We start from the raw sequence: 72,089 nt of genomic DNA, 5'->3' as shown, positions 1-72,089 counted from the left end.
TTGAATGGTTTGGTTGATAAGCAAACCTACAAGTGATTGAAAAAGGGATTTTCTCCTATAAGTGGTTAATCAAGGTCATTAAGTTGGACTTGATTTAACTATCAATAAAAGTGGTTGAAAAGGAAAAATAAAGTGATGATAATAACCCCAACCCTACAAGTGGTAAAATCAACAAAACTTATTTTCCGGAAAAACTGTTTTGACTAAAACAAACTTAAGTGTTTTGAATTCATAATGGGAAAATAGTTTGTTGTCAGGGGGAGTTCTAATTGTTTATACCAATTGGATGGAGAATTGAAGCATTTGTCATCAGTCTGTCAAATTTTTCTTTTAATGTTTTTGAATTTTAGGGGGAGTAAGAAATTTCAGAAAATCCAAAAACATTAGAAAATTTGAAAAATTCAAAAACATGATAAAATTTAAAAAGCCAAAAACATCAAAAAATTAAAAAAGAGTTTTGTTGTAAAAAGAGGAAATGATAGTACATCAGTGGACTATCACAACACGCTAAAGAATTGGAGAGTCAAATGTAATAAACGATCTCACTGAGGATGTGTCAGTAGGTTTTTATACATTCAGTAGATTGTTTTCGAGATATAAACCTAAATTCAAATATTTGGTTATTTCGTGGGGAACATCTCTCGGATATATAGGTAACCCCTGAAATCTTGTTTGAAAGCTTTTTTATTTCTGATATACTAGGTCTTTGTGCGTGATGATATCTGGGGTATTATACCTGGACTTCTGATTTTGCGGGAGCAATCGCCTAGTCCTCGTATAATGCTTTGCATTGCTTTAATCCTAAAGCCTACCCTCGATATAAAAAAATGATGAAACATTGAAAAATGTTTATCATGTGCTGTTGAAGAAAAGATCCCCAAACGGGACACACCAAAAGACGAGCCATCATCTCTTTGTCTGAACGGAAGTTCTAACCTGAGCTCTCATGGTCTCGCATTTACCCATTTACAGATATCATTAGTGTACATTCACCTGTAAGACTGAATATAGAAGTCTGGATACGGGAGTATATTCTGAGGTAGGACACGCGAATAAGCTTAAGTGCTTAAAACATTATTCTCGTATCTCGGAACAGTTGAACTTTGTGTGAAAATTTAAGTGGATCAGTATACTGACAATCTAAATGAATTGTTTAAAACTTAAAATGTTTAAAGCTTAACGGTGTTGGTGATTTGTCTCAAAAACTGATATGATCCTCTTACACAAACTCACCAAAATATTGTCTGTAAATATTTCTTTACTGCATTTCATTAAAAAACAAAAATCCAAAAAGATTTTCGGCAACTGGTGATGAAAAGCTGATTTTCAAAATTCCGAGTGCAAAACATGATGAACAGGTTTGGGAGAGTTTGTTCGTGATAAAAAGTAAAGTTAAAAGGTTGAGATAATTTGAGAAATGTCATTTTATAATAGTTGATGTTTTGAGTTTATTTCTACTAAGTGATAAGCAAAGAATAAATTTGTGAAATTTATTGTGAGGTAGAGATTTGTGCAGGTCCCCGTGTCTAAACCTGAGCAGTGTGTGAGTCAGGTTTCGATTCTGATCCGGAGAAAGTCAGACTACGATCCCAGCACAACTTAAGGGGGGAGTCTGTTAGAAAAGGGGAGTCTGTAGATGCATAGAGCCAGCTTCTGATCCTGGAACTATGTCCTCACAAGCTGTTGATACTGAAGATCTTAATGAATCAAGAGATCTGATCAAGAGAATGTGAAGAGTCAGATTGAGATTCAGAAGAAAAAGAAAAAGGAGATAAAGATTGTTTGATCAACATCCAAGAGAGGTTAGCTGCTGCTGAGAGAGAAGAAGATTGAGGATGCTTACACTGTCAAATTCTTTGGAAAGCACGAGAAGACTGATCGAGACTGAAGTCTGTGAAGACTCGACATTGAAGACTTCGTCAACATCCAAGGGGGAGTCTGTTGGTGCATATGTCTGTCGACTTCGTCTTGTATCGAATCTTGTAATAGGAATGATAGATCAGGGCACGTTGTATGAGGAAAATAGGGTTTGAGTGTGTTTGTCCCATTTCGCACGGAATGGAACATATCCATTTCGTACGAAATGAACATTGTCCATTTCGCACGAAATGGATTATGATCATTTCGTGCGAAATGACTTCCCTATAAATACCTGATGTGCCAAGTCATTTGTAACGATTCTAATTTCGGTGCCGAGGTGCTGCCGACGTGTCATTTGACCTGTAAAGCTTTCAAATCAATAAAAAAGACATTTAAAGAGTGAATCAAGCTGTTTCCAAGTCTATATCATTGATTTCCGCCTTTGATATGGATTAGAACTCTTCTGATAGATTCGTTTATATCGATTCTCGATTCTACAGTTAAAAGGGTGAATAAGAAGGTTGGTGGGTCTCATGTTTAAGATTAATGTATCTATTTTAGTGTTTTACTTTAATACTAAGGCCATATTGGTCATTTTACATGGAGTTAACGGAGAAAACTTACGGACAACCACTGTAGGGACTATCCGAGTAACAAACTGTTAAACCTAAGGGAGCACCGGTGTAATTTCCAAAAGTTGGGGACTATAGGTGTTATTTTACAAAGCCACAAGGACTATCCTGGAATTTTACTCATTAAATATAGCACTCACATTATATATATATATATATATATATATATATATATAGGGGAAGGATCTATGCATAACACTAAATATCGCGAGAACACACAGAACAAAATGAATCACTCATTTTTTTCAATCCTAAAAACCTAAAAAGTAAATGAAAAGGTTATAAATGTAAGATTTATTGTTTCTCACACTAAAATTTAAAACAAAAAATGAAAAATCTTCAGTTTTTAAATAACCTACACACATATAGGTTATGTGTGACAACCCGTATTTCGAACCTATTTTGTGTAACGTTACGTGTTTATGTGAACTATATGGGTTGATTGAATAAAATGTTATGTGTTATCAAAATTGTGCCGCGCACTTTGTTTGGTCGCACATCCTCCACTCGGCCCAACCTCACTCGCAACCACCTACCCAACCCGAGACCCCAAGGGCGGCCCAATGATGGGTTCGGCCCACTCATCCCTTGTACGCATACATGAACAATGGGGGGTGTAGTTCTTGGTTACTTGCAAGCACACAAGTTACACAAAACCCTAGAAGCTCTCTCTCTCCCTCTCGTTTCTCTTGGAACTCGACGGCAACACTTCTCGACCCTCGAAGATCCTTGTGTTCGGATCATCCTCTCTACACGCTTTAACTCGGTTAGTGTTCATGATACGTGTTTGATTTATATTGTTATAAATCCATGTTTGACTAAGCGGGTAGGGTTGCTTGTGTGATAAATCGTGATGTTCTATATTGTATGTAAATCGTATGTTTTGCAAGTAATCGGTTGATTATATGCTGTCCGAATTATGTTAAGATGATGGTTAAACGAAAGCTTACTAATCGGTTGTGAGATGATCCGGATGGATGTTGTGATGTGTTGTTATGGTTTGTAGTATTGATTGATATATTGTACACATGGTTTAGGGTTGCATGATAGTTCTTGAATCCGTTATCACATGATCTGGTTGCATGTTCATAGGTTATTGATTAGTGATTTTGGAATTGATATGAATGTTTGATTGATTCGGGATTATTGGTTCTTGATAACGATATGAACATGCATGATTCTGGATAAAAACTGCTGTTTGATTCGTTTGGATTATAGCAAAACTGTTAATTGATTTGATTTGAAACTGCCAAATCTGTTTACAACTTGTTACGGAAATCATGGACTACAAATCAGGAAGTCAGTTACACACCTTTTCTCGACAAGAGATTGCGAGTCGAGAACTCCTAGTCTCGACTCGAGACCATAACACCGGCACAAAACAACACAACTCGAGACCACGGTTGCGGGTCCGGTTGCGACTCGAGACCGTGTAGTCTCGACCAGACCATGATGACTCGAGAACTCTCTGTTGCGACTCGAGACTTCGAAATCAATATAACCCGAGACCGACTAGTCTCGACTCGAGACCGAGAACATGCACACTCTGTTATTGGACTGGCCCACTGTTACCAGCCCAATTGATTGGGCCGCGTATTTGGACTTTGCTTATGTGAAGTTACTATAGAACTGCTATGCTTATACGTGAACATGATGATCAATGCTTGTACACAACTTGTTAATATATATGTGGAACATACGTGCAATACTAGTGTACGAATCTGATTGGTATGATAACTGTGATAGGACGTGGTTGATCACTTTGTAGCGTAACTGAATTGTTGTGTATCATACCGAGCAATCCCAGGTGAGTTCACTGCATTTCTCAAGCATGCGTCCCGGTGGTTTGGGACAACTAGGGAATATTTGGAAGGGAATCTTGGGTAAACATTTAAATTGGGTTTTGGTTATTGAACATGGAATCAATCATTAATGGATTGCCTGTAGGGTAATGGGGTAATTAGTTGATAGCGCTATTAGGTTTGACACCTCACACCGGGCTGTAAGGACGGGCGTGAACTAATTATATGGGCATCATTCCAATGCTTGGTTAGGGGCATTGGGGTCTGGACACTTCCAGGTTATTAAGGGGCACACTCCCCGGATACATATGGGCACACTCCCTAGGGTATCTAGCATGTTATGAGCAACATCGTATCACAACGTTGAATCGGCTTAACATACAACTGGTAACAAAACGCGTTAACAAAACCTTGAACTCACCAGCGTTGTCTGACACACTTGTCTGCATGCTTGCAGGTCGTTAGGGTTGGAGACAGGGACTTGTTATCTGGGAGTGCTGGAGTGGTCATGGATCGTGGCTTTTGATTAAACAGTTGACTTGGTGGTTTTGAAACTTTAAACAATTGGATATTATTTCACTTATGCTTCCGCTAAACATATCTTTTGGATTTAACGTTTGGAATTGGACTTGCTTGGTTAATTAATGACATGTTCATTTAAATACTTGTGTGGTTCAATGTGATTGGTGGCTCGTACTCTGATGTGTCACACCTCCCGCGGTGCTTCCGCTTGTGGTGTTTTTGGGGGTGTTACATTATGTGTAGGCCAAATTACCTACATATATGTAGACTATGTGTAGGGAAAATATATGATTTTTTTACGTATATATAATACACATATGAATGTAAGAAACAAAAAGTTTAAGAAATATGAACCTTAAATCCCAAAATTTAGTGATTTAGAGTTGTTCTTTTTGTTCTCGCAATAATTAGTGTTCTGTAATGATCCTTATCATATATATATATATATATAGGGAGGGGCTCATGCGAGAACTCCATTTATTGCGAGAACCGCGAGAACCAATGTGAACACAACCTAAAATAGCTAAAAAAACCTAACCCCCCCCCAAAAAAAAAAAAAAAAAAACCTAACCCCCCCCCTCCCAAGCTAAATGCTAAAAACTAAAACCCCCAAAAAACCTAAAAAAAAACCTACCCCCCCCCAAAAAAAAAAAACCTAAACCCCCCTCCCCCCCCCCCAAGCTAAAATGCTAAAAACTAAACCCCCAAAAAACCTAAAAAAATCTGAAAAAATCAAAAAAAAATCTAAAATTTTTTTTAATATTTTTTATGCTCAAATCGCTACTTTTAGTGGCCAAAAATTTTTTTTAATTTTTTTTGGCTTCGAAAAGTAGCGATTTTTATATAAAAAATATTAAAAAAAAATGTGTGATGTTTAGGTATTTTTAGGCATTTTTGATGGTGTTCACATTGGTTCTCGCGGTTCTCGCAATAAGAGGTGGTTCTCGCATGATCTTCTCCCTATATATATATATATATATATATATATATATATATATATATATATGTTCTCGGATATCGGATAATCCGATTATCCAAACTTTTTAGAAATTCACAAACGAACCCGAATCTGAAAAATTCGGATTATCCGATTTCCGGATATTTGAAATATCGTATATTTTGGATACGGGTTTTCGAAAATTTCGGATTCGATTGTGGATTCGGCTTTTCTAGAACACGCCTAGTTAAAATTGTAAATTTTGTTATTTCAATCGTTTTGGAGATTCAAGTTTCAAAACATGTTTACTACCCTAATAGAGATACATTTGGAGAACTCATACTTGGGGACGTTAATCAGTTCATATTTTGGTTTTCTCGGTTTAGTTTATTCGGTTTGGATATATTTCTTGATGAAGTTGAAAACTGAACCGAACCGAACCGAATTGAGAGTTTAGGATGTAAATTGTGGAATGATTGCGTTCGGTTTTCTCGATTAAGTTTATCCGGTTTGCATATTATTGCTGGTGTGTATAGACAATAAAAGATGAACATATAAAACTTTAGGATGTAATTGTGGGATGAGTACACCAAGTGCAATACTAATGTATTTAAGTTGAAATTATAAACTGAGAAGTGCTTAAACAAAATTATAACCAGATGATTTTTATGGTCATTAGCGGGTTGTATAACAAACTTGCATAAGAGCATAGGCAGTGTTTTGAAACCAGACCACACCAGTCAGTCGAAGCGGTGACTAGGGGTGTGACCGGTCCGGTTTACACTAACTGACCCGTTTTGAGTCGAATCGGTCGGTTATACCTGGAATCAGCGATCAGACAAGAAAACTGAGTGTTGAACCAGATTTATTATGGGTTGAACCGGATTTTGATTAAAGTTTTTTAATTTTACCATATTTAGTCCTATATTATTTTTGACATCACTCGATTCTTACATATAGTCCAATCGTTTTTATATTATTTACGATATCCCTCGATTCTTACATCTGGTAAACAATATCCCCCTAGGTTTATAACATTATCGGTCTTCATCTTGACGCTCCACCAACTACATCTTCTCCACAATCAGGAATTGAATCGACAACTAACTTCCCAGCAAGTACATTCGTAATTGCTTTAGTCCAGGACTTTGCACATATCTCATACTTTTCGTTTGTTTGTATCTGATTCTTGCTCAAGACATGCAAATCTTTTTCATGAAAACTGATCAAATCAAGTGTATCTGCCAATCTGTATGGAGCTTCCTTAGTATCAATGATACCTTCACCCATCTTCGGATCATAAGCCCAAAACTTGAAATTCTTGAGAACTCCTTTTGGAAATTTAGGTGCTGCCGGAATAATCTTTTCTTTATCAGTCGGAGGCTAGATAACTGATTTGACAGTTTTACCATTGTGTCTGTCGTACACTCCACGATTCTTCTTCAGATACGATTGAGTATACTTCATTGTCGGAGAGTCGTTCTTCACCTCATTTTCAAGATTTGTAAAGAATGCCCAGCCTCTCCCAAGCTGATTTGGCTCTGAATCAAAATATGGGGCTTTCAACAAGTTCTTCAAATCGATCTTCGTCCATAACTCAAACTGTGATTCCTTCGAATAGTATTCTCGATGACCACTCTTCCTGATTATCAACCACAGATTCTTTGCATGATCAAACCTCCAGCTCATGATCTCATATTTGTTTCCAACTTTATAATAAAAGTTCTCTCCCAGTTCCATCACATATCTGTCAGATGTCTTCGTTGGATCCTTTGGTTGAAAGTTCTCATCTATCGGATTCAAATCTTGATTCTTCATCACCAACATCCTTTTGTTACTCACTTCTTTGGTTGTACCTTCCTCTTCTTCGGTAGTGGAGCTTGCAAATATTTATCTAACGCTGCTTCACATTCAGCATCTTCTGTAGCCTTTTCTTCAGCAGTTCGTTCTCTTCTATTAACATTTACTGGATCATCATTCTCATCAGCAAACTCACAACCAAATTATTCCCCAACTTTCCCTTCAACTGAAACACCATTGCCATCAACATATTCATATCATCTTGTAGCTGACTGATTGTTTGATCTTTGCTAACCATCTGACCCTGCAAAGATATAATCTGAGCATCCTTCATGACGGAATCTTGTTCAAGAACGACTACCCTCCTTTGCAGCTTCACCACACCCACATCGTCATTACTATCTGAATCATCAAAGATCTTCATTTTTTCCAGAAGCCTGAAATAAATCTTCTTCAAAATCAGGCATACCTCCACTAGAGCTTCCAACAACATTGAGGTGAATTCCACTGGAACTCTCTGGTTCAGTTTGTGGAGCTGATTCTTTAAAGGAGGCTTCTATAGGATCTGGTTGGGTAGGTGGTGAGAATGATTCTTGCATATAATATACGCAAAATTAGGCACATCGTCATCATTATGGGATATTGTTAGACCCTAAAAGTGTGAGACTGATGCATCAAATATATGCAACGGGCTATTGTTACAAACTCTGCTTTATTGGGTTGGTTCATATTTGTATTTGGACCTTTATAGGTTATTTGGGCCATGGCTAAGGCCATGTGGCAGGCCCATGGGAAACCCATGTGGGGAATGAGCTTGCCTAGGTATATAAACTAGCTTAGTTCATAAACTAGGGTTGAAGCCTCATTAGTTGCAGAAATTCTAGAGATAGAGAGAGGCTGCGATTTTGTTTGTGTACCCATACTAGACGTTTTTGCTAATCAATAGTAATAGAAACGTGTGTGAGTTGAAAGTGATTCGGTTCGTTCTTCGTATTTTCTTGAATAACTTATTGTTTGGATTCCGCACAATCAATAAGTTCTTTAATGTCATTGTTTGATCCGGATCTGGGACTTACAATATCACATCACTTTATTTGAATATTCAGTAAAAATTGGTATTAATATTATAGATTATATGTATTTTTATACTATGTAATATACTAACATATACAAATATGCAATAACAATTTATTCCATGTTATAAATTAACATATTTTAAGCTAGGCTAAATAAACATTTAACCACCCACAACTGATCTGCTATAACCATCAAAACCAATTAACCATAATTGCCATAACCAATCGGTTATGGTTATAGTTATCTATTAACCGGCATAGCGGTTATGTTTATGATTTTATGCCAAAACCGATTCAAACCAGCCTATACACACCCCTAATTAGGGGGGGGGGGGGGCATATGATATTTGTTTAAACATTACAAAGGAAAAGGACTAAACGATGTAAAACAAACAATTTGTAGGAAATTTTGGAACCCTACGATTATTGTACAAGTTAAGTTCTATAATTATAGTTGTTTTGTTTGGATATATAACTTCACTTTCAAGTGGGTCTAGCTGTCTAGATGCATTCGTGCAATCGGTATTAATCTCAATTCATTTTCTAAATTTTGTACATTATTTTATTATTAAAATTGCATTTAATTAATAAATGAAATATTTGTTATATATATTTTATAAACCGAAATCAAAATCGTTAAACTCTTTCTAAAACTATTATATTAAACGATAATTTCTAAATTTGTAACAATTTTTTGTATTGACGTAAGTTTGCTACTTTTTTTTTTTTTGTATTATTTATTCAATACATAACTATAAACACGTTATATAAAATATAAAACCTACAAGAAAAATGCCATCATGCCTTAAACCATTGTTCCAAAAATCTACTTGTTTATTTTTCTTATTTAAACCCAATTACTTTATAATTAAAGAAAAAAAAAGCTATATGCTATAGAAGTTCAATCATATCAATATACATAAATTCCTCATCTTGCTTGATCTTGTTCATGTGGCATCATCATCAACCCCATGCACTTTCACATGTAGACACACAACCCTAACACTCTAATTGCACCACGTACCCAATCTTTAAACTTGTGTTCGTTGACTTAAATTGTTTCAGTCAAGATCCCTCCATCCATTCTAGATTCACAACTCCTTTCTTCGAGAGTGGTCCAACACACAAACTTTGGTAATTAGGAGCACTAATTAGTAATTATGCAAATTAGTGCCCTAGACACAAACTTCTTTCTTCTTAATCCAGTTAGTTTGTTTTCTTGACTCAAAGGTTTTAAACATTAGAAAGTTCCTTTATTTATCTATGAATTTTGAACATATTTTAACATGTTCTTTAAATTCTCTTCCCCTACAAAATTACCCTATATTATTTTATCTATTAATTCACAAACCTTGAGAATAGTAGAAATTGTATATTTGTAATTTCGTGGATGCATCCAGTTTTAGATCGTGATCCATATTTGTAATTTCGTGGATGCATCCGGTTTTTAGGTCGTGATCCACGCGTCTAACTGATATCTCTCTGAAACCACGCATCTTGCATGCCTTTTACTGTCTGGCATCACTTTTCCAAAACCCTTCGTCTCTCAATTCTCCTACCCTTCCAAAACCCCCAAACTCACCGTCACCACTACCAACACACACACCACCATTACAAACCCAAACCCTAACCATAATCGATAAAATGCCTATATCCTTGTTGATGTTGATTTACACACGCTTTGTCATCGTGTTTTGTTCTGCTTCTTCTCTTCGGTTTTAGTATTTGGCTGGATTTATTTCTTGTATTAATGACTGGAATGATTTTCCAATAAATTTGAAATATGAATTTTACTTCTAATAAATTTGGTTCACATAATTTGATAGAATTAGAATATGAATTTCAAGAATAACATATTGAGTTTAAAAAAATGAAAGAAATTTGAATTAGAATGAATTCCCTAGAATTCCTAGATGTAAAGGAATTCAACCTTCCTACCTTTTTATTGTGAAGAAATTTAATCAAAGGAGTAGAGTCTTTGACTCCCTATTCATCTACACCATTGTCATCATTAAACATCGCCTATGATACCATGATCATCGTTACTAAGACCTACAGCGCCGCCAACACCACCTATGTGATCCCCACCACAACCTCTGTCCTCCACCACATACACCCCACCCTCTTGACGACACTCCCACCTCCAGTTGCCACTCTCACCATTGCTACCACATTCGATGTCGCCACCACAAACTAGTCGACGCCACCGCACCACCTCCACGCCACCAGTTACGTCGTTACAACCACGTCACATCACACCACTACCACCTGTTAGTCCTTATAGCTATTGACGCCTCCAATGCCATCACCACCATAGTTTGGAAGACCATCATTTGGCGACGATTGTGGAGGAAGTGGTACCAATGGAGACTGATAAATTGTGGCGACGGTGTAGGTGGCGTCGCAAGCATCAATGGTGGTGATGGTTGCGACAACGATCAAGAGGCGGTAGCGGTGACGATAGATTCTAACTTCTTAATGATTCTTTTGTCAACTAAGTATATCACAAGTTTCAATTCCTTTAATAATTTTGATAAATTTTAGTTCCAACTCCGGATACTTAAAATTCCAATTCGTTAAACCTATTCCAATTCATTTATAAAAAAAGAAACATAAATCAAATTTCCTCAACACCAAATTATTTCCTTCCCTATTCTTGCCACTTTTTGATACAACAAGATCCTCAATATCTTTAAGTGTGTTTTTTCTTGCTTACTATTAACAAGTGAAGTGGAGACAAAAAGGGTGTCCTAGCTAGCTAGCTACATGTATAGGTTGGTGCATGAACGTTTCTACTTAACACCACACACCACTCTCTATACGGCACGTCCTCCATCCTTTTAATAATTTGTGCATTTTTTACAAATGTATTTCCATTTTTTCTTTCTTTCTTTTACTAAATGGACTTTTATAAATCGACGATAACACGTTTATCCATTCTAGGATAATTAATTTAGTGCCGTTCAAAAGAAAATTCAATTAGTATTTCTTCCTTTATAAGATGGAAATCAAACCATGAGTTCTTTATACGAATGGAATCTAATAATACATTTAAGAAATGGTAAACAATGCGTCGTGCTCTCTTATGGTGAATAATAAGAAATGGTAAACAATATGTGATGTCAAATTTTGATAATTAAAAGTTATAGGAACCAAACAAAATATAACTAAGCAGCTTATTAGTGTGAACTAATAAAATATACAATTCACACATTTTTACAATAAATATGTGATTTACTAATTAAGACACTTTTATATGCGTTTTAGCTAAATTAACTTTATATAACTAAGATACCTTCTAGCTAAATTTATACTTTTAGATGGTAATATAAGTATATGTGAAATTTCTTACAAGTTTATTAACAATTTCTGTCGTAACACTCGTTTTAGTAACTCAAACATCCTTTCTGTTAAAAGTATTAGACTTTATTTTTTCCTCTGGTCAATTCCATTGGTCAATTCCATTTTTCTCTAATTATTTTTTGTTTTGTTTTGTATGTTCTGGATGGGCTTTGCTACTGGACTACTGGATTTGCATTGGGCTTCTGGATCTGCATTGGGCTTTTACAACGAGTTGGGCTTGGAGGCTATATAGAGAAAAGGTCCACTCCGGGTCATTCGGTTGATCAGTTTGAGTTCAGATCTATATAATGTCTTGGATAGATATTTTCACACCTAACTTGCCAGTCTTTTTGTGGTCATCGTTCAGTCTTGGTTCTCTCCATATTTAGGCGATTAGGGTTTGTTCAGTTGTGAATCACTTTGATTCACTTTGAGTTGTTTGTTTCCCTTGTTGTTGTCTAGCAGATTATCTTGTTGATAATCTGCGAGTGAGAGTCGGTCTGTGAGTGATTTCTGTCAAAGTTCATCTTGTTCAGTTGTATCAGTTGTTTAATTTGGGTTAATACATTTGTGGTTTGGGTAGATCTGTCTCTGATCCATATTTTTCACATGGTATCAGAGCTTTGTTAAGCTCTTGAGTGTATATTTTTTGTTCCGCTGTGGTTTCTTGAGTTGGATCTGTTCAGATCTAACTGGATCTGACTTGGATCGGTTTTTCCTGTCAAAGATTCAGTGGTTTTCCGCCTGTGGTTGACTCCGATCAGATCTTGGAGTGCGTGCCTTGTGAAGAAATTTGGGGATCTTGAAGGATCAAAACCCTAATCTAGGGTTTGTGACGTTCTTGGTGCGGATTGAATTGATTCGCGTTGGTCTTTGTAATCCTAGAAGGTTGCAAAGCAAACTGACCGAATATGTGTAGCTGTTGGTCTTCTGATCGGTTCTTGTAGCCCTAAGTGAAGGCTGCAAGACTGATTTGCACGTGTTACGCACCCCCTGGTGAGATCGTTCTTTGTCTTTCTTTCTTTATTTTCCTGTTCTTGCATTTAGGCATCATTGTTGCCGGGGTAGTGTGGACCGGTTTGTTGATTGGGACACAGAGAGGGTTCACTCTGTTGCATCTGTTTGTTGTTGTTTGCTGTTTAGTTTCTTGTTAGTATACAGCTCCTGTGCAAAGGCCTGGGTAGGCACCTTGAGTGACGATCCTACCATCTGGTCCCTGGCACAGCTTCGCAGCGTAGGCGTGTCACACCCCGATTTCCACGTGTCTCACCGGTGGGCCCGGTGGGGGATTACCGTGACGATGTTGGCAACAATATAGTCAAACCACACAATTATATAATGCACAGCGGAAGCATAAGATAAATATATAAATTTCAACCTCTGATGATAATATCAATGTATTACAGAAGTTGAGTATCCACAGTGGATCGTAAATACAGATAAAGTATTGTTCCATTAGATACTGCAATCAAGCTTGCGAGGCTTATCCCGACGCTAGGGAGCTAATACCAGCCAATTACGTTTAGGTACCTGCACTTAATCTTTTTGGGGAAAATACGTCAGTTTACACTGGTAAATACATTCAACTGACACATTTGAAAATGTTTATTAAAATTGATTTGAATGCACAAGGCACAAACTCTTTTATAACTTGGGAAAATTCATAATGATCTTGTGAACGTTTTACATGTTCTTTTATGCGTTCAGTAGCCCGGGTCGTGCCGGGTTAAAGATTTATAGACACACCACGTTTGCGTAAAACCGTAGTACAGAAACCAACGGCTACGTCTTTTAGTTTTAATGTCGACACTTTATACCGGGTGTACGCCTACACCGGGATGTCGATGGTCGTGGCCATTTCGTAAAATGATGCCGAGGATATCCGGGACAACGGTCATTAAACCCCCCAAAGGCTTATAAGCGACAAAACTGTTTAAATGAGCCAATCATATTATTTAGTTATCCACCTAAGCGGTGGACGAATATAGTGCTCAATCAAGCGGTATTAATATACCGTAACCCAAGCCCATATAGGGGAAATAAGTCAAAAGTATTTACCTTTGCAAGTATTAATCCTTAATTTAGATCAAGTCACCGATAGCTTTTACTGGGGCTCCTAATCTGGAACGAAGGTTTTAATTAACCTCTTAGAATCCTAACGGTCCTTGTATTAGCCGTAGCTTAAACCGGTTGATTCCGATATATAGATATGGTTAATTCGCACGAAAAGGCGAAAACCGAGAATGGGGTATGATGTGGACCCAACAAGTTCAGTGACTTGTTTTATATGGGTTTATAGTTCATACTCTGGATTTTGGGGTTCAAATAATATAATTTGACCCATATCGGCTATTGCACGAAAACTAGTTCCGTGGGCCGTACCGTGTGCGCAAATAGGCGAGACGGCTAACCATAAGAGTCGCACGCTTATTTCCTAAGTCAATATGCCTTAAAAGTATTTTGGCATCAGTAGGATACCTTCCGTAATGCCCGTGACGAGTTTAAGTTTATATTATGCCCCGAAGGGGCTTTTCGGTCATTTTAAAGACTTTAAAAGGGATTTTCGAGTTCTACAGGAAATCTGAGTTTCCCGAACAGCTTATAAAGCTTAAAATACTTTATTTATTATTTAAAACTAGTAGCAACTGGAATCGGGTCAAAAGACCTTGTAGAACTCCCGTTTTGGCCAAAAAGGGCATATTCGGTATTTACCGAACCGTAGCCATAACCGCAGGTTATGAGCAAGGTAAAAATTATTAAAAATCTTTAAAATTCCCAAAATATTATTTTACCACAGTGGGTAAAGGTTTTGGTGACGAAAACTTGGTTTAGATGGGCGTTATGCTAATTGCGCCGTTAATTACAAAACTTTCTTAAAAGTGCGCCTTTTAGCATAACTCTCATTCTAGACCTCGGATTGACGTGAAACTTCACGGACATGCTTATAATTTAATAAGTAAGGTTCTGGTCCATTCACGTGTCCGAAATACTCGTTTTATTTTTAAAAGGCCGTTACGGTCAACTTTTAGGCGAATGACGGAATTGCGCAAAAGACTCGGATAACTCATGAACCGACCACGGAGGCTTATACCAACATGTGACCTGGTCCTAAGAGAGTCCTAAGGTATATTTATACCTCACTAAAACGGGTCAGAACTGAAGTCAAAGCAAAAGTCAAACTTTTGCGACATTCGGCTCCGAACCGGTTCAATATAGCAAATGATCGATTCAAACGAGCGCAAACAAGTTTATACACTTATTATCATGTTTTATGATTATCAAAATAGGTTCCATAACATATATATTACAGATTATGCATAAATCGCCAAAATAGCTTTCTGTTGACTTTTTAACCGCGCGTTTGACTCGATATTTGACATAGTTAGAGTGGTGATCAGGGGGAACCCTCTTAGAGGTTTAATACCCACATAAATACCAACTTATAACCATTTTTGATTCGTCATATGACTGAACCATTTGCAAGACATTGTAGTGACAACCGTTAGTTACGACGGTCGCGTTTATGAGCTATAACTATGGAAATGTGAAACCAAAATGGTTATGAATGACTTACAGAAGTTAACTCTTGATGAGAGAACAGAAGAGAAGGCTAGGGAGCTCTTGAATGATCAGATACAAGTGTTTTTGAGTTGTGTGATTTGTTATGCTTAAGGCATGCTATTTATAGCCAATGCCAAGCCTTATTGATCATTGCAAGCACTACTATCAGACCAGGGGTGATGGTAGGTGTCCCCTAAGTGTTATGGGTTGAGCATAGGGTGCCCATGCCCCATAATTATGTGCATGATCGTTCACAAGCTCCAAAAGTCAAGAAAACACAATTTTTCTGCATCTGGGCACTTTACGCGGCCCGCATGGGAGTTCCATGCCATTTTAACGCGGGTCGCCTAAAGTTCAAAAATCAGACGCGAAATAGAGGAGGCTCACGGCCCGCCTCAACTTATGTTGAAACTTCACGCGGGTCGCCTAAGGTTAAGATTTCAGGATTTTTAAATCTTTTTGTAATTATTACAGAATCTGGCCATTAATAACGAAATCTTTCGTAATGATTCGCCTGACCTTTCGGTTTTGAAGGGGTAACTTTGCGGTTTGGCCCTCGGTTATTTACCGATAGGGGCCTCGTGTTAATTACCCGCATTATTAAGTCCCCGGTTTATTTATTAATTATATTGGAAAGCCTTAACTTTCGCTGTTGACGCTTTTAACCCTTCTTCTACGAATTCGATCGTAACTTTCTCGTTTCATATCGAAACTTCGCGAAATTCATATATATTATTTTAGTGAGGGTATAATACCGTTACAAAGTCTTTGGAACGTTAAAGGGTCACTCAGAGGTATTATTAAACATGTTGACACAGTTAACCCTTGTAGTTTGTAATCTCTCACTTTCTTCCGCGTTTTATTTTTGTACGATCTATAATTTATTCGTTTGAAGGTTTAAGCATTATTTAGGGATACTATACAGTATATTTACCCTTGTTGACATTTATAACCCTCGAATTTATATATACTTTCAAGGTTTGTCAAAATTAGTCCTTTATTTATTATAGATGCCACGTGTAAACAAATGACACGTGTTAGCACATCAGTGGACACAAAAATTCGAGGTGTTACATCCTCACCCCCTTAAAATAAATCTCGACCCGAGATTTACTCAAATAAATAGGGGTATTTTTCTTTCATTGTAGCTTCGACTTCCCACGTATATTCAGGACCTCTACGAGCATCCCATTTGACCTTTACAATCGGTACGTGCTTTCTGCGAAGCTTCTTCACCTGTCGATCTTCAATCGACAAAGGTTTTTCTATGAACTTTAAGCTCTCATCTATATGCACATCTGTGTGTGGAATCACCAACGATTCGTCGGCGAAGCACTTTTTGAGATTGCAGATGTGGAACACATTGTGAATTCCATTGAGCTCTTCAGGCAAGTTCAGTTTATAGGCAACTGATCCGACTCGTTCAATGACCTCAAAAGGTCCTATGTACCTCGGACTCAGTTTGCCCTTCTTGCCGAAACGCATCACCCCTTTCCAAGGCGACACCTTAAGTAATACTTTTTCACCCACTTCGAAGTGAAAATCCTTACGCTTTGGATCAGCGTAGCTCTTCTGCCTATCGCGGGCAGCCTTGAGACGTTCCCGGATCTGGACAATCTTGTCCGTTGTCTGGAAAACAATCTCTGGTCCCGACAATTGGACCTCTCCTATTTCCGCCCAACAAACAGGCGATCTACATTTCCTACCATATAATGCCTCAAAAGGCGCAGCCTTTATGCTGGTGTGGTAGCTATTATTGTAGGAGAACTCGATCAGGGGTAGGTTCTTATCCCAGTTACCGCCTAAATCGATTGCACATGCACGAAGCATGTCTTCTAGCGTTTGGATAGTACGCTCACTTTGATCGTCCGTCTGTGGATGGTAAGTCGTACTAAAATTTAAACGCGTGCCCAAAGATTGCTGGAAACTCTTCCAGAAGTGAGATGTGTATCTAGTATCCCTGTCGGAAATAATAGACACAGGTATGCCGTGTAAGGCTACAATCTTATCAACATAAAGTTGGGCTAACATATCGGAGCTATACGTCTCCTTGATGGGTAGAAAATGGGATGATTTAGTCAGCCTATCGACTATGACCCATATTGTATCGTTTCCTTTCCTGGTTTTGGGTAACTTGGTTATGAAGTCCATAGTTACACATTCCCACTTCCACTCGGGAAGTTCAGGCTGTTGTAGCAAGCCAGACGGCTTTTGGTGCTCGGCTTTGACTTGAGCACAAGTCAAGCACTTTGCTACATGGGCGGCTACAGACTTTTTCAAGCCTATCCACCAATAATTTGCCTTCAAGTCTTGGTACATTTTATCAGCACCAGGATGGACTGAGTATTTGGAACTATGGGCTTCCTGGAGAACAACATCTCGTAGCCCTCCATAAATCGGAACCCATATATGTCCATTCAGCCTAAGAATTCCATCCTTGCTAAGAGTTAACTGCTCCGCGGTTACTCCCAGCTTTTCATTAGGATAATTAGCTTCCAACACAGCCTCTCGCTGTGCAGCCAAAATCCTTTCAATCAAATTATTTTTAACTTCAATGCTCTTGGCATTGATTCGAATGGGTTTTACCCTTTCTTTCCTGCTTAAAGCATCGGCGACTACATTCGCCTTGCCGGGATGGTACCTGATTTCACAGTCATAATCATTCAGGGTTTCCATCCAACGGCGCTGTCTCATGTTCAACTCCTTCTGGTTGAACAGGTGCTGGAGGCTTTTGTGATCTGAATAAATCACAAATTTAATACCATAAAGGTAGTGCCTCCACAACTTAAGTGCAAATACTACGGCACCCAACTCCAAATCATGGGTGGTGTAATTCTTTTCATGCACCTTTAATTGCCTTGAAGCATAGGCAATCACCTTGCCCTTCTGCATAAGCACACACCCCATGCCTGTATGTGATGCATCGCAGTAAACTACGAATTCATCTGTACCTTCCGGTAATGTCAACACAGGTGCGTTGCTTAGCTTCTGCTTCAGTATTTCAAAGGACTCTTGCTGCTTTGGGCCCCAGATGTACTTTTCTTTCTTCTTGGTCAAAGAAGTCAAGGGCGCAGCAATCCTCGAAAAATTTTCAATAAATCTCCGGTAGTATCCTGCTAATCCCAGGAAACTACGAATCTCGGTAGGCGTCTTTGGCTCTTGCCAGTTCATGACTGCCTCTACCTTAGCGGGATCTACTTGGATACCACGCTCACTCACAACGTGTCCTAAAAACTGAACTTCTCGTAGCCAGAATTCACATTTCGAGAATTTGGCGTAGAGTTTCTCACGCTGTAGTAATTCGAGAATGCAACGGAGGTGCTTCTCGTGGTCAGCTTGATTCTTGGAATAGATAAGGATATCGTCGATGAAGACTATGACGAATTTGTCCAAGTATGGCTTGCAAACGCGATTCATGAGATCCATGAACGCAGCCGGTGCATTTGTGAGTCCAAAAGGCATCACTAGGAACTCGTAATGACCATAGCGAGTCCTAAATGCAGTCTTGTGTACATCTTCATCTCTGACCCTTAGTTGATGATAACCCGACCTTAAGTCGATCTTGGAGAAGTAGCTTGCTCCTTGCAGCTGATCGAATAGATCATCGATCCTTGGTAAAGGATATCTATTCTTTATGGTAACTTTATTCAGTTCTCTATAGTCGATGCACAACCGCATTGATCCGTCCTTTTTCTTTACAAATAGGACAGGAGCTCCCCAGGGAGATGAACTAGGTCTGATAAAACCTTTCGCCAGCAGTTCATCCAACTGGGTCCTCAGTTCTTTCATTTCCGTTGGCGCTAGTCTGTAAGGTGCTCTTGCTATCGGAGCTGCTCCAGGAATGATGTCAATTCTGAACTCCACTTGTCTATCTGGTGGCAAACCAGGTAGTTCTTCAGGAAAAACCTCGGGGTATTCAGAAATGACAGGAAGATCCTCGATCTTCGGCTTTGGTTCTTCAATTATCACCTGAGCCATGTAAATTACACAGCCTCTGTTCAAACACCTTGAAGCTTTCAGCATAGATACGTCTTCGGGCAACCCGTAATGCGTATCTCCTCGAATGGTGAGTGACTCACCACTCGGAGTCTTTAAAACTATTTGCCTTTTGCCACAAATGATTTGGGCCTGGTTATGGGATAACCAGTCCATGCCTAGCACGATGTCAAAACCCGCAAGTTTGAAAGGAAGTAGAGATAAAGGAAAAGAATGGTTCCTAATGGATATTTCACATCCTTCTAAAACAGTAGAGACGGTTTCTATCGTGCCGTCTGCTAACTCTACTTCGTATTTCACGTCAAGGGTTTTGATTGGCATATTCAGTAGTTGGCAAAATTTCTGGTCTACAAAGGACTTGTCAGCGCCAGAATCGAATAGTACTCTTGCAAATATATTATTTACGAGAAAAGTACCTGTAAGCACATTGTCGTCCTTGACCGCTTCCTTTGCATCCAAGCGAAAAACTCTCGCGTTTGTCTTCTTAGTCTCTTCTGCCTTCTTGGCATACTTCGGGCAATTACTCTTTATGTGCCCCTTTTCATTACAATTATAGCAGGTTGCGTCCTTTATCTTTTTGCACTCCACTGTCTTATGCTCCTTGGACTTGCATAGCCCACAGGGTGGAGTCCTTTGTTGCGACTGTGAACCAGACGCAAACCTACACTTCCCGGAGTGAGGTTTCTTGCAGACCTTGCAGTAAGGTCTTCCATCAGCTTGCCCCTCTTTCTTTGCCTCCGACCCTCTCTTTCCTTCACCGTTTCCACGGTGCTTTTTCCCAGACTTTCGTGAGGTATCATCCTCACGCTTTCGCTTTTCAGCCTCCTTGCTCCTTTGTGCCCTCAGACGGACAGCATCAAGTGTAAGAGACAAGGAGAGGTCAGTAACTGACCTGAAGGTCGTTGGCCTAGAGGCCTTCACGCTGGCCTTGATCGCCGGCTCTAAGCCCCCAATGAATCGGGCAATTCTTCTTGGTTCTGGTGTCACAAGATATGGCACCAGGCGTGACATAGTGTTAAAGCTTGTCAGATAAGCTTGACAATCCAGGTTTGTCATTACCAGTGAGACGAAATCCGCCTCAATCTTCTCAACCTCGTGCTGAGGGCAGTAGTTTTCTTTTATGAGGGTAATAAACTCCCCCCAAGACATTTTGTACAAGGCAGACTTACCTGAAGCCTGCACCAGAGCTCTCCACCACGCCAGGGCCTCGCCCTTGAATGACTGGGACACAAACTTAACCACGTCCCTCTCAGCGCACCCGCTGATGTCCACTATCGTGTCCATCTCGTCCAGCCAGGTGATACAATCAACCGCACCTTTCTCCCCTGTAAATTCACGGGGCTTACATGATACAAAGTATTTGTAGGTGCAACCCTTAGCACTGGACGCATCAGTATATTCTCTATCGCGGTGAACGCTGTGCTCAGTAGACGAATGCTTGTCGTCATCTTTCTTGGGTTCAGAGGGTGGTTTGGAGTGTGTCTTTGGTTTAGAGGGTGGTTTTGACACAGTTCTGCCTTGAGACTCAGTATGTTGACGATCAATAGCTGCCTGAACAGCATTGTTAATCAGAGCTTTTAGCTGTGCGCCTGTCAAATGTACTGACGCATTGTCATAGTCATCTTCATTCGTGTGGCTGTTCTCTCCATTGGGATCCGCCATTGTAACTTGAATCTGTTACAGAAGATAACAAAATTTTAATTTAGGAGATTATTATATGATTGTCTTTTATGTCAATTCGTCAACCATGGTACAGAGACCATATTTGGTTAACTTATTATTTCATTATATATTAGGATTTGAATATATCCTATTCCAACTATATAAATAGTATTGGCGGCATAAAGCCTAATCATGATGATGTCTTATAATATTAGCCGAGATTTCAGAGAATCAAAGGCATAGAGAATTGAACCGTAGTTCTTTATCTCTTTTCGACAGGGAGTCATAGACTACCACTGCCTTTTGTCTTTATAAGACAATTATTATGGCTCATAGGCACTACATCACTAATGGATGTTTTGATAATATTGGCCCGTAGGCACTACATCACTAATGGATGTTTTAATAATTCTGGCCCGTAGGCACTGCATCACTAATGGATGTTTTTACAATATTGGCCCGTAGGCACTGCATCACTAATGGATGTCTTTATAATACTGGCCCGTAGGCATTGCATCACTAAATGGATGTCTTTATAGTACTGGCCCGTAGGCATTGCATCACTAAATGGATGTCTTTATAATATTGATCACCTTCATTGGTGATTTAACCCACGATCTATATATCATTTAGTTGGGTTTTGAAATCCTTAAAGGATTTTTGTATAGGAATGACGTGCGTGATTTTTAACGAATCACATCTGCCATGAATGTTAACATGCGTACAGAGGTTAACAGGGAATCAGAATCTTCTCAGCTAGGTCGTACCATCTTGACTGATCTTAAAAGACCCCAAGCTAGGTTTCACCCCCTTAAGATTCCTTATTTAGGCAGATCAATAAAAAGGAATGGTTTTGATTTATCTTTATATATATTAAAACAAAACTCATAACACACATTCCAAAATCTCAAATACAATTACATATTGCCCTAAACGGGTCTTTCAAATAATACATACCTCCAGGGAGGTTTTAAAATAGGTGACAAGTCCACGCAGGGACTAATATAAGATAGGTGTCCATGCAAGGACGAAAGGTAAGTCCACATAGGGACTGAAATACGATAAGTTGTCCACGCAGGGACTTATTTCAAAGTAGAAATTACATTCGTACTATTATTAAGGGCTAGTGGTCACGTTTCTTCTTTTTGCCCTTTAGTAGGTTCGCCAAGCCTTTGAGAAATCCTCGGTGGCTTTTCTTTTCTTCCTCGAACTCTCTCTCCACACGATCTAGTCGATGGAGTATTTCTTCCTGTTCAGGAGGAGAAAATCGTGGTTGTGGCGCTTGATGCGGAACTGGAGGTCTGGGAGGTATTGGATACCCATGAGCTGAGTAATCTGGTGGTCCCATGTTTCCATGTGCTCCGTCAGGGTAGCGCGCATTATATCTTGCCGACACCACATATGGGTCGCGCTCATAGCCGTAGTTGTATTGGGCTTGTGATGGTTCAAACGGGTTGTAAGCCGTTGGACCTGTGTAAGCTGGTATGGGTTGGTCATACCCAAATGGTGGCGAATTTCGTGCAGTAGGTGCGGAGTTCGCTTCTTGTATAGGACTTGAAGGTCCTTCTTCATGTAGTGGCGGATAGTGGCTACTACTAGAATGTCGAGGAGTGCTGAAGTGGTTACCCCCTCCTCCTCGTGTAGACATACGAGCATTGGTCCTCCTACGCCTCGGCGGGTCAGGTATTACTGGTTGTGCCGGTGGCGGAGGTGGTGGCGTAACTGCCTCAAAGCGTGAATCCTCAGAAGGATCCTGTGGATGTCTCGGTTGTTGCGTCTGATGAGATGGTGTGTTGTACCACTCATGTCGGTCAAACAAGGCCATAAAGCTGTCTGGGCCTTGATATTGTGGACCATGATATGAAGATCCATCAGATATTCTATCGGATGCGTGGGCGTACCACGAGCTGGTTCAGTTGGATCCTCATCTTCCTCCATGGGATCTTCAGAAAAGTGGTCTTGTGGTCCTAGTGGAACAAAACCTGAAGGTTCCCGTATGTAGTCAGCCGGATTAAACTGAGCTACGTAGTATGGACTAGGGTCGTCGTAGTTCCGGTGCGACACCGAACGTTGTAGAGGTATGAAGGAAGGTTGTGGGTTGTTGGGATTATTTTCTGAATCTGGTCCAAAGGAGTGCCGGTAGGATGGCGTCGAGCTGTGCGAAGTAGAATGCCTCGCGGGTTCGTAAAGATCTCTTCGTCGTTGTGGCTCTTCGCTCCGTGTCATCGAAGGATGTCTTGTACCAGATGGTCCAGCTTCTTGATCGTGATGTGTCACGATTTCTCCTCGGCCTCTTCTTCCCCTTCCTCTTCCTCGGAATATAACAGGTGGCATTTTCCTGCTCCAAAACTTATTAAGAATCAAATCGAAAATAAAGACAAAAAGGAGTAATAATCCGAATTTGTCCTAAGTTATTGTCTAGACTCAAGTATGTGCAATTGTGTTACTGAGATTAAACACATTAGGGTAGTGTTTAATTCACTCAATGTTGGCTCTGATACCAACCTGTCACACCCCGATTTCCACGTGTCTCACCGGTGGGCCCGGTGGGGGATTACCGTGACGATGTTGGCAACAATATAGTCAAACCACACAATTATATAATGCACAGCGGAAGCATTAGATAAATATATAAATTTCAACCTCTGATGATAATATCAATGTATTACAGAAGTTGAGTATCCACAGTGGATCGTAAATACAGATAAAGTATTGTTCCATTAGATACTGCAATCAAGCTTGCGAGGCTTATCCCGACGCTAGGGAGCTAATACCAGCCAATTACGTTTAGGTACCTGCACTTAATCTTTTTGGGGAAAATACGTCAGTTTACACTGGTAAATACATTCAACTGACACATTTGAAAATGTTTATTAAAATTGATTTGAATGCACAAGGCACAAACTCTTTTATAACTTGGGAAAATTCATAATGATCTTGTGAACGTTTTACATGTTCTTTTATGCGTTCAGTAGCCCGGGTCGTGCCGGGTTAAAGATTTATAGACACACCACGTTTGCGTAAAACCGTAGTACAGAAACCAACGGCTACGTCTTTTAGTTTTAATGTCGACACTTTATACCGGGTGTACGCCTACACCGGGATGTCGATGGTCGTGGCCATTTCGTAAAATGATGCCGAGGATATCCGGGACAACGGTCATTAAACCCCCCAAAGGCTTATAAGCGACAAAACTGTTTAAATGAGCCAATCATATTATTTAGTTATCCACCTAAGCGGTGGACGAATATAGTGCTCAATCAAGCGGTATTAATATACCGTAACCCAAGCCCATATAGGGGAAATAAGTCAAAAGTATTTACCTTTGCAAGTATTAATCCTTAATTTAGATCAAGTCACCGATAGCTTTTACTGGGGCTCCTAATCTGGAACGAAGGTTTTAATTAACCTCTTAGAATCCTAACGGTCCTTGTATTAGCCGTAGCTTAAACCGGTTGATTCCGATATATAGATATGGTTAATTCGCACGAAAAGGCGAAAACCGAGAATGGGGTATGATGTGGACCCAACAAGTTCAGTGACTTGTTTTATATGGGTTTATAGTTCATACTCTGGATTTTGGGGTTCAAATAATATAATTTGACCCATATCGGCTATTGCACGAAAACTAGTTCCGTGGGCCGTACCGTGTGCGCAAATAGGCGAGACGGCTAACCATAAGAGTCGCACGCTTATTTCCTAAGTCAATATGCCTTAAAAGTATTTTGGCATCAGTAGGATACCTTCCGTAATGCCCGTGACGAGTTTAAGTTTATATTATGCCCCGAAGGGGCTTTTCGGTCATTTTAAAGACTTTAAAAGGGATTTTCGAGTTCTACAGGAAATCTGAGTTTCCCGAACAGCTTATAAAGCTTAAAATACTTTATTTATTATTTAAAACTAGTAGCAACTGGAATCGGGTCAAAAGACCTTGTAGAACTCCCGTTTTGGCCAAAAAGGGCATATTCGGTATTTACCGAACCGTAGCCATAACCGCAGGTTATGAGCAAGGTAAAAATTATTAAAAATCTTTAAAATTCCCAAAATATTATTTTACCACAGTGGGTAAAGGTTTTGGTGACGAAAACTTGGTTTAGATGGGCGTTATGCTAATTGCGCCGTTAATTACAAAACTTTCTTAAAAGTGCGCCTTTTAGCATAACTCTCATTCTAGACCTCGGATTGACGTGAAACTTCACGGACATGCTTATAATTTAATAAGTAAGGTTCTGGTCCATTCACGTGTCCGAAATACTCGTTTTATTTTTAAAAGGCCGTTACGGTCAACTTTTAGGCGAATGACGGAATTGCGCAAAAGACTCGGATAACTCATGAACCGACCACGGAGGCTTATACCAACATGTGACCTGGTCCTAAGAGAGTCCTAAGGTATATTTATACCTCACTAAAACGGGTCAGAACTGAAGTCAAAGCAAAAGTCAAACTTTTGCGACATTCGGCTCCGAACCGGTTCAATATAGCAAATGATCGATTCAAACGAGCGCAAACAAGTTTATACACTTATTATCATGTTTTATGATTATCAAAATAGGTTCCATAACATATATATTACAGATTATGCATAAATCGCCAAAATAGCTTTCTGTTGACTTTTTAACCGCGCGTTTGACTCGATATTTGACATAGTTAGAGTGGTGATCAGGGGGAACCCTCTTAGAGGTTTAATACCCACATAAATACCAACTTATAACCATTTTTGATTCGTCATATGACTGAACCATTTGCAAGACATTGTAGTGACAACCGTTAGTTACGACGGTCGCGTTTATGAGCTATAACTATGGAAATGTGAAACCAAAATGGTTATGAATGACTTACAGAAGTTAACTCTTGATGAGAGAACAGAAGAGAAGGCTAGGGAGCTCTTGAATGATCAGATACAAGTGTTTTTGAGTTGTGTGATTTGTTATGCTTAAGGCATGCTATTTATAGCCAATGCCAAGCCTTATTGATCATTGCAAGCACTACTATCAGACCAGGGGTGATGGTAGGTGTCCCCTAAGTGTTATGGGTTGAGCATAGGGTGCCCATGCCCCATAATTATGTGCATGATCGTTCACAAGCTCCAAAAGTCAAGAAAACACAATTTTTCTGCATCTGGGCACTTTACGCGGCCCGCATGGGAGTTCCATGCCATTTTAACGCGGGTCGCCTAAAGTTCAAAAATCAGACGCGAAATAGAGGAGGCTCACGGCCCGCCTCAACTTATGTTGAAACTTCACGCGGGTCGCCTAAGGTTAAGATTTCAGGATTTTTAAATCTTTTTGTAATTATTACAGAATCTGGCCATTAATAACGAAATCTTTCGTAATGATTCGCCTGACCTTTCGGTTTTGAAGGGGTAACTTTGCGGTTTGGCCCTCGGTTATTTACCGATAGGGGCCTCGTGTTAATTACCCGCATTATTAAGTCCCCGGTTTATTTATTAATTATATTGGAAAGCCTTAACTTTCGCTGTTGACGCTTTTAACCCTTCTTCTACGAATTCGATCGTAACTTTCTCGTTTCATATCGAAACTTCGCGAAATTCATATATATTATTTTAGTGAGGGTATAATACCGTTACAAAGTCTTTGGAACGTTAAAGGGTCACTCAGAGGTATTATTAAACATGTTGACACAGTTAACCCTTGTAGTTTGTAATCTCTCACTTTCTTCCGCGTTTTATTTTTGTACGATCTATAATTTATTCGTTTGAAGGTTTAAGCATTATTTAGGGATACTATACAGTATATTTACCCTTGTTGACATTTATAACCCTCGAATTTATATATACTTTCAAGGTTTGTCAAAATTAGTCCTTTATTTATTATAGATGCCACGTGTAAACAAATGACACGTGTTAGCACATCAGTGGACACAAAAATTCGAGGTGTTACAAGGAGTTTGTTTGCTTCTTTGCTTGTTTTGTTTCTTGTTTGATTTGGTGTGTTATCCTGGCTGATTTGTTAAATTTGTTTGGTGAAACTATGATTAGTAGGTTAGAACCTGATAATCCTCTGTATTTGCATGCTAGTGATTCCACTACTTTAACTGTGGTTAGTATTAAACTAAAAGGTACTGAGAATTACACTGTGTGGGCTAATGCTATGATTTTAGCATTGAGAGTCAAGAACAAGATTGGATTTATTGATGGAACTTTTGCAAAACCAGTGGATAATCTTGTTCTTGAAACTCAATGGGAACGATGTAATTCTGTTGTACTTACTTGGATTCTGAATTCTGTTTCGGAAGAATTGTATTTGGGTCATGTGTACTCTAAGTCAGCTGCTGAGGTTTGGAAAGAACTTAGGGATACATATGACAAAATTGATGGGTCAGTTGTGTTTGATCTATATCAAAAAATTAACTCATTCAAACAGAATAGTTTAACTGTGGCTGAATATTATCACAAGCTTGATATAATGTGGAAACAATTAGATCAGATTCTGCAAATACCTGTCTGTACTTGTAATGCATCAACTCAGTTTAATAACTTTAACCATTTAATCAAATTAATGCAGTTTCTGATGGGTCTTGACAATGTATATCAGGCGGTTAGAACTAATTTGCTTATTAGAGAACCTCTTCCTAGTTTGCAAGATGCTTTTTCTGTTGTGTCCAGGGAAGAATCTCATAGGAATTCTAATCTGTCTTTGTCTAATGATCGATCTGTTGGATTGTTTGCTAAAACTAATTCTGTTGTAGATAACAAAAAGAAATTTGTTAAAAGTTCTAATCAGAATTTAAAATGTACAAATTGCAATAAAACTGGGCATACAATTGAAAAGTGTTTTGAGTTGATTGGATATCCCTCTTGGATGAAACCTCCAAGAGGGAATCAAAGTAAAAAGAACAGTTCAAGTAACAATGCATGTGTTGATGACTCTAGTGTGCCTGTTACTTCTTTGACTTCTGATCAGTTGACTAAGTTACTTAGTTTAATTAAGGACAGGGCACCTGAAACTTCTCAGAGCTGCAATGTTTCAGGTGGGTTTGTTTGTTCTAATGTGTTTAGTAGTCCTGTTTATTCTTTTGGCTATGATGTGGGGAAAGGGTCAGGTTGGATTATTGACTCAGGGGCTAATAATCATATGGTAAAATCTGAAACTAACTTAAGCAACTATATTGATGTTTCTGATTTAAAAATACAAGTGAAACATCCTAATGGTACTAAGGCCTATGTAACCAAGATAGGTTCTTTTAAATTGGCTGAAGGTGTGGTTTTACATGATGTGTTTGTTGTCCCTGAGTATAGTGTTAATTTGATTTCTGTACATAAGTTGGCTAGAGATAATAAGTTGTTTATTGGTTTTGATGAACATAAATGTTATATACAGGATTTGTTAACCAAGAAAATCCTGGTGATTGGTAGTCAACTTGAAGGTCTATATTTCTGTGGTAATACTGTTGTGTCTAATGTGTCTAAGTTTGATGCTTCTTTGTATAAATTGTGGCATGTTAGGCTTGGACATCCTGCTGATCAAGCCATTAGAATGTTTAAGGATACTTTAAACATTCAGTCAGGGCCTGATCATGGACCCTGTGATGTGTGTCATAGGGCTAAGCAACACCGGGAGCCTTTTCCATTAAGTGAACATAAAAGTTCTCAGTTGGGAGAACTTGTTCACCTGGATGTGTGGGGCCCTTACAGGGTTGCTAGCAGGGATGGTCATAAGTATTTTTTGACCATTGTGGATGATTATTCCAGGGCTGTTTGGGTGTATCTTATGAAGAATAAGTCTGAAGTTTTTGAAAACATAAAAGGATTTGTTAATGTTGTCAAAACTCAATTTCATAAATCAGTTAAGTGTTTTAGGTCTGATAATGGTTCTGAATTTGTAAATAATCAAATGAAATTGTTTTGTAATGAACATGGAATAGTTCATCAGACTTCCTGTGCTTATACTCCTCAACAAAATGGAATTGTTGAGAGAAAGCACAGGCACTTATTGAATGTTACTAGAGCTTTGTTATTTGAAAGTAATTTACCTGTAAGATTTTGGCATGAATGTGTGTTAACTGCTGCTTATCTCATTAATAGGACACCCTCATCTGTGCTTGCTGGAAAAACCCCATATGAGCTAGTATATAAATTCAAACCCTTCTTAGATCACTTGAAAGTGTTTGGGTGTCTGTGTTTTTGTACAGTTTTAAATGAACATGATAAATTGAATAGTAGGGTAGAAAAGTGTGTCTTTATTGGGTATTCATTGGATAAAAAGGGATATAAATTGTTTAGTCTTGACTCAAGGACTATAATTTTTTCAAGAGATGTGAAATTCTATGAATCTGTTTTTCCTTTCAAAGAACAATCAATTTTTAAAAATTATGATTCAAATCCCATTAAAGACATCAATACCCTTAATTTTTTTGATTTGTATGAAAACACTGAGCACAATCATTTTCAAACTGTGGATGATCCCAATGATGAAAGAAGGGTTAGAGGTGAGTCTGATGTGAGAACACAGGAGGTTCAGCAGTCAGTAAATCTTGATACCCCTACTGTCACGGCTGATGAACAGCAGACTAGTGAGGTTCAAGTATCATCTGACATGGCAGACCCTGTGAGTATCACAGATGAAGCTCAATTACCTTCTGAGGGAGACACTGAGTGCTTAGCTTCTCCTGTGGTACCTAGAAGGTCCACAAGAGTGTCAAATTTTCCAAAGAAGTTAAATGATTTTGTTGTTGACAGTAAGGTCAAGTATGGTATTGAAAAGGTTGTAAATTTTACTAAGCTTACTTGTGATAATAAATGTTTTGCTTCTAGTCTTTCTAAAGCAATTGAACCTAAACATTTTAATGAGGCTATCAAAGATCCTAATTGGGTTTCTGCAATGAATGATGAGATTCAAGCTTTGCATAGAAACCATACTTGGGATGTGGTTGATAGACCTAAGAATAGGAATATTGTTGGGTGCAAATGGATTTATAAAATAAAGTATTAATCATCTGGTGAGATAGAAAGATATAAAGCTAGGCTCGTTGCTAAAGGGTTTAGTCAAAAAGAGGGTATTGACTATGAGGAAACTTTTTCTCCTGTAGTTAAGCTTGTTACTGTTAGATGCATTGTTGCTTTAGCTGTTCAAAATAACTAGAATTTGTATCAATTAGATGTTAATAATGCATTTTTATATGGTGATTTGAATGAGGATGTTTATATGTATTTACCGGAAGGTTATGAAGACAATGATAAGTCTAAAGTGTGTAAGTTGAATAAGTCTTTGTATGGACTAAAGCAAGCTCCTCGAATGTGGAATGAAAAACTTGTGGGAGTTTTACTTGGTTCTGGTTTTGTCCAAAGCAAATGTGACACATCCTTGTTTGTTAAAAATGTTGATAATATATTTGTTGTGCTTTTGGTTTATGTCGATGACATTGTGGTTACTGGTAACTCTATGTCTGAAATTGAAAAAGTAAAACAAAGTTTAAAATCTCAATTTTTGATTAAGGATCTAGGGCTGTTACAATATTTTTTAGGTATAGAAGTTTTAACTTGTGATGAAGGTTTATGCTTGTCACAAAGAAAGTATCGTACTGACTTACTGACTGAGTATGGAATGCTAGGATGCAAACCTGTAAGTGTTCCTATTGATCAAAGTCATGCTGTTAATGCTTTACTTGAAAGTAATTCTGGTCCTTTACACAATATAACTGGGTATCAACAGTTAGTAGGGAAACTTATATACCTCTCTCACACTAGGCCTGATATTTCATATGCTGTTCATATCTTGAGTCAGTTCATGCATAGTCCTACTGAAGGACATCTAAAACTTGCTTTTCATTTGTTAAGATATCTTAAGTCTGCTCCTGGAAGAGGGTTGATATTTAGTAAGAGTAAGTCTTTTAATTTGACTGTTTTTGCTGATTCTGACTGGGCCAAGTGCTTGGTGTCCAGGAAATCTGTTACTGGATTTTGTGTTTTCCTTGGTAACTCTTTGGTATCTTGGAAAAGTAAGAAACAGACTACTGTGTCTAGGTCTTCAGCTGAGGCTGAATACAGGTCTATGTGTGCTGCTGCATGTGAATCTATTTGGTTAAAAAATTTGCTTAGTGAGTTAGAGGTCAATGTAGAAGTTCCTATTAAACTGTTCTGTGATAATAATGCTGCTATCTCTATAGCAGCAAACCCAGTTTTCCATGATCGGACCAAACATTTTGAATTAGACCTGTTTTTTCTAAGAGACTTGATTTCAAAAGGAACTGTAAAATGTGTTGGTATAAAATCTGAGATGCAAGTGGCTGATATCTTTACAAAAGGGGTTTTAGTTAAAGATCATCAGTACTTGTGTGAAAAATTACAGTTGTTTGATATGTTTAGATGATGGAATTGTGGGGGGGGGGTGTTAAAAGTATTAGACTTTATTTTTTCCTCTGGTCAATTCCATTGGTCAATTCCATTTTTCTCTAATTATTTTTTGTTTTGTTTTGTATGTTCTGGATGGGCTTTGCTACTGGACTACTGGATTTGCATTGGGCTTCTGGATCTGCATTGGGCTTTTACAACGAGTTGGGCTTGGAGGCTATATAGAGAAAAGGTCCACTCCGGGTCATTTGGTTGATCAGTTTGAGTTCAGATCTATATAATGTCTTGGATAGATATTTTCACACCTAACTTGCCAGTCTTTTTGTGGTCATCGTTCAGTCTTGGTTCTCTCCATATTTAGGCGATTAGGGTTTGTTCAGTTGTGAATCACTTTGATTCACTTTGAGTTGTTTGTTTCCCTTGTTGTTGTCTAGCAGATTATCTTGTTGATAATCTGCGAGTGAGAGTCGGTCTGTGAGTGATTTCTGTCAAAGTTCATCTTGTTCAGTTGTATCAGTTGTTTAATTTGGGTTAATACATTTGTGGTTTGGGTAGATCTGTCTCTGATCCATATTTTTCACACTTTCGTCATACTTCTGAATTTATATCTTGAGATTACCAACTATCTCGATGTAAGTTCAGATTATTCGTTCGAAAAGAAAAAATACACAGTTTTATCTTGAGATTCAACCGACTTGAAAAGCAACACCATTATGTACTTAATAACGCTTTGGTCCATCATAACATATACTTTCTCACTTAAATTATAGCTTTCTCTTGTTACTGTTCTATAATTTATTTTGTCACTATTCAATCATTCATTTTTAACTATATATATTTTTTTCGTCAGTATTCAATTATTATCCTTGATGAAATAAATATAGAAGTACGTGTATGTGAGTTTCAAGGTGATACCTGAATATGAGCATGGATGGTGGAAAACGGAAATGGTGATTTTGGGGAGCATGTTTGTTGATTCCAAGAAGTCCATGTGATAGACAAGAACATTCCTTTGAGATGGATATCATTCAAACAACTTCATCTTTTCTTAAAAAAAAACAAATATACATTTATAGCTATAAAATCATAGACATATATCGACTTCAATTTTCAATCGGAGGCACTCATTCTTCCGATTACAAATACGTGCCTTAGTTATTACACATATGTAAAATGATCATTATACATATGTAATTTGATTCTTAGAGATATATAAGTAATCAAAAAACTATATTATAATATATGGTTATGATATAATAGGAACTTTATTTGGGTAAGAAAGATATGAAGTAATCTTGTCCATCTATTTAGTAAGTAAATGTTAAGATTAAATGAGTGATTAAATGAGTGAAATTGAATCAAAAAAAGGAGGCGCCTGAGTTTGTGTATGGGTATTCTAGTCAATCCAAATCAATAGTTTCTCTCTCCTCCAACCCCGCCCCCGGTTTTTAAATGTTAAATAACTCTTTCATACAACATTATTATTTTTTATAAAAATTGCACCATAAAATCGAGCGTTTTTTTATCTTTAAAATGAGTATACTATTGTTATACTTTTGAAAAAAAAAATTGAAAAATTTGAAAACCCAGATACGTAAAACGCAATGAAACCTAAAATAAAAATTTTGCAGTTGCAAGTTATAAAACGTAATGGGCTTTAACATGGCCATGTTTATGTTTTAACATGGTCATGTTCTTGTTCCAACATGATCATGTTCCTATTTCAGCATGATCATGATCATGATCATGTTCTTTAACAGAACTTACCTCACCTATTCCAAGTCTAAAACGCAATTGGGTTTCACATGGCCATGTTTCTGTTTTAACATGACCATGTTACTGCAGGTCTGGTCTAAAACACAATGTTGGTTTCACAGCATGATTATGTTTCTGTTTTAACATGATCATGTCAGTTACCTAACCAACATTGTCATAACATGATCATATTTCTGTTTTAACATGATCATGTCAGTTACCTCACCTTTCCATTCCATCATTCCAGGCCTAAAACGCAATAGGTCTAAAACGCCTGGTTTTCACTACAACATGATCATGGTTTGTTTTAACACGATCATATATGTTATCATGTTTTGTTTTAACATAATCATGTCAGCTTAGTGTACACCCAGTTTCATGTTTTTATATGATCATGCTTCTGTTAAACATGATCATGTTCTTTAAGTCTGAGTCTAAAACGCAATAAGGGTTCACAACATGACCATGTTTCTGTTTTAACATGATCATGTCTGTTTAGTTCACTTCCAGGTTTAAAACGCAATGGGTTGGGTTGGCTTTCACAACAACATGATCATGTTTTGTTTTAACACGATCATGTGAGTTTACTATGTACCCCAGGTCTAAAACGCAATGGGTTGGCTTTCACAACATGATCATGTTTTGTTTTAACATGATCATGTCAGTTTAGTGTAACTCACATTCCAGGTCTAACACGCAAGGGGGTTTCACATGGTCATATTTCTGTTTTAAAATGGTCAAGTATTTGTTCCAGCACCACTCCAGTACACTCCAGGTCTAAAACGCAATGGGCTAAAAACACAAAAAAGTCTTTTTTTCATTTTGTTATAAAACGCAATGGATTAAAAGCATAAAACAAATTTATTTTTTATTATGTTATAAAACACAATGGACTAAAAACACAAAGAAATTTTTTGGTTCTAAAATGCAATAGAGTAAAAGCACAGATAAATGTCCTTTTTCTAAAACACAATAAGCTAAAAACACAAAGAAATGTCTTTTTTTTCTAAAGCACAATGGACTAAAAACAAAGAAATGTGTTGTTTTTAAAACTCAATGAACTAAAAACACAAAAAATGTGTTTTTTTTTTATTTTTCTTGTAAAACACAATAACTTAATTCAAAAACTCACATCGTAAAACGCAATTCAAAAATTTCTTACACAGACCGAAGCCGATTTCTTCAACAATTGACGAAATTTGAATATTTGGAACACTTATCAACGATCGAATCGAACGAATCGAGTGATTCACTTCAAAATCACGGGAAAAAAATAAGAAATTGTATGAAATTAAACTGGGTTTCTTCAAAAAAGTTGAAGAACACGTTGATTGAGTGTTTAAATCACTGATTGATGACGAAATCGCACTATAATGTAGTGATTATTGAATAGAAAGTGAAGAAAAGGTTGAAGATGGTGGGTTTTGAAGTTACAGGGAAAGATAAAAGGAGAAGATGAGATACGATTGACTAAAATACACTTCCTCTTTATTTTTCAATTTTGCCACATGTCACAACCCTATTACTTCCTATTCTTCCTATCCAAACTATACTTTCTATTTGATTCTCTCCCTTATAATATAAGATAAAACTAAACTTAAATAATATTAATTCAAAATAAATAAAATGATTGTGGTTACGAGTTTTAGAAGTTCTTAAATATTTAGAAATTCCAAAAAGATCCAATCCATATATACAAATACATAAGTTGTGTATTAGTAGTGGCGGATCCTACCTGAAACATCAGGGGTATCTCAATTTTTTTTTTTTTTGGGAATTAGGGATATCCTTTGTATAAAAACGGAATAAAATACAAATTTTACACTATGTAGACGGAGTTGAGAATTATTTTTACACTATGAATACGTGGTTAAGCTATTACCCGTGCTACCCCTACTAACATATTAGTAAAGCCATTTTTTTTCTATTTAAGGTCCTGAAATTATGATAATGAGCGTCCCTTAAACATAGACATTTGAACACACATAAAGAGAGATCATAATGTATGGAAGGTTGTTAGTGAGAGCGGTCATCGAATAATCAACAGAGTTAATATTGGAGGTCTTTCAAATCACAAGATTGATTGTTGCTTGTGGATGGTTTGAAATGCCTAGGTCAACTACTCATGCAAGTGATAGTATGAATTTTTTATAAATTGTCCCCGTTGAGAGAAGAGTTGCACTAACCAGTGGCGAAGCTTGACTATGAAAACGGGGGGTCAAAAACGTATATACCTAAAAATTTCTATAGAACCGGGGGGTCGAAAACGTATATACCCAAAAATTTCTATACGAAAACTACATATATAACACTACTGAGCGAAAAGTTCGGGGGGTCGGGCGCCCCTCCCGACCCCTCTTAAGCTACGCCCTTGGCACTAACCAAACCAAAACCAAAAATTCGGTTATGTAGTTTTAAAAACTGATCGGTTTGGTTGATATGGTTTCGATTAATCAGTTATCAGTTATAGGCATTGGTATAGTTCGGTTATGGGTAGGTGATAACAAAATACTAAATTTGAGCCTAAAATTTGGACATGATAAAAATTGACTCAAAGTAATGAATTCCACTATTCCCGTATGAAATTTTTGATTTTACACTTAGGCTGGAGAGTGTGGTTGGAGCCCCCTAGGGGCTTTATCAAGTCACGTCAGCGTCACCTAGAATCCCCCTCAGCCATGGAGCCCCCTTTAATTTGCATGGTGTGGATGGAGCACCTATTAAACAAATTTTTTTTTAAAAAAAAGAAAAATTTTCATTGGTTTAAAACTAGTGGGCCCCACCTGAACCCTTCAAGTTTGGCGTTACCATGGTGGCGATGAAGGTATGGCGCCCCCCTCTTAAAATGGAGGGTGTGGTGATGGAGCCCTATGGAGCGCTATACTTGCTGAGTTGGCGGGGGTGGCGGCAGTGGCGAAGCTTGACCATGAAAACGGGGGGGTCGAAAACGTATATACCTAAAAATTTCTATAGAACCAGGGGGTCGAAAACGTATATACCCAAAAATTTCTATACGAAAACTACATATATAACACAACTGAGCGAAAAGTTCGGAGGATCGGGCGCCCCTCCCGGCCCCTCTTAAGCTACGCCCTTGGGTGGCGGCCCCACACCCTCCAGCCTTATGATAAATCACGAGTAAAACACATCCTTTTCTGTAGAAGGTAGCTTTGTTTGTATAGATGCTTCATGCCTTCATAGCATACAATATAACTCTACAAACAATAATGGACTAGCAAATTTTCATCACAAATGAATTGACTACATAACAATTCCCCAAATGTATTTTCACAAATTTATCAAAAAGCTCACTTTATACCTTCTTCACAGAATAAAGAAAGAACAAAACAAATGATAACTACTTTCAACTAAAATAGCATTTCTGTCCGGTTAACCGTTTGGTTCTATTCGGTTTTCACTTGAATATAGAGGATCGGGTTCGGTTAAATCGGTTTTGCGTATGTGTGTAACTGAAACCGAACCAACAAATCGGTTACCAAAAACTAAAACGACCCAGGTTATGTTCAACCTCAAATTGCACTTTGTCAGCATCATCATACCTCATATTACCTACTCATTTAACTTGTTTCCCTAACACCTATATATTATTTGTAGTTGTGCATGTATCGCTCAACCCCACATTCCTTTTGCTATCGTGTTCTTGACTTACCATAAGACAACGCATATATATGTCGGATCCAACCACTTACCTTTATAGGAAACATGTTCACACGTTCCATCATTGCGTAAGGGTAAGTTGAGAATGTCTTCACGTTGTTCGGGCAATAATAGTGGGCAATGTAAACAATATAATGGAACATTGGCAACCAACAATGCTTTGTGTAATACCTCGAATCTTAATGTGCTGCTTATAAACATGTGAAATATGTAATTTATATTTCATATATTGTTAAACGAGTAAGATGATTGTGTGAAAGGTGAAATATCTTGACAAACCTTGGCTAATATAGGAGACCGTTAATATTAATAATTAAATATATTATTTTATTTACCTTACTCCGTTTTTAATGAAACTTAGGTTAAAACGTAAATAAAAATATGCTCGTTCTAATGACATATTCGTCGTTTTATAAAACATCATATTTTAAAAGTTATACAAAAAAAACGAGTTAAGCAGCTGAATTAATATATAAGCAAGCAAGCTAGCAGGTCAAGCAGGTAGGTAGGCACGTCAATTGAATCCCACATCGATATTTGAGGTGCCTGCTTGCTTGCTTTAAATAAGAGTCTCAATAGTTTGTTTAGGTACCAGTTTCTTTAACGGGAATGCTCTAGTATAGAGAATCCTGAGTATACGATACCCCGTTGGGTGTTGTTAATAGTCGTTTTTGGAGCGCGAGTAGGAGCAGGAGTAGGGAAACTCTACATCAACGTGCCGTAGATAGTTTTGAGGTATACTCTCGTTTAAGTTTATGTTTAGTTATTTACTATTTATTTTTAGTAGTTAATAGTTAATATTAGTTTTATTATTAGTAATAATATATTAGTAGTAGTAGTGTTAGTATTATTTTTAGGTACTAGGGTTATTGTCAGGGGCGGGTATTGGGTAGCCTAGCCTTAGTTAGGCATGGACTGATCACCCATGCTTAAACAAGGTAGGGTTAACCAATATCCAACCATGATAATGACTAGTTAGGTGTACCATTACCTAACCTAGGATTATGTAATTGTGTCAGGACCTTGAGACATAATCCAGTTGTACTAGCGGCAGTTAAGCAATTGCTAATCAGGTGAGTCATCATACTTGTCTTTTAAACTGTGATAGTATACTCGTCCATTACTGGTAATAATGAGAATGCTGCAGTATGCATGTGTCAGTAGGGGTATATGGGATCCTATTATTCTTAATGAGGTGTGTCACTCTGGGAAGGGTAATAAGGTGTTGTACCCACAGGCACTTCGTGCTTATAAGGTCCAGCGACACACACTCATACCTATGTGACGGCCGTAGGGGGACACAGCTGGAGGACCAGTATGTCTCTTGTACGGTGGTTTGTGACAAGTCAAATATGGCCTATAAGGTTCAATGAGGCCCAACCTGACTATAATGTGGTCACATGCCCATATTGTGTATGCATATAATGTAAACTGTGGTCTGTCTTTATAAAAATTGTATAGTATGAGCTCACCAGTATATATCTGACGTCGTTTTGAGTATACTTATCTCAGGTGAGTCGTGAGGAAAGCTATAGGAACTACTCGATAGTTGTGGAGTTTTAGAAGATGAAGGAGTTCTTAGTTGCCAAAAGTTTGTAAATAAATAAAGTGTTGTACTCAGACTATTATAAGTTTTAATGAAAGTTTAGTTTGTTTCCGCTGTAAGTGTATCAATTGTGCACAATCACCCGGGTTACGGGGTGGGTGTTACACTTTGATTGTGCTTTTTACTGGTTCAGTACTTAATGGTTTAGGTTGTTTGTTTCGCAAGCAGATGTCTGAATGGTTAAGACCTCTAATTTGAATTGATCAGACATTTGCCTCTTAACAGTTAAGCACTATACTGGTCTTAATGGTTCAATCCTCTTACTGGTTCATCACTTAATGATTCAGACCTCTTACTGGTTCAGCACTTAACCATTCAGAAGTTGCCAAACAGCCCCTTAATCACTCACCAAATTATTAAGGTCATAACACCAAATAGACGTTCTTAATTCATCATAAGACGAGGATGTGTGATCATCAACATGTTCAACGTAATTTTGCTAATATGTAATGCAGTCCGAGTATTACATTGTTTCATAATAATAACAGATGATACACAAAGAAATAACTTATACACGGTATGGTGTTGTGTAACATATAACTTTTGAAATCGCATATCTAATAGCTAGAGGAGTGATTTGTTTTGTCAGTGCTATAAAAATATCACACATAAAAACATAACCACTTTCTTGATTTTCGACAAATTAAATTTCTACTACTACGACGACGACTACGACGACGACGACCACCACCACCACCACCACCACCACCCACCACCACCAACCACCACCACGACCACTACCACTATCACTACCACTACCACTACTACTAAGTTCTATCAATAAAATTGCTCTATTCTAAATAATCTTTTATTTATAACAAAATAGGTAGAAATGATATGTGCTTATATGATCAAACCCAAACACCCCCATAACTAAACTAAATGGATCTATGGCTTTTATTGATCAGTTAGTTTGTCCAAATTGCTTGAAGATGCCAACATGTAATATGAGTGTTGAGAAACATATACTTTGGAATTAAAGAACAACTAACATTAACAAAATCTTGTCTCCTTCTCATGCTGGATTTTGGATTCATCCACTTCCATCAAGATGTCCATTAGAGGCAATGTGAGCCTGGTATTGCTGTAAAAACACAAAACATATCAGTAAAAAATTCTATTTATGCAGTCTGTAATGGTTACTGCAATCATGTTTATCAGATGCGTAAACTGTACATGTACACCAGACAATCATGACCCATTTTTGAAGAGTTAGGTTGATTTGAGTAATTTTGTTTACTAAATGGATTGATTTGGGTCACTCAAACTATATAATGGGTCAAAATGGATCACTGCCATAAAATTTGCTAACTAAGAATGTGTCCAAATGAACCAACACCGCATGCCGCCACCCCAATCACCACTAGGGGTGCAAATGAGCCGAGCCGAGTCCGAGCTCGACCAGGCTCGAGCTCGAGCTCAATTAACTTATGAGAGCTCGGGCTCGAGCTGGGCTCGTTGGTATTTTCTCAAGCTCGAGCTCAGCTCGGGCTCGGCTCGTTTATTATCTACTAATTGATATATTAAATAAAAATAATATAAATAATAGACTTTTTAGGCTCGCGAGCTCGATAAGTGAAGCTCGGGCTCATTTACTAAATAAGCTTATTTTTAGGTTCGAGGTCGGCTTGTAAACAAGTTTAAATAAGCTTGGCTCGACTCGGCTCGTTTACACTAAGGCTCGATAAGGCTCAACGAGCCTAACGAGCTTCATATGCGAGGCTCGAGCTCGGGCTCGATAAACAAACGAGCTTTATTTTAGGCTCAGGCTCAAGCTCGGCTCATTTCGAGCTTTTTCTCGAGCCGATCTCGAGTAGCCCGCGAGCCGCTCGGCTCGTTTGCACCCCTAATCACCACAACCGCAACCGACTTTTCCCACCGTAACCACTAGCCACCTTAAAAAAAAGTGGGTGAACCCATTTTCATATATATATTTTTTTCTAAAATGGCCCATTTCAACCCAAGGTTAATTTCATCATAACCCATTTCAACCCGAGGTTAATTTCAACATAACCCATTTCAACCATAACAAAGCTAATGCTTTTAGTTGACCCTAGGGGTGTAAAAAGGCCAAGCTGCTCATGAGCTACTCGAGATCGGCTCGCTCGTAGCTCGAATCAAGCCGAGCTTAAACTAGCTCGAGCCCGAGCCTAAAAATAAGCTTGTTTAATCAATGAGCCTGAGCCCAAGCTTCACTTATCGAGCTCGAGCCAGCTTGCGTGCCTAAATGAGTCCTGCTATTTTATTTACATAATTTTATATTATATTTTATATAGGGATTTATATAACAACAATTATTATATAGAAAACTATAATAACTAAATAACTTATGTCATGTCAAATATAAAAATTATAATTAGAACATATATAATTAGTAATTATAATTCATATAAATTAACTAATAAATAACAAACGAGTCAAGCCTGAGCCGAGCTCAAGCTTGAAAAACTACTCACGAGCCGAGCTTGAGCTCTCATAAGTTAAATGAGCTCAAGCTCGGGCTCGACTTGTTTACACCCCTAGCTGACCCAACCCGTCCATTTTGCCAAGTTTAGTTACTAGACAACGGTGTTATTTAAATGTTTATCTTGGTTGCATGTGCAGACCTAATGTAATAAGAGAACATAAAAATTAAAACCAAAATCTGATGATGATTTGTTCGGTCTGATGTTATCTCCTTGAGGAGCTTTTGATGTTATCACTCCGGCGGTTGGGAGGAACGTGCACTATCCCCCCCCCCCCTCCCCCCCCCCCCCCACACACACACACACACAACTATGTCCAATATATAGCATGAGTGACAGCTTAACAGAAAAAAAAATATTCAATCTGTCAAGATAACTTACAGCATGATATGCATACGGTGATTTCCCTTGACGCTCGAAATGTTTAGCCATTATAGACCATTCAATCGGGCCCCATTCTTCCACTTCAAAACAATTCCCCAGTGCAGATTTATACAACTAACCACAAACTAAAAGCTTTCAAAACTCTGATTAACAAACAAATTTTTTTCCAGAACAATATGATACAAGTTACCTTAGTAGTATCGGTCAAAAGCTCACTCCCTGCAGGATATGACGCATAAAATTGATCACCTCTGGAAAACCCAGCTCTTGTCCTGCAAGATTAAATGAGGGAAAACAAAGAAGATTATAAAACCTTAAATTTCAAATGCAATCATTAACGGTAGACGTACGTATTCGAGTTGTATGCATAGCTAATGAGCGCCGAGAAAGAAAAGAATATAGTTTTTCCCACTGCTCTTCGGAACTTCTGAATCTTTAAAATCTCATTCCACCCATCATAGAGCCTACTCATCTTTAAAACTGATCATAAAATGGAACAATATATCGAGATTTCCTGTAAATTCAAACAAATCCCAGTGAGGCATTTCATCGAACACTTTGTGTGCACAACATGAATATTATTTCTTCTACCTCTAAAGAACTAATCTTTATTAATTCTACAATTGATATGATCAACAACAAGTTACAAAGGATACTAACTCAACTCAACATACACTTGAAATTAAATTTGTTAGGATTTAAATGAAACCAGATTAAAGTAAATCATGTGCAAATTTAATGAAACCCTAGTTAGGGATAAGATATATTTACTTGTGATTAGGGTCTTGTGAGGTTCTGCGGTACGACGTCGTAAGGTGGCGGTCGCCGGCGGGAACCTCCGAGCGGTTTTGCTTCTCCGGTAGTGACGGAGATTGGAGCAGGCAAAATCTTTTCCCCTCTTAATTATTTTGATTTTCTCAAATTGACCACAATACTTTTTTGTTTTTGTTATCTTGCTAAGTTTACGCCCACCCACGTTGGGGGTTAACGAATTATGATGAATATTTCTCAGTTTCGTAATATCTACACATGTGTTTCGGTTATTTATACATACTACTTATAACATGGTTTCAGTAAAAATGACATTGAGTCAACTAATTAAAACAAAATACTACCATAGTTTTGCAGTAAACTAAAACAATGACAATACTGTAACTTTTAACTATGGGTAAAATTGGTATTTGTCGAGACCAATGAGTCCTGACACGAAAGAAAATTACATCAAGTTAACCAATTAAAATAAAACACTACGATAGTTTTGAAAAAAAAAACTAAAACGATGACAAAACTGTAATTTTGAGCCGGTGGCAAATTCGTAATTTGTCATAGCCAATGAGTAAGTGACAGGAGCTTAAACACGTATATTAGCGAAGATGAAAATTTAAAAGTAGAATACAAAATGCCATGATCAATGAGAAAATGTCATGCCTCACACTATTCCTCTCGTGATGTTCGTGTTATATATAAATCTATACTATTATAAAAAGGAGAAGTGATGGACAAGATAGTAATTTTATTTGCGTATAAATTTTGAAGTATTATGTACAATAAAGAGAAGCCATTTTAAAGGGGCTAAAGCTGCAACTTTTCTAAAATTTTAAGACACCATAGAGTTGTTTTAGGGATTTGATCATGGAATAACAGTACATTAACTTCTTAGACAATTGAATCGTTTCTCAATGAATATATAACCCTAATACCCAAATCACAGTTTCCTCTCATCTCTTCACCTTCATCACGACTGAATCCTCCATAACCCTAATATCCCTGTAAAGACTGCACACCAATTCATCACACCTCCGTCCACCGCCATGAGTTTTATCAATTGTGTACTTCGATCACGATTCAGGTACCAATCATCGCCTACCTGGTTTGTTTTTATTTTGTTTCTATGATTATTATAACGGTGTGATTATTAATCTGTTCCAGTTCTGGTGATCTACGCAGCCACCATCACACTTTGCCGTAAACCTTTGTTCGATGGAGCTTTCGGTCGTACCGTAACTACCATTGCGCCATTAGGTAACCAATTAATTCTAATAGATATGCACAACACATTCAATGACGTTGTTTACATCAGTTTTGCTAAACTGAACTCATTCAATTAACATAAGTGTTCTTTGTAATCGGACAATTTGAAGTTTAGGTGAGCTCTGTGCTGATAAACATAATGCCACAGGAAATTAGTTTGAACTCTAAATTAGTTTGAACTCTGTGATATTCAACACACCTAGCAAGAATTTCAACGACTTAAAGCTACATTAGATTTGGTGTGTGAGTGTGAGGATCTGTTATTAAAGGAGTTTGGATTGTTGAAGAAGAACCCTTGATATAACATCCAGTGGGCGGTGGTCAAGCCTATCCGTGAGCCACATGTAGCTGTCCAGAAAGTTGTTTAGGGTAATCCTAATCCTAGGTATGTAATCATGTTATAATCAGAAAAAAAATGTTAAAATATTTTCATTCATTCTCTTTAGCTGGTGCATGGACTTTTAACTATTAAGGAACTATCGTTGTATCTACTAAATAAAAGATCTAAAATTTAACAATCTCATAAAAACATGACAGTATGGTCAATATAAGTGAGCTTGAAATAACCTGTTTGGTTTTCATACAGGAAACCTGAATCAAAGAACTATTTGAAAAAAATTGAAAAGCTAAGTGTAAAGTTTGATTCAATTGAAAGGCCGAATTTTGAAATGGATAATCCTGGTGAAAATATGTAAACTTTGCAAGCATTTTAACAAAAAACCCCTTTTTTAAAACCAACCCAACCCGAAACCCATTCCGACCTGGATCCGTTTCGACAAAACCCATTCTGACCTGAACTTGTTCCAACTCAAAGAAACGACCCGTTCCGACCTGAACCCGTTTTCACCCACCACCCGACTCGACCTGCCTATTTTGCCAGTATGTATTTTCACTTTCTGGTTTGATTTGAACATGGAGAGTGTTTACATTGATTTCTGGCCTTTGATGCAGAAATATTTGTTGAAGCCAAATCTTACACTTATCTATACACTGATGAAGAAAATGATACGATTGTGCTAATGGAGTAAGTTTTTCTTGTTTAATTTTCTCATTCGGCTAAAATATATTGTTAAGCTTAAATTACAGGTGGCAAATTTGACCCATTACTTATGAATCTGTCGATTCGGGTTATTGTATTTTATTTTTATCTCAAATGGGTCAGAAGGGTAAAATAAGAAGAATTTAGTCAAAAGGAAACATGTAAAATAGTGCAAATGGGTCGGGGTCAGGAGTCACCCAAAGTTGATTCTTATGTAAAACGGGTTAGCTGGATGGGTTAGGTCAAACAATATGGTACAATATTTACCATTTCTAAATAATACACTTGATCAATAAAAGTGATTTACTTGACCCATTAAGAGAGATATCTAACCTGAATCAACCCATTGTCAAATAAATTGGTCAAGATTGATAGATGGCTGATGTATAAACAATTATTTTGGTTTTAGAAGGCAATACCAGCCGCCAATGGGAATGATAGGTAACCAATCTTACGCTCTGGTATGCATCATCTGAATGTTGATGACATTGATCATACTTCAAGAGCTGCAGAATCTTGTCAAAGCTCTCAAACCACCATGGCATTTCAGGTACATTATTCTTTTTTTAACTATTTAAAACATTTTTCCCTTTTTTTACATTACAAATTATATTAACTTTTCTATTCTAGAGCTCGTATGTGGAAGCTCTCCAATCCCCAATTTCCTTATGTATTATAATTTTCATATGCCAACAGTACCCCAGGCCCAAAGATCTTAGTGAAGTTGCATGGTTGAATTGGGATGGTATGTCATGTGTTTGTATCATTTTGGTATATATGAGAACGTATTACTAAAATCACAGAACTTTGGCTCAATAACAAAAAAAAAAAAAACACTTTCTTTATTTACTTCAGCTAATCCTTTTTAATGATACAAGTCTACCATAGCTGATAGCATGATAAAAGATAGAAAAAAAGGTCAATTTATATCAGAAAAGAAGGATCTTTCTAAGTTTCTAAGTCAAGTTTAAATCTATTTTTTCATATTTTTTCCAACTGGAATGGGTAAGGTTCGTTAATGTGATAGTGCATCATTTTTTATAAAGGAACGGTTATGTGGAAGCTTTAAACTTTTCTTTGCAACAGTAGTTGGTCACCTTGTTTCTGTTTTTAAATATATCAAATTTTTATCAAAATATTAATTCTAAAATTTGGTGTGGGTGCAAATGGGCTGGTTGGCTCTGATTAATTTACACGAACACTTACCTATTACTTTTGACTTTCATAATTTCAATCAAAAAGGTTTGAAGTGAAACTTCAGCCCATTTAATTCCAAATCCTCTAGCCAAACAAAGGCTTGATGAACCCACTAGCCAAACATGATGAAGCTGCGGTGTACAACTAGCCCAACTTTATTAACTTGATGCTAGTTTGTCATGAAGTGTTCTGTTGTCGTAATCGATTGATGCAGATCATGATTGTCTCAGGACGTTTATAGGGTCTGGAATAGAGGTCATGGTTGGGGTCTAATGATATGTTGGCTGCTGTTAGTTCATCTACCGTTGCTTCTGCTTTGTGGGTTGCTCAAAATGTTACCGCATACATGGTTAAGGGTGGAGCTAATATAAAGTATGTATGACCAATGATACTCTTTTTGTAATTTTGTTTGTGTGGGTTGTTTGTGTTCATTGTGTTGAGCATGCTGGTTTGTTTTTATCTGGAAGTTCAGATGTCGGTTGCTTTTTTTTGTTGGTTTGTAAATCGAATGGTTTTGTTAATGAAACAGGTAGTGAAACTATTTTTCATACTATTAATAGATGACGTCATTGTAAACATTTCGATAACATTTTGTTTATAATAAGATTCTCTGGTATGGGGTCTATGATACCAATGGGTCACATTGGAATTTTAACCCACTTCATTTTTAGTAAAGTTTATTTAACCATACGTATTGACCCATGACTCACCATGCCGCTTATGTTTTGAACCATGAGTTTCTTACCAAAAAATGCTCATTTGACCCGGTTCTGTTTTGACCCATGACTGACCAAGTTGCTTTTACTGCCTCTAGCAAAATTACATCAGCAATATACACACATCTTTGTAATCGAGTCTTAAAATCATAACTAGATAACAGTTTGCTGCAAATAGGAGTAACAATGAGGAATGCATCTTCATATATGGAATAAAGAGGGTTAATCTATTTATAGTTAATGCATTTCATCAACCGATCCATGAACTGTTAGCGCCTTACAATTGTTGACTCCGCGGCAACGCGCGGGTTTCCCACTAGTATAAATATAAATTTGATTCACTAAAGAGTAAATTACACTCCATATGGTTTGGGTCATATTTTAACTTCTGTCCCTTACGGTTTTTTTATTTGTATGCTTAGTTTTCAAGCTTCTCAGTCTCCTTTCATGTTGGTCTAAATGGCTAATGGAGTTATTATTGTTTTTTTTATTGTGAGAAGGTATTGATTCACAAAATTGGTAAGCATGATGTATGACTTCACATTTGTGAATTAATTAATAAGTTGTTTGGAAATCACACTATGAAAATTTTATTTATATTTCTATATAAATCAGATCATAAAAAAATATTTATTCTTTAACATACAAAGATTATAAATAAAAGTTACAAATTAGTTGATCAATGCATTCTCAAGTCACCTCTTTTACAAATTTATTACAATATGTCAACTTCAGCAAGCTAATCGTTTTGTCAGACCCATTCACTAAAAAGTCACGTTGGGTGACATGGTTTTACACACTTGTAGGTTAGAGTTGGCGTCTTTTAACATGAATAGAGATATAGATATATGCATCATATTGTTTCTACCTGTCATCCTGATACATTTAACACCTCTAAGTTCTATTTGAAATCAAAACTGATTTAAGATTACAACTAGACGGCATGAGCTTCTTTGTTTAACAAATTCTCACGGTTATAAAAATGAATCTTAACATCTCCCATCTTGTTTAGATTACAATTATTACGTTAATTAAACATTGTTTTGCAATCATGATCAACATATTCATTTATTTATAAAGAATCATACAAAAAGGAGAAAAAGGCATGTCAACCCAACCCGCCGGCCTGTTTTGGCATGTACTTAAAATAGCGCGTTTTAGCCAGACTTGTTTTGACCTGTTACTCAACCTACTCGTGCGGAGCATTCCATACATGTCAAGTGATCATCACCAACATTAAAGCGATGCAAGAAGATCGAGCAATGTAGCATAAGAAAAAGGTTTAGAAAGGATGGTGCGAAGAAGCCATGTTTTGGAAACAAAACTTCTAAATACTTAGAGATGACAACTAGTGATTTAGCATTATATACTTAAAGTTTGCATTAAATATGAAACAAAATTAAGCTTCCTCGTGACTTTCAACTGGTCACATCTGAAGAGAAAAAAAAAACCATTAGTTAGGGGTGTTCACAGCTCGGTTTAAAACCAAGTGCATGCATGTAAACATGAGGCTTACCTAATTAGTAATTATTCAAGTATCCTCTTTCTACAAACAACCTTAAACGCTTCCTCAACAGTGTCCCTATCAACCAAGTTACTGCAAATGCTTCCAAAGGTTAGCAAGTGACGTCTCAAGCTGTATCGAGTCATCACACCACAATGCTTCTCAAACAAGTCAATATTTGATGGAACAAAAACACAATCCATCTCATTTAGTACATGATACACAAGTGGGAACATAAAAACTAGGGGTGGCAAAATGGGTGGGTCGTGAAGGTTTGGGCAGTGGGTTATGATGGGTTTGGGTTGGGATGAGTTTATTAAAAAATGGGTTTAGGTCAAGATGGGTTTTTGTCAAGATGGATTTGGGCATAATGGGCTAAAAATATAAATAAAAAAAATTAAAAATCAATAAAAAGATCTAGAAATTTTTTAAAAAATAAAAAGTTAAAAAAAATCGAAAAATTAAAAAATTATTTTTTTTAAATAAAAAATTTCAAAAAAAAATTTTAAATTAAAAATTATAAAAAAAATTAAAAAACATCTAAACCAAACAAGTCCGTCAGTTTCAGATTCAAACGAACCAGTTACTCGAGTACCAGGGTTCGGAACACTCCATAAGTCCTTCTAGGTAGAGGTGCAAACGAGTCGAGCCGAGCCGAGCACGAGCTCGGCCAGGCTCGAGCTCAAGCTCGATTAACTTATGAGAGCTTGGGCTCGAGCTCGGCTCGATTCGAGCTTTGTTTTCAAAGCTCGAGCTCGGCTCGTTTGTATTTTATCAAGCTCGAGCTCGGCTCGTTTATTATCTATTAATTAGTATATTAAATAAAAATAATATAAATAATAGACTTTTTAGGCTTGCGAGCTCGATAAGTAAAGCTCGGGCTCGGGCTCGTTTACTAAATAAGCTTATTTTTAGGTTCGAGGTCGGCTTGTAAACAAGTTTAAATAAGCTCGGCTCGAGTTGGCTCGTTTACACTAAGGCTCGAGGCTCGACGAGCCTAACGAGCTTCACATGTGAGGCTCGAACTCGGGCTCGATAAACAAACGAGCTTTGTTTTAAGGCTCAAGCTCGGCTCGGGCTCGATAAGGCTCGGCTCGTTTCGAGCTTTTTCTCGAGCCGATCTCGAGTAGCTCGCGAGCTGCTCGGCTCGTTTGCACCCTACTTCTAGGTATGATTTCATTGCTGCAACCACTTGTTCACTTCATCCAAATGCTCCATTCACCAACCATGAATGTCTGCCACCCTTAGAACACTCATTTTCCAACATGAAAAAGGCTAAAACAGAGAGTAACAAAGTAATGAAAAGAGTAGGATCAGGATAGTATCTAGCCCTATAGTACAGCAACAAAGGAAACACAAAAGCATAGTTCAAAAGTCAAAATCAATTACAACGTAAATTAAAAGCTACATACAAACATAAAAAATGACTCTTTATAATTCTAGATTCAGACCTAAAAAAGCAGCAATTAATGGTTCAATCAGTACTAGATTCATTGCACTTATGGGTCCTGAGTTTTAAATGGTCCTTATTCAAACTGAATAAACTGACTTAATCCTCAAACTTGGTATTATTCGACATAATTTGTGTCTCCTACAAATAAATAAACACATATACTCTATTAACCATTCTCTGAAGAAACACTGAACTAATTAAGGGACTAATTAGTTTGGTTTATGTTTCTACCATAGTGGTTAATCTTGTTATGAATATTTGAGCTCCGACTTGAGGTTCAATCCTGCAAAACAGAACACCGTTACTCGTTAAGAGGGGAATGTGGGGGTTTCCCTCTTAACCGGGCTCCGGCGTGAGAATAAGCGATTGCTTTGGGGGATAATTAAGTGTTAAGCGTGAGAGTAGAGGGAGTAGAATGTTTAACCTGTGGAATGAGGTCTCTATTTATAGCCGGAGAGGTGTAAGAGGATATGGGCTGATGGGCCTTGGGCCGGAAATGGACAACACAACGGATGTGCTCTTTGTCTCGCTGGTGTAGACCGTTTAGTGGCTTCTAGAAGTTCTTTGGTGCTGGCGCACCTTGATTGGAGCCACGTGTCGTTGTTGTCGGCCCTGCTGCTATTCTGCCATCAGCAGACAAGTGGAGATCGTGGGACAGATGTCTCCGTCCCCTGATTGGTGCCACGTAGGCGTCCTTACGTACTTCTCGTCAGACGATCGTGGCGCACGATTGACCAGAGCCTGCTGGACGCTCATTGGCTCTCTTCACTGCCACTTGTACCTTGTGTACCACTGGAGGTAGCCTTACGCTGCCCTCCTATGCGGTTCCTATTGAGCATCTAACTAACCTCGCGCGGGTTAGTATGACCATGTGCTCTTTTAGTATGCTAATTGTTGATATCAGAACTTCTTGTGGGCGGGACATCGCGCGACGTAGAGCAGAAAGTGGTGTATCTCGCGCGAGACTCTTGATAAGAAGTTTATTAAGATAAGGAGTATAGTCCCACGCGCAACCTTAATGGAGGTTTGCGCGGCTTTTTGGGACCATACCCCTTCAAGTCCCCCCAGTCCAGTGCTGCACCATGCGCGACGCAAGTGGTTGGAGCTCTGGACTTAGAAAAAATAAAAGTTGAAGGGAATGTGTCTTGCTTTTGGTTGGTGTGGCGCGACGCGAAGTGTTACTAAGGTGTTGTTAACTTGCGCGCCCTTGATAGCTTTTGCATGAAGCTAATTGTAATTTTATGGCGGGAAAAACTTTGAAATTTGAACTCTGGCAAGTTGGTGAGATAAGTCGCTGATTGCGACGTCTGAGTTGACCCCTGGCACGGATGTCATCATGTCGACAGCGACGGTTGCACTTCGTGTCAGGAGAGTGAGGCCCACGCGCGCGTGGTAACCGTCACCCCTGCTTTTCCGTGTGACGTGGCAGCCTCTCGTTGGTTAGCTTAGCGGTGAACCCGGCACGTTTACCCATCGCATTAAATGCGATGGGTATATATACCCGAAGAGGTGTGAGAAGTTCTCACTTCTCTTCTTTGCTTTCTAACTTTTTATCGTTATTTCTCTTTGAATCTTCAAGATTTTCTTCACATCTTCAAAGTGATTCTTCAAATCTTCAAGTTTTCTTCAGAAACTTGCAACTTTCATCACGATGACTGAGGAGCATCAGGAGGGTGTTTCTACAGAGGAGGGTCCTGTTCCGGTTCTCCAGTGGGATCTTGGACTCTTCGAACAGATTGTGAGGAGTTTCCGGTTTCCACCGGAGTGGGATGCTCGGTACCCGGCTCAGGGCCAGACTGCCGCCGACGCACCGCCGGGTTACATTACACTATTTGAAGACTTTTTCCTTCAAGGTAACTTTAGGTTACCAGCAACGAACTTCATGGGGCATATATTGCACCACTACAACTTTCACCTTTCTCAGATGAGCCCTCCTGGAATGGTTAGGGTTCGTTATTTTGAGTTTTTATGCCGAGCCCATGGCATCGAGCCGACCGTCGAGAAGTTCCGGGCTTTCTACCAACTTCAACAGACGATGGGCTTCTTTTCCTTTGCCAGCCGTGGTGCTGCAAAGAAGATTTTGTTAAACCCACCCAAGAGTTTTCACGATTGGAAACCCAAGTTCTTCTTTATTCGAGAAGAGGTGCTTCCGATTGCCATGCCCTTCAGAGACTGGACTGAGCCCGTGTTGAAGGAGGATCTTCCAATCCCCAAGCAAGCACTGTGGTATCAACAATTAACCCCTACCCCGAATCGGGTATTTGGGGAAAATGTGTTGGTGGTCGCGCGGATGAGTGACCAGTGGTCACCAGACAGCAAAGAGGTGCCTGTCTTGAAGATTGGCGATCAAGGTCAGTAATTTCCTTCTTTTCTTTGTTTCATGTTTTTGTTTTATCTTACTTAATGTATTTTGACGTGTAGAGGCGCAACTATATCAAGCTGCTTTCGCTACTTTTACTGGATCTATGGGCGTGCGCCCACTGCGCGAGGATGAGGAAAGCTGGTATGTGCAAATTAGGGGCAATTTTATGTATCCGGTTGCTGGTGCCTTCGCCTCGCCGCCTACCACGACTGAAGGTGCGCAATTCCCTAAACCTCGTCCTTTGCGCTCTGTGACTTCTGCTGGGAAAGAGGTTTTCTATCTTTCCAGCGAGGAGTCTGTAGGGTCTTCAAACGGCGAGCTAAGTTCATGGTCTAACATCTTTGCAGATGTGTTGCGCGACCTGGGGATTGACCCAGAAGAGAAGAAGAAGAAACCCTTGAAGAAGAAGAAGGTAATTAACGTGGATCCCGAGGTAACCAGTAAGGGTGCTGGTAGTAGTCGCGCAACCGCTGTTGCTGGTAAAGGTACTCTTCGCCTTCGACAAAGTGACTTAGACGATTATATGATAATTAGTGATTCATTTAAAGGCTTATCGCGCACAGCTGAGACGAAGGCTGGAGCGGGTAGTTCACGGAGCTCTGGAAGCGCGGGTTCTCGTAACCCTGATGTTGGCGCGACCCCTTCCGTTCATGAAGAAGAAGCTGAAGAAGAAGAGGAGGCTGCTGTACAGTTGGTCAGCAGAAAAAGAGTTAGGAGCGAGACCACAGCTGGTGTGGCTGCTGCGCCGCTAACTGGTGCGATTCCCGCGGTTGGGAAAACGAGGAACCTTCGATCTTTATATAAATTTTCTCCTGGTAAGCTTTTGATTTCTCTCCCTTAGTTATTTTCCTTGCTAAATTACTTGTTCTCTGCAGAGATCAAGAAGAAAACCCCGGAGAAGGGGGTTAAGTTTACTGAGCCAGAGTCAAAGAGGCCGAAGATCACCGTCAAATCTTCTCAGACTATTGCTGGCGAGTCTGCTAAAGAGAAGAATGTTGCTGAGAAAGATGCGGCGAAGGCTGTTGAGGCGCAGAGAAAGGCTGAGGAGCGCCAGAAGAAGGTGGAGGAAGAGAAAAAAAGGAAAGCTGAGGAAGATAAGAGAAAGAAGGCTGAGGAGGAGAAGAGAGCCGAAGAGGCGAGGAAGAAGAGGGCCTCGGAGTTGGAGAAGGAGAGGGAACAGAAGAAGGCTGTGGAAAAGCCTGTCGATGTTCCGGAGTTTGAAATCCTTAAGGGTCCTGAGAGGAGGCAAGAGCCTGAAGTCACCAGACCTACCCACCCCGCGCATGCTGAGGCCCATGATCGTTCGAAGATAGTCACTTCCAAGGGGTCGGGTCGGTATGTTTCCAGTGGCGCGAGCTCTGGTGGGGCTGGGGGCTACAACCCAAATGTCATTGGGGCGAAGGACACCGTCGGTGATATTTATTATAAGAGTTACACCGAGGAAGAACGTGGTAGCGCTCCTCATCAAGCTCCCTGGGGTTTGAAGCAAAGGGACACTTTTCAGGAATTCGGTCCTTGCTGCGATTGGTTCTGAAACTCTTTTACTCCTGGCGAGGTTAACCGGCAGAGGGCGAAGACCCATGAAATGTTGTACCGAACTTACGTGCTTGGGGAAGCCAATGCTCGCGCCGCTAATCATCAGATAGTTCGTGAGTGGCGAACGATGGTTAGGGAGCGGGCGGATTGGGAGGGTTACTACGAGCGGATGCTGAAACGTATCACCGACTTTGAGAAGTCCAAAGCTGCCTTCGATGAGGAGAAGGCCAAGTTTGATGCGGATAAAAAGGCAGAGGAATGGGGGCGCGAGGGCCTTAAGAATAAACTTCAAGCTGCTGAACAACAACTGGCCAAGGAGAAGGCCGAGTTCAAGCGTATATGCGAGAAGGATAATGAGCGCGCCTTCACGGCTCGGAACAAGATTGTTGAGCTTGAAGCTAAAATTGCTGAGCTTACTGCTAGGGTTGAGGATGCGCAGGCTGCACAAGTTGCCAAGCAGCAGATTGAGGTTTGTGAAACTTATTTCCTTTTTATGCTGTTTGCAAAATAGCCTAAGTCTTTCCTTACTTTTTAGGTTGAGTTGGCTGGCGTGAAGATGCAATTGTCTGGCAAAGATAAGGATCTGCAGGCCAAGGACGTCGAGATTGCTGAGCTTAGGAGGCGCCTGAATGACCAGATTGATAGGTGCGAGTCCTTAGAAATCGACCTCGAAGCAGAAAGAGTTAAGGCTGCCACTGCTGAAGAGGCGCGTGCTGTCAGTGCCGCCGCTCTTAATGTAGCGCAGACCAACTACTCAGAGGCCCAAGGAATCGTTGATACGCTTGTTTCTGAGGCCGAATGGATGCGCGGTCGCGGAGTAGTGCTGGTAAGTTTGTCTTTTATATCCTTTTTTTTGTAAGCTTAATTTCGCGAGGAGTTGTCTTTTATATCCTGTTTTCGTTCTAGGTTGCCAACTCTATCCTCAACGCTGGGGAGCTAGATCGCGCTGTTGCTGCACTGACAGATGCTGCGCGCGCGGTAGGTTATCGAGGAGGGTATCTGGAATGTGCTCAACACGTTGAGGAGGTGTTTGGACAAGAGTTTGATGTGAGCCATTGCTCGGTTACTGACCAGGCTAACGTCGAGTTGACGCGTGCTGAGAGTGCTTATGATAACCTCTCCTTGCCTGTGATAGACTTGGTAGTAGAGGCTTTAAAGAAGGATGACTGGTGTCAGCGTCTCAAGGCCATTCTCGATCCACCGGTGACTGTTGAGTTATCAGATGAAGAGGAACCAGCTGGTGATGATGGTGGAAATGATGACGATGATGATGATGATGATGGTGGTAACAATGATGATGGTGATGGTGATGGTGATCAACATGCACTCGAATAGGTTTTGTCGATTAGGCTTTGTGCCTTGTAATTTTTTGCTTTCTTTGAATGTACAATGTTGCGTTGCCGCGCTTGTTTATATGGAATGAATTTTGCCTATTCTTTCCGTTACAATTATTGCACTGTTGTTAGAAACTTAGGTTAAATTAGCTCGAATAAATGGAAGTCTCTTGAGAGAGTGGAACTGCCCGGTCTCGCGCTTTGTTCGCGGAGGACCTTGGAGGCGTTCTTGTTTGAGAATTTCTAAGTTGCTGGAGTGTTTTCGTGCTAATCAGAAGTTTAACATGCATTTGTAACGAAAGATATAATAGAGAACATGTCGTATGCTTTCATTGCTTTGGAAACGGGCGCTTAGGCCAACATACATTAATTGTCAAAGGGCGTATAGCCAACATAGGAAAGTACAAAAGGGCGCGTGGTCGATACTGGCGCTCGAAGGCTCAAGGCCGGAGTAAAATCACATATAGCATTTGCGCAGTTGTTGGCATTCCACGTTCGGGGTAAGATGTGACCATCTAAGGTGCGTAACTTGTAAGCCCCTTTGCCTAGCACCTCGTGGATCAAGTATGGGCCTTCCCATTTGGGTGCTAGTTTCCCTGGGCGTTCTGCATTTGACGCTTCATTATCTCGGAAGACGTACTCTCCTGGAGTGAAGGTACAAATGCGGACTCTTGTGTTGTAGTATCTTTCCAGTTGTGTCTTGTACTTGGCTTCTCTGATTCGCGCGATTTCGCGCCTTTCTTCCAACAGGTCCAAGTCAAGACGTCTCTCTGCTTCATTGTCGATTGTGTTGACCGCCGTCAAGCGCGGGGAGGGTAGGCCAACTTCCGCCGGGATAACCGCTTCTGAGCCATAGACTAAGCTAAAAGGGGTTTCGCCGGTACTAGTTTTTGCATGGTTCGATGAGCCCACAAGATGCTCGGGAGCTCGTCTACCCAACCTCTTCGCCTTGTGCCCAGTCGGGCCTTTATCCCCTCGACAATGCACTTGTTCACACTTTCCACCTGTCCGTTGCCTTGAGGGTGCGCAACGGATGTGAAAGTGTGTTCGATTTTCATCTCCTTCATCCAATTCTGGAGGTCTTCTGACGCAAAGTTGGTGCCATTATCGGTTACAATCTTGAGCGGGAGGCCAAATCTGCATATGATGTGTTCCCAAATGAACTTGCGCACCATCATAGCTGTGGTTGACGCGAGAGCTTTGGCCTCCACCCATTTTGTGAAGTAATCGACGGCCACTATTATGAATTTGACGGCGCCAGGAGCCTCTGGGAAGGGTCCCACCATGTCGATTCCCCACTGCTGGAAAGGCCATGCAGTAGATACAGGGATAAGGTCGTTCTTGGGGCGCAGGGTTTTTGGAGAATGTTGCTGACAGGAGTTGCATTTGCGGATCTCCTTCAGGGCATCGACATGCATCCCTGGCCAGTAGTATCCGGCGCTCATGATCTTCGCGACAACCATGCGTGGTCCTGAATGGATGCCGCATATCCCTTCGTGGATCTCCCTGATCAAGTAGTTCGCGTCTTGGGGGTCCACACAACGCAGTAGTGGTCCCAAGAAGGACTTTCGGTACAGAATACCGCCATTCATTTCATAGTGCAGGGCCTTGTTTTGAATCTTCCTTGCCTCCGCTTTGTTTTCAGGGAGTATCCCTTCTTGCAAATATTGGATTATAGGGGTCATCCAGGATGGTTGCCCCATCTCGATCACGTTCAATTGTCGCAATAATACTGATGGATTCTTGAGTACTTCTATTCTTACATCTTTTGCAAGGTGTTGAAAAGAAGTCGAAGCAAGCTTGCTCAAGGCATCAGCTGGCTTGTTTTCAGAGCGATTAATGTGGATAACCTTGTGAGACTTGAATTGTTGAAGCAATTCTTTTGCCTGTTCCAGATACAGGGCCATGACTTCACCCTTTGCATCGTATATACCATTGACTTGGCTGGCTATCAGGAGTGAGTCCACGTGTGCTCGTAAACTTTTGGCTCCCATTTTGATGGCGAGGCGTAAACCTGCCAGGAATGCTTCGTACTCTGCCTTGTTGTTGGTGTTTTTAAAGTCCAACTTGATGGCGTAAGTAAATTCATGATTCTCAGGACTCACTAGGCGCAATCCTGCTCCCGCGCCGTCTTCGTTTGAGGCCCCATCAGTGTAAAGCATCCAAGTCTCATCAGTCACGTCTTTTTCAGGAGTCTCTACCAGCTCACATTCTTTGATTTTATCGGCCGGCACTTCAGTGATGAAGTCGGCAAGGACCTGGCCCTTAATGGCTGGGCGCGGTCTGTACAAGATGTTATGGCCCCCCAGCTCAATGGCCCATTTTGCCAACCGGCCTGATGTCTCTGGCTTTTGCAATATTGTGCCGATGTGGAAGTTGGTAAGCACGGTTATCACATGGCCTGTAAAATATCTGCGCAGCCTTCGAGAGGCGTGTAGCAGCGCGAGAACCAATTTTTCCATCGTGGAATATCTTGTGTCTGGGTCAGTGAGTACCCTGCTGACGTAATAAATTGGAGTTTGAACTCCGTTTCTCTCCACCAATAATACTGACCCTACTGCCTTATCTGAAGAAGATAAGTACAGTACGAGTGGTTCTTTTTCGAACGGTGCAGTCAGGGTAGGGAGTTCAATCAGACACTCTTTCATTTGCTGGAAAGCCGCCTCCGCCTCCGGGGTCCATTTGAATTCTTGTTTCTTCACGCAGTTGCGCAACGTGCTAATAAAGGGGTACGACTTCGCGGCGTGATTGGAGAGAAAACGATTAAGCGCGGCCAGTCGGCCGGCCAGTCGTTGCATCTCTTTGATGGTTCGCAGTGAGGGCATTCGCTCTATGGCCTGTACTTTCTCTGGATTCACTTTAAAACCGCCGTTTGTCACAATGAAACCTAGAAACTTCCCTTCTTCCATGCCAAAAGAGCACTTGGCTGGATTCAGCTTCATATTTACACTGCGCAATGAATTGAACGTTTTTTCGATGTCTTTCAACATTTGGTCCTCTTCGGGACTTTTAACCACTAGATCATCGATGTAAACTTCAATATGCTTTCCGATGTCCCCTGCGAAGGTCTTGTCCATCAAGCGTTGGTATGTTGCGCCAGCATTTTTCAGGCCGAAAGGCATCTTTGTGTAGCAAAAGATTCCAAGATCAGTTCTAAAGGCTGTCTTGTCTTCATCTTCGAGTTTCATCTGAACTTGATGATAACCCTTGTAGCAATCCAAAAAGCACTTCCATCTATATGGCGCGAGAGAGTCTATCTTTTTGTCGATCTCAGGCAAGGAATAGCAATCTTTTGGGCATGCCTTGTTGAGATCGGTATAGTCTACGCACATTCGCCATCCGCCGTTTGACTTTTCAACCATCACCGGGTTCGCAACCCAACTCTGATATTGTACCTCCCGCAAGATCCCAGCCTTGAGCAACTCGCATACTTGCTCATTCATTGCTTTCGTTTTGTCTGCTCCCAAGCTGCGCCTTCTTTGGACCTTTGGTTCAACAGAGGGGTAAGTGTTTAAGCAATGTTCGGTTATGTTGCGCGGGACACAGGTCATGTCTGCCGAGGTCCAGGCAAATATATCCATATTTCGGAACAACAATTGCTTTAAACGCGTTCGGATGTCTGACGAAATGGCGTGGCCAATTGTCACTGTTTGCTCTGGGTATTTGCGGTTTAAAACCCATTTTTCGGGCTCGGTCGTGGAAACCTTCGCCGCTTTTGCTGGGTGCACTTCTTCAGTTGACATCACTTCCTTTTTGGCATAGATGATTGCTACTCCCGTTTTGGTTGGGAACCCTATCGAAGAGTGGGGCGTTGAAGTCACCATGTTCAGCTCGCCCTGGGTCTCCCTCCCAATTAACACATCATGCCTTGATTTCACTGGCATCACCATGAAATTCACATTTGTTGTTCTTGAATGTTTCCCGTCAGAAAGCGTGACGGGGAAACTGATCTGACCGAGTGGGAAAACCATCTCGTTGCAAAATCCGGACAAGGGATAATCGACTGGCTCGAGTCTCGCTTTATCTTCTTCATCAAGTTGGTTAAAAACTGGTCGTAAATGATGTCAGTTGTACTTCCCGGATCAATGAATATGTACTCCGTTTCATAATGGCCGATGATACCGGTAATGACGACGGGTCGCGTGGCACGAGGACCGCCGCGCACTACCAGGAAAATGACCTGTTGCTCTTGCCAAGAAGGCTCGTAGGGGCGCTTGCCTTTCTCTTTCGCGCTATATCTAGGTCCGTTGACCATGTGAGTCTCTAGGCGTCGGACTTTCTTGTGGTTCCCTTCATCGTGGCGCTGGAGCTGACGAGTTTCTTTGCGCACGTTCTTCACCAAATGGCTTAGTTTACCGCTTTTAAGCGCTCTCTCGATTTCTTGGCGCAAACTATAACAGTCGTCGGTCAAGTGCCCTGAGTCTTTATGAAAATCGCAGTACAAGTTGGGGTCTTGCCCCTTCTTGTTTGTCATAGGCCTGGGAGCTTTGAAATCGTGATTCTCCGTCATCAATACTTCTTTTGGCGTTTTTGTGAGCGGAGTCCAGTGCTTGTCACGATTGTCATCTTTGACTGCTTTCTTGTAACCGATTCGGTCAATTGTTTCACGCGCGTCTTCCCTGTAGCGCGGCCTTTCGTCGTGGCCTCTTGATCTCCCAGACTTCCAATCGTTACTCTTGTATTTGTTGCGCTTGTTGTTGTCGCGCGTGTTTCCTCTGGAGAATCGATCTTCGGAATAATAACTCTTGTTGCCAGCGAGTGATTCCTCGGTTTGCGCGACGATCTTTGCAGCCTCCATGAGTTTATCCCACTCCTTTGGCATTCCATCTTTGCCTGTGATAGTTCTTATGAGACTATCACAGCGGATGGCTTTCTTGAAATGACAACGCATGAGTTGTTCACTGACGCCGCCTATCTCCAAACATTCCTTGTTAAAACGGGTGATGAAGTCCTCCAGACCTTCACCATCTCTTCGCCAGATACCTTCTACTTCAGCTGTGTCACGCTGGTAGCGTCGTTGTTGGCTGAAGTAGCTCAAAAACTGCGTCTTGAAATCTACCCAAGATTTAATCTTTCCTGGCGGGGGGCTGTCGAACCAGGCGCGAGCAGCCCCGGTAAGAGTTTGAATAAACAAGTGACACCACATAGGCATGTTCCAACCTCCCATGCAGCCTACACTTGTGAATGTTCTGACGTGATCATCGGGATCAGTCAATCCGTTGAACTTTCCGACAGTCGGAGGTAACTTTTCTCGTGAAAGCGGCGCGAGTGCGATTTTCGGGATGAACTTGGAATGTTCCGCAGCTTCCGCTGGTCTGTATGCCAAGCGGAAATCTCTCTCAGCTTCTTCTGTGTACCCGATGTGCTGTCTCGGCTTGAAGTACTCGTGGTTTTTCGGCAAGCGGTTAAAGACTGACGAACCCTCGTCATCTACCAAAGTTGGATCGTTCGGGTCTGTCTCTTCCCATTCATTGTTCATGTTGCGCGGCGTGAGCCGGCTGTGAACAGGGCCTCGTTGAAGGGTTGACGGATAGTCGTAATAACTATCCGTTTCCCCTCTTGTGTCGCGCGTGTCGTGTACGCTCAAACGTCTGGTAGGGGGAGGCCTGTTTATCCCGCCTTGGAGAGGCGGTGGGGGCATCTGGCGCGCCCCTTGACTTGGGGGAGTCACCAAGGACGGCTCTGCCGTCAAAACTGCTTGCTACGCAATCAGCGACTGGTACGCTGCGTTGATAGTGGCGATGTTCTTGGCGTACCATGAGGCCGGAGTCTCGCCTTCTGGTAGCCCTAGTAATGCCGAAACATTCTGCGGCGGTGTTGGGTTCGAAGGCCCTTCTCCATTGTTTCCTGGGGTGACCGTCCGGGTGATGCGGGTGATACTCCCGCGCGGCCCCCCAGTATTGGTTACTTCGACTTCACCAATTTCTTCGATTTGGGCTTGGAAGTTTTGGATTCCCTCACCCAACGCCACGTTAGAGTTGGCTCCGAAGCCGAACTCTGGAGTGATTCCTTGACCAGCCATGATCGAAGGAAGAAAAGATGAAGGCTCAAATAAAAGAAGATGAGGATGGTTATAGAAAAAACCGGTGGGCGCCAATGAAGAAACACTGAACTAATTAAGGGACTAATTAGTTTGGTTTATGTTTCTACCATAGTGGTTAATCTTCTTATGAATATTTGAGCTCCGACTTGAGGTTCAATCCTGCAAAACAGAACATCGTTACTCTTTAAGAGGGGAATGTGGGGGTTTCCCTCTTAACCGGGCTCCAGCGTGAGAATAAGCGACTGCTTTGGGGGATAATTAAGTGTTAAGAGTGAGAGTAGAGGGAGTAGAATGTTTAACCTGTGGAATGAGGTCTCTATTTATAGCCGGAGAGGTGTAAGAGGATATGGGCTGATGGGCCTTGGGCCGGAAATGGACAACACAACGGATGTGCTCTTTGTCTCGCTGGTGTAGACCGTTTAGTGGCTTCTAGAAGTTCTTTGGTGCTGGCGCACCTTGATTGGAGCCACGTGTCGTTGTTGTCGGCCCTGCTGCTCTTCTGCCATCAGCAGATATGTGGAGATCGTGGGACAGATGTCTCCGTCCCCTGATTGGTGCCACATAGGCGTCCTTACGTACTTCTCGTCAGACGATCGTGGCGCACGATTGACCAGAGCCTGCTGGACGCTCATTGGCTCTCTTCACTGCCACTTGTACCTTGTGTACCACTGGAGGTAGCCTTACGCTGCCCTCCTATGCGGTTCATGTTGAGCATCTAACTAACCTCGCGCGGGTTAGTATGACCATGTGCTCTTTTAGTATGCTAAGTGTTGATATCAGAACTTCTTGTGGGCGGGACATCGCGCGACGTAGAGCAGAAAGTGGTGTATCTCGCGCGAGACTCTTGATAAGAAGTTTATTAAGATAAGGAGTATGGTCCCACGCGCAACCTTAATGGAGGTTTGCGCGGCTTTTTGGGACCATACCCCTTCATTCTCCATAGAATCTGTCATCGAATCTGTAACACCACGTAAAAACGTGTCCAATTATACATAGACACGTGTCCTAAACTCCGGTTATGCGAAAGATTGAGTTTAAGGGACTAAAGTTGACAACAAGTGAAAATATGCAAACGAAAGGACTAAAGGTATCAATATGCCAAACTTGGGCCTCTGAATGACCACACGTGAAAGAAATATTCTTAAATGGGTGATTGATTGGGTATGCGAAGCCGTTTGTGAAAATAATCAGAAGATTATAAATTACATGGGTTAAAAGTGTCAATATGTCAATTCTGACCTCTGAGTGGCCTTTTAACAAAACCAAGGCTTCGTAATATTCAAATATACTCCCGAGAATGTGTGATAAAAATTTCACGTGATTCCGAGATCGTTAAGCATGTTTTCCAAACTTTGGGCTAAAAGCGTCAACTTGATGAAACTTGCATTTACAAAGGAATTTAACGAACCCGAGTCTAACGAAGTTTGTTTATACCTACTTGGGCTCCAAGAAATTAACTACAAGGGCCTTGGTTGACAAAAATGGAGTTAAAAAGGATTATAAACGAGCAGGGACTGAAATTGCCAGCTTTTAAAACTTGTTGGGCTGGTAACATGGGTGGTCGCGTAGCGCGACCAATTGGACCATTAGTCGTCGCGCTACGCGACGGTCTTCAGTTCACAGCAAATGTTGCCAGGTGCGGGTTTGGCCTGTTACACCGCCTTACTTCGTTTATAACGACCTAGGGAGCTATAAGTCGGTTCAATTGAGTAGCTAGGACACCTGGGGTGATCCCAGGGCCTCCTAAAACACCTGGAAGCAATCAAGATCCATAGAAATCCCTATATAAGAGCACCTCCTCTTGTGTTCTTGACTCACACTTGCAACATTTCATTGTGGGACTTAATCTGGAGCTTCCAGTAGTAAGGAGAAGACTTTCAAGTGTAGAAAAGATTGCTAGGACCATTAGTAAGCTTCTAATTACTCCTTTAAGTTGTTTAATTAGTTTAATTACTTAAAAGTCAAACTTAGTGTATAATTAGTTTGACTTTCGTTTTAATTACATGTGGCTTAACCACTGATCAAATTGAAAGTGGTTATGAAACCACATTAGTATAGGTGATTAACCCCTAAAAGGGTGTCTCCTAATTATCTCGTTTGACTGGTTAATTGTCGGGTCAAAGTAGTTTGACAAAAAGTCAAACTGGACAGAAATGACAAAAATGATTCTAATTAATAAACCAGAGGTTCTAAATTATATTATAACATTCTAATGACTTGGTAATGATTATATAAACATGTTTTATCAGTCCTAATCCGACAATTAATAGTCTAAGGTCAGTTTATAACCGAAAGTCGCAAAAGCTTGACTTTTGCTATGACTTTCAGTTCTGACCCATTCAAGCTTAATTCTTCCATGTTTTAAGCTTCCATTAGGACCACTTTACATTGTAGTATAACCCTCTGGAGTTATATTGCATGGTGCCTAATCGTTTGTAATTTATGCTCTTGATCGTAATTATGCTCATTAATGCCTAAAACGCCCTTTTTGCATAAAATCGAGATTTTTAGCAATGTGAATGAACTAAAACCTTTGCTACTGATATTTAGGCATGTCCCGAAAATTTGACATCAGTTTGGGGTCTAGAATGGGAGTTATGCTCAATAGCGTAATTAAGGGACTTCTTAGTAATTAGAAAGCGTAATTAGCATAAGGCCCATCTAAACCCGATTTTTATTACCAAACTTGTTACCTACTGATGTTAAATAATATTTTGGGATTTTTAAAGATTTTTATTTATTTTTAAGCTGAACTTAACATAGGATTACAGTCTAGTTTCGGTAATTACCAATTTTACCCTTTTCATGCATAAAATGAGTTTTACATAACTTTTTGAAACCAAACTTTTTGCTACTGATCCTAAATGATAAATGTATTATTTTGAACCCTATAAACTGACCAAAATATCAGATTTCCTATCTTTACCATATTAGCCCTTTAAATCGCATATTTAGCGTTTTTAGCACCTAGTATGGGTCAAAACTATATTTATCATATAAAACTCATAACCTACTGATGTTTTAAACTAATTTACATAATATACATTAAGCTAATGTTTTAAACTCAGAAACTTATTTTTAACCCCCTAAAAGCCTATGTAAAATTACCAAAATGCCCCTACGGTGCATAATTGGTTATGAAAGGTATATTTTCCATATATTAAGTATCCTACTGATATAACTCAATAAAATACATGTTTTTATTAATCTAATCAGACCTGGAACTCAGTTTTATAAATAAATTCTTTTATGAGCATCAAAATTACCAAAATGCCCTTATGGGATTTATTTTGGTTTAAATTGCTTTTTGGGCATAAATGTTGATATACTACTGATATATTGACATATTATGAGCATAATAATGATTAAGACCTGTTTATAGTTTGTCCGGTTACCCGTTACGCATTTACGCGTTCGGATCGGTTTACGTGACTAGTTTACGTAAAATAGCCGAAACGGGCTTAACCTAGTTATTAAAACCTCATTTTCCAGAATGTATTTAGTTTACCCATATTATACAAGTATCCAAGCTTGTCGGGTCTAAATCACATTCTATCCCGGTCTCCGTTTAATCTACCGGTTAGGTCCGTAAGGTTTCTTTCTAGCTAGTTGGTCTAAGTCTCCGATTTAAGTAAAGACCCATTAGCATCCTAATAGATAATTAAACCTTCTATACAGATTTATAGCTTCCGGTAAAAAGTATCTTTCAAGAATCTTAGGAATTTACTGCTACATCAGGTAAATACTTTTAACTTATTTTCCCTATACGGGCTTGGGATACGGTATATTAATACCGCTTGGTCGGGTATGGGATTATTATGTCGGATTGTGATTTAATAAATCCGCATAACCCGTTTTAATCTGTATTGTTTGATAACATAAACATTTGGGGGTTAACGACCGTGTCCTGGATATCCTTGGCTCATTTAAGTTATTAATGGCCACGACCCATGCACGGGGTGCAGGCATGCACCCGACAGATGCAAATGCTAAATATTATTTTACCCACAAGTTGGGGATAACTCCTTTGTGGGTTCTATAAGTGGTGAGTCAGTTAATCATGTCCGGCTTACAAACCGGCCCCACATGTATGACAAGCATGTAAAATTGTATACAAGATTTTAATAAGATTGTCCCAAGTTATAAAAGATTTGTGCCTTGTGCATCTAAACCAATTTTCTTAAATGTTTTCAAAACGAGTCAGTTAAATTGTATTTACCAGTGTATACTGACGTATTTTCCTAAAGATTGATTTGACAGGTACTTATCGAAATAGGCTGGAGCTATAGGGTGTTGTAGAGGATCTTGCAAATCCCATAGATACCCTGAGTCTGTAGTTTTTGTTTCTTTGTACTTTATGATCCGCCTGTGGATCTTATTACATTCCAGTCTGTATTTTCTTGTATTCGAACATCGACAGACAGTATGGTTTGTAATAGTTTATTTACCCAGCCTTCCGCTGTGCTATATTATTGTGTGTGTTGACAATGATGATATCAACTACGTCACGATACTCCCCACCGGGCCCACCGGTAATACGTGGAATATTGGGGTGTGACAGGTTGGTATAATCATAAACAAAATTGCAAAAACTTTTGAGAAAAACAAAACACTAGAACTACTAATCTTACTCAATGAACATACTAATAATTCTCCCCATAATCAATCATGTAGAACCAAAATTTATAGAACTGAATATTATATGGATTCATTTAGAAAAAGAAAAGAGATTTAGTATTAATATACATCAAACAGGAAACCACATGCAGAAAAAAGATGCATTCACATGAACACACACAGATGAACACACACAGTACATCACCAATTAAAACTCCAAAACTAATACTCAAAATATGCATTCGGATCTTAGAGAGTATTAGAAACATAAAAAACCCTAATTATATATTCAAATTCACACCCGAAAAAAATCAAACCATAATTAAATTGACACAACTATTTTCTATGAACTGATCAGGGTTTACAAAACCCGAAGATTTTTATGGCCAAAATATAAGATTTTTAATAAAAAAAAAATCAGTAATTTAAGATGCCCGCCTCTCAACAAGCGACGAAGATAAGAGATCGTATTGGTGTTACAGCAGAGCAGAAGTGGTGTTGAACGATTCTGATGATTCAGTTGGGCGAAGTATAAAGGTTATGATTAGGGTTACCCACTTACCTATCCTGACCCATCAGATATTTTAAATTGATATCTAAAAGCCCATCCTGACCCATCCATTATTATTTCCTGCCCACTATGACTTGTCTCATTTTTAAAATTACTCAAAATAACCATTTGGGTTTTGTTTGCCAGTCCTAATAAAAACTAAACATCCATAGGAATAGGAAGAAATACGGTAGGTTTAAGACATTCCCAGTTAAGCACTAAATCTAGCCCGGGATCATCAACCTGACCAAGTGATGGTCCGAAAAGAAGCACCTCAATCATTTTCATAGTCATGTCCAAATTCACCATACGTTTCACCGCCTCTCTTAAATCCTCTACGTTTTGCGGTTTTTCCGATCTTGATGACTTCGAGTACTACACATACACATATTATTATACAAGGCTTAGGCTACATATACACCCTGACACGTATAGTACAAATTTACAGTAGAATGGGGTTTGCTATTCAAAACGGGCTGTGGTGCAGTCTGTTGCCCGTTTACCTGCCACCCCGCTTTCAATTTTCTAATGGTACAAATTTAGTAAAACAAACGGTTGCACACGTATATGACCCATATTGTATACGAGTTGTATACTAGTATAGAAATGTGTGTTTAGCCACGCAAGTATATGACCCGTATACATATATACGAGTCTTATATACAACCCAAATACATTTAAGTGAGCAGCCAAACACACTTTGACATTCCCTTATCCGAGGTGCGTGTGAAAAGAGGCTTTTTAAGTGTAGCATTAGCAACACCCTGTAATCATTAAAAAAAAACAAAATTGTATCACCATATCATTATTTACCTTTGACCACAAGGATTTCAGATAAGGATCTCCTTGGCTTACACCAAGAGGCATCATAGCAAACTGCTCATTGACTTGTTTAGCAATCACATCTAATAAATTCCATCTTATACCATCTGCCACCACCGTCACAGGGATAAGTACAACAAACAAGTGTAGAATACTACGATAGGTCTTCATTGAAGGCAACAATAGAAACAAAGCTTAACCCTGTTCAATAATTAATCGAGAGAGAAATTTGTAGCAGGAGAGAGATGATGAGAGAAACCCTAAAATGCATGCAAATATTATAAGGTTTATTTTTGGCCCCTAAATATATAAGGTTTATTTTTGGCCCAATTAATACAATTTCTACTATTAAGTCACTTTGTTTCACTTTTTAACCATTCTTTATTTAGGGTGGAGGGAATGGTCATCAAATGGTAAGTGTTTAAACAATTTTCTAACCAATAATGTTATGCTATGTCAAGTCTCCATCTGACTCCTCATTTTGCACTCAATAACTAGCAATGGTCAAACACATGGAGAGTGGTAAACAATTTAAAAAATGTGAATGGTTAAAAGGGGTTGGGGCCCATCATTCACCCTCTCTCTCCCACCTTTCTTTTCTTCACCGAGCCGGTGAGTAGTCACCGCCCAAACCACTCACCACTCACCGCTCACCGATTGAAGGCCGGCACCACTTCACCGCTTGACAAAGTCCCCTCCCCGCTCCACTTACCGAACCCACTTCGCCCACCCTTAGTTAACTTAACCAGAAGAGTAAACTTCCGTTTTGCTCTCTGTGGTTTGGTCGTTTTAACGGTTTTATCCTAAACCTTTAAAAATAACCATTTTACTCCCTGATGTTTTGATTTTGTCTCTAGTTTGTTCCAAGGCTCTAACTCAGTTAAAACATTTAGTTGAAAGTAAGGGTATTTCAGTAACTTTATATATAAGTATTTAATTACCTATTACTAATTCCTAAAAGAGTTAACTAATAAAAATAAAAAGATAAAATCATTGCTATTTATTCATATATGTACAGACACATATCAAACATCACCCAATTTATCATCATCATCATCAGCTCTCACTTTCAAACATCACCCACAACAACCATTAGCACCACCATTACCGCCACCATAACCCGTCGCCGCCACCACCACCACCACAACTCCCTCTCTCTCTTTCACACACACACACACACACACACTCTTACCACCACCATAATCCGTCGCCCCCAATATAATCGCCGCCACCGCCACCATTACTGCCACCATCAAAGTCTTTGTCTCTTTATATCTAACACCGTCGTTCAGATTTGACCGCCGTTGCAAATCAGGTGTTTGACGCCGCTGCAAATCAGGCCGCCGCTGCAAATCAGGTGTTTGACTATGATGCCCTTCACCTCAGTACCACCAATCTCGTTTTTTGTGAGGGTTTTTGGTGAGGGTTTTTTTGTAACATCCGTAAAAAACGGATATCCAAAATCCGACCCGTTTTGAATTTTGGATCCTAACCTTTGAAAACTCGTAAATTTTTGTTCGTAAAATAAATAACCGTGAAAGGTTTTATTCTTTAATTTAATTAATTATCGTTATAGTTATTCGATTAGTTAATATTTTCACAATATAAAAGTTTCCTAAACTAACCTAGTTAATTTAAGTTAAATAAATTAACCAAGTTAAACTAGTTAGTTTTGATTAGTTATTATAAGTTAAATAATAGAATTTTAATGAAATCCTACAAACTTATAATCTATCGAATAACACAAACTATTAACATTTACAAATTCTTTTATAACACCAAACGTTATTAGCGAGTTAAATTATAATATTTAATCAACTCTCGTGTTATTCTAAAATAATTAGGATAATCGCTTGGTTCGATCTCTTGGATTCCCTAATCTTTACTCGTGCGTTACTTACAAGAAATCGCAACGCAACCAAGGTGAGTATACTCGATCCCATTTTCGTTTTAAACACTTTGGGTGCAACATGTATTCCTTATTCAAATTACACCTCACTTGAAACTATTTTAAACTCTATCCATGCTTTACATGAAACTACTTGATGCTTGTTAGACTTGTATGCTAATGTAAACTATTTGTGTCGATATATGCTTCATTAACTTTGCTAGCCCACCTTAACAATTATGGTACTATGCATATGCTATAGGGATAACGCACCGCCCACGAAACTTGGGGTATTGTTAAGTTAAACTATTTTACCTGCCGCGAAACTATTGGGATAGGCTATTTTAACCCGTTGGAAACTTGGGTTTGAACATATGAGTACACCTTTCGGCATACCGTTAAACTTGCAAATTGTGATTCATGTTGGATATGAGACTTGAAACTTTTTATACTATTATATTGTAAACAAACTTGTATACTCGCCAACATTTTTTGTTGATATATTTTAATACATGTTGCAGGTTGATAGACGAAGTGATCAAGAAAACAAGCTAGGATGAACCTAGAAACCCATCTTAGAATAAGCAATGTTTTGAATTATTTTGTTGCAATTTGTCTTATTTGGAAACAATGTACGAATTTTAGCATTTTATGAAATTTGAATTAAACTATATTGTCACAATAGTGTTATGATGCTTTTGAGCGATTTGTTCGTCTCATCCCGATGTTTCCGCCATCGGTTGGGGTGTGACAGATTGGTATCAGAGCCATAACTATAGGGAATTATGTAGAATTCCTATACTTTTCTCTAGTCTATAGTAGGAGTACTCTGATACCAGATTGGTATCAGAGCCATAACTATAGGGAATTAGGTAGAATTGCTATACTTTTCCCTAGTCTATAGTAGGAGTACTCTGATACCAGATGGTATCAGAGCCATAACTATAGGAAATTAGGAAAAGTAGGAATGCTTTTACCTAGTCTATAGTTTAGGAGCTTTATCCTTATGTGCTGTTTAAAACAACTTCCCTTCTATCTTCTTTGCTTCCCTCTACTTTCTTTGGACTTTAAAAATACATGCCTTTCCTAAGGCTAACATAATACACGCTTGAAGACTTTAAAGACACTCTTATAACACAATTGAGACGATTCATCAAAATAGGGGTGATTCCCACATTTGGTGATGACTTTCACTCAGCTATACTTTGAATTTTTGCACGAAATCTACCCTCAAGTTAGGAGTGATATCCAAACCTTGAAGGAAATTTCCATTTCATATTCTAGTGGACCCTTATCTTTTGATAAGTACCAACCATGTTAGGGTTCGATGTTATCAAGTTAGAGGTGAAACTCGCATCTTGTTAACTAGTCCCACTCTTCGATTTTCATTCTCGCCAAAGTTTCGATTTTCCCAATCGATTAAGGACGTGTAGTAACTGGAAGGACAAATATCGTTAGTCGCTTCTCGATGAGAGTATTTGTCTATTAGGCCAAAGCACGTTCCCTTAATTCGAAAAGGACTTCGATTTACTTTGCAATAGTCTTATGTTACGTTCCGTGACAATCCAAATTTTTCTATTAAAACTCTTTTATGCTATCTCAATTTTCATGTGTTTTACATTTGTACGATATATCATGCATACTAGTATGTTATATTGGATTCGTGTTACTGGGTGATTCTTATGTGATGAACTTGTCTTTTAACCCACACCTTAACATGTATAGCACTATGCGTAGTACTATAGGAGTAGCGCCCGCTCGTATTCTAGTGGTCATGTTAAGTTAACATTACACCCTCTTCGTTGCGACGATGTTGGGTAGTCAACGTTGCGGTACACGATGGGTTGACCAGTTTATTCACATGCCAGTGATACGTTAATCTTGTTAACTAAGTATGTCATGTAGATTGTTCTATATTTTATGCTACTACTCATATTCCCAAAAATGGAAGCTTATCATCAAGATAGGAGTGATTTCCTTACCTTGACGATTAACTCCACTCACTTTACGACTTCACCAATGAGCTAAGGGTAATTTCCTTACCTCGGAGGTAGTTACCAACTCTTCTTCTTTCTCAACGAAACTTTATATTTGATCGTTACTTTCATTTCAATCTTGGAGACACGAATCACACTATCTTCGCAATCTAAAACAAATAATGATAATCTCTTGTGAACAAATTTAATTTACGATGTTTTCGTTAACTATGTTACACTACGTGAAATTCATGATTATGTTATGTGAAACTAGTTGAACTTTTTTATGCTATGTCAACTAATTGAACCTTTTGTATACTATGTGAAACTTTATGATATGCATTCATGAAAATATTTTTTTTCCTTAAACAAAACATCATGACCGAGTCTCACCCATCCTTCGTTCTTTTGAATCTTTAGATGCCTTCTCGTAAACTTTTCAACAACTTTTACCTACGCTTTTCAACACACATTTCGCATTTCAAAATTTTCATTTTAGCCAAACAATTCAGCAAGAATACCATTTTTTTCGAAAGTCTTTTTCTGAGATTTCGAGGACGAAAGTAGGGGAGATTGTAACATCCGCCAAAAACAGATATCCAAAATCCGACCCGTTTTGAATTTTGGATCCTAACCTTTAAAAACTCGTAAATTTTTGTTCGTTAAATAAATAACCGTGAAAGGTTTTATTCTTTAATTTAATTAATTATCGTTATAGTTATTCGTTAAATTATTTGATTAGTTAATATTTTCACAATATAAAAGTTTCCTAAACTAACCTAGTTAATTTAAGTTAAATAAATTAACCAAGTTAAATTAGTTAGTTTTGGTTAGTTATTATAAGTTAAATAATAGAATTTTAATGAAATCCTACAAACTTATAATCTATCGAATAACACAAACTATTAACATTTACAAATTCTTTTATAACACCAAACATTATTAGCGAGTTAAATTATAATATTTAATCAACTCTCGTGTAATTCTAAAATAATTAGGATAATCGCTTGGTTCGATCTCCTGGATTCCCTAATCTTTACTCGTGCGTTACTTACAAGAAATCGCAACGCAACCAAGGTGAGTATACTCGATCCCATTTTCGTTTTAAACACTTTGGGTGCAACATGTATTCCTTATTCAAATTACACCTCACTTGAAACTATTTTAAACTCTATCCATGCTTTACATGAAACTACTTGATGCTTGTTAGACTTGTATGCTAATGTAAACTATTTGTGTCGATATATGCTTCATTAACTTTGCTAGCCCACCTTAACAATTATGGTACTATGCATATGCTATAGGGATAACGCACTGCCCACGAAACTTGGGGTATTGTTAAGTTAAACTATTTTACCTCCCGCGAAACTGTTGGGATAAGCTATTTTAACGCGTTGGAAACTTGGGTTTGAACATATGAGTACACCTTTCGGCATACCGTTAAACTAGCAAATTGTGATTCATGTTGGATATCAGACTTGAAACTTTTTATACTATTATATTGTAAACAAACTTGTATACTCGCCAACATTTTTTGTTGATATATTTTAATACATGTTGCAGGTTGATAGACGAAGTGATCAAGAAAACAAGCTAGGATGAACCTAGAAACCCATCTTAGAATAAGCAATGTT

At 39.1% G+C, this 72,089-nt stretch overlaps 2 protein-coding genes and 2 long non-coding RNA genes across 16 annotated transcripts; 2 read left to right on the top strand and 2 right to left on the bottom strand.

Annotated features, from left to right (window-relative positions):
* The first annotated feature begins 30,354 nt into the window (after window positions 1-30,354).
* LOC110892643 (uncharacterized mitochondrial protein AtMg00810-like) lies at window positions 30,355-31,518 on the top strand. Its single transcript, XM_022139797.1, has one exon. The coding sequence runs from the start codon at window positions 30,355-30,357 to the stop codon at window positions 31,516-31,518; it is 1,164 nt and encodes a 387-aa protein (XP_021995489.1).
* A 7,894-nt stretch (window positions 31,519-39,412) lies between these two features.
* LOC110894495 lies at window positions 39,413-42,357 on the bottom strand. The gene is made up of 5 exons (XM_022141718.2): window positions 42,159-42,357; window positions 41,738-41,901; window positions 41,578-41,659; window positions 41,385-41,501; window positions 39,413-39,622 (listed from the first exon to the last, which is right to left on the bottom strand). The coding sequence occupies exons 2-5, from the start codon at window positions 41,857-41,859 to the stop codon at window positions 39,572-39,574; spliced, it is 372 nt and encodes a 123-aa protein (XP_021997410.1). The 5' UTR covers window positions 41,860-41,901; window positions 42,159-42,357; the 3' UTR covers window positions 39,413-39,571.
* A 694-nt stretch (window positions 42,358-43,051) lies between these two features.
* Window positions 43,052-46,426, top strand: LOC110896521. 13 transcript variants are annotated; one of them, XR_004874600.1, is made up of 7 exons: window positions 43,052-43,236; window positions 43,317-43,409; window positions 43,529-43,803; window positions 44,370-44,442; window positions 44,867-45,007; window positions 45,154-45,202; window positions 45,896-46,426. It is a non-coding gene; the product is annotated as an uncharacterized LOC110896521 (long non-coding RNA). The 13 variants fall into 13 exon arrangements; XR_004874599.1 differs by having other exon boundaries at window positions 45,885-46,426; XR_002567961.2 differs by having other exon boundaries at window positions 45,869-46,426.
* A 1,209-nt stretch (window positions 46,427-47,635) lies between these two features.
* Window positions 47,636-48,272, bottom strand: LOC110896522. The gene is made up of 2 exons (XR_002567962.2): window positions 47,887-48,272; window positions 47,636-47,802 (listed from the first exon to the last, which is right to left on the bottom strand). It is a non-coding gene; the product is annotated as an uncharacterized LOC110896522 (long non-coding RNA).
* Window positions 48,273-72,089: the final 23,817 nt, after the last annotated feature.

The sequence above is a fragment of the Helianthus annuus genome, chromosome 12, assembly GCF_002127325.2.
Source record: "Helianthus annuus cultivar XRQ/B chromosome 12, HanXRQr2.0-SUNRISE, whole genome shotgun sequence".
NCBI classification, from domain to species: domain Eukaryota; kingdom Viridiplantae; phylum Streptophyta; class Magnoliopsida; order Asterales; family Asteraceae; genus Helianthus; species Helianthus annuus.
The sequence above is the reverse complement of the archived record's forward strand: the minus strand, read 5'-3'. Positions and strand labels throughout refer to the sequence as shown.

What these genes read in the sequence shown, in the direction of transcription:
- LOC110892643 (XM_022139797.1), top strand. Translation starts at nt 30,355, where the DNA reads ATGTATTTACCGGAAGGTTATGAAGACAATGATAAGTCTAAAGTGTGT.
- LOC110894495 (XM_022141718.2), bottom strand. Translation starts at nt 41,859, where the DNA reads ATGAGTAGGCTCTATGATGGGTGGAATGAGATTTTAAAGATTCAGAAG. An exon ending in TTTTGACCGATACTACTAAG is followed by an intron (nt 41,502 to 41,577) that starts GTAACTTGTATC and finishes GTTTGTGGTTAG; the next exon opens with TTGTATAAATCTGCACTGGG. An exon ending in CACCGTATGCATATCATGCT is followed by an intron (nt 39,623 to 41,384) that starts GTAAGTTATCTT and finishes GTGTTTTTACAG; the next exon opens with CAATACCAGGCTCACATTGC.